The sequence below is a fragment of the Lagenorhynchus albirostris genome, chromosome 5 (assembly GCF_949774975.1).
Source record: "Lagenorhynchus albirostris chromosome 5, mLagAlb1.1, whole genome shotgun sequence".
NCBI lineage: Eukaryota > Metazoa > Chordata > Mammalia > Artiodactyla > Delphinidae > Lagenorhynchus > Lagenorhynchus albirostris.
In genome coordinates this window covers 16,566,647-16,638,735 of record NC_083099.1, presented here as the reverse complement: position 1 = coordinate 16,638,735, position 72,089 = coordinate 16,566,647, and the positions used below count along the sequence as shown (strand labels likewise).

General features: G+C 42.4%; 1 protein-coding gene across 1 annotated transcript; it reads right to left on the bottom strand.

Moving 5' to 3' along the window:
• Nucleotides 1-13,053: 13,053 nt before the first annotated feature.
• On the bottom strand, nt 13,054-52,376 carry MINDY4B (MINDY family member 4B). Its single transcript, XM_060149496.1, is given in 12 exon segments — nt 13,054-13,196; nt 14,841-15,021; nt 30,165-30,326; nt 31,137-31,209; nt 32,986-33,056; nt 37,987-38,052; nt 38,927-39,092; nt 41,717-41,808; nt 42,741-42,860; nt 50,029-50,196; nt 52,005-52,032; nt 52,270-52,376. Coding segments are annotated over 12 exon segments (1,377 nt in total).
• Nucleotides 52,377-72,089: the final 19,713 nt, after the last annotated feature.

Here is a 72,089-nt window from a genome sequence, read left to right as displayed (position 1 = left end):
GCAAACATGGTTACCAAAGGGGAGAGGTAGGGGGGAGGGATAAATTAGGAGTTTGGGATTAAAATATATACACTACTATATGTAAAATAGATAAATATCAAAGACCTACTGTGTAGCACAGGGAATTTTACTCAATATCTTGTAATTTACAATAGAAAAGAATCTAAAAAAGTATATATATTGATATATGTATATGTATATATATATATATATATATATATATGACTGAATCACTTTGCCGTATACCTGAAATGAATACAACATTGTCAATCAACTATATTTCAATAAAAATTTTAAAAAACTACCCCCTTTTCCTCAGGGTAATTTTGTATCATGGCATCATTGCCCTTTGCTGATAGTACTGGATCTTGCTTAGGACACCATGATTCTCCTAACACGTTTCCCTAACTTGAATTTCAGTAAGCAGGGGTGGGGCATTACAGTACCTTCTTATCCAGAAGGAGCCTGGGCACTGTATGCTCAGAGATCTACCCATCCCCACAGTTCTCCAGTCCTCCCTACTAGGGGGAGGGGAGCTTTTGCTAAGCTCCACGAAAGGTAGAGACCAGTCACACCCTTCTCTCTAGGGTCATGGTCACCTACACTTCTATAATTAACGGGACTCCTCAAGCAATGGTATATTGGTCAGTGTTTAACCGGCAGATCTCTGAAAAGATAAACAGCCCTGAGTTTTCGTTTGCCAATTTTTGTGACGGAAATATTCGTACCAATTTCAACCTATCCAGGTGATGCCACAGGACATGGAGTTGGGTGTTGATGCACACCGTTGGCACACTCTGCCCTGGGAGTCCAGCCAGCTGCAGGACACCGCTGCCTCACGTGGCTGGGCAGGACAGAGATCTGCTCTGAGTGCACCTTTCATCTTTGCCTACAGAGAACTGCTTAGAAGAATTTTCTAAGTAAGTGCATAAGTAACTAAAGCATACCACATTACATACTTAAAAACTGAGATCATACCAAACAATATATTCTTTTAACATTGAAATAAGGCTTCTGGTATCCAGTTGTTTTTTTGTACTTATCAAATATCTTAGAGGAGGTTGATTATTTGGTTTAATTATCAGGTTTAAAAACCTGTGCCCATCACTCGAAGCACCTCCCCCTGCCCATAACTTAGTAGGGCTCCTAGTGCAGAGAGCACCCCCTTCTGGGGCAGCTCCCTCCACCACGTTTCCCTTGTTTTCTGGGGATTTTGCCCATGGCCTTAAACATACATTGTGGTAAGATGTGATTTAGTTAAAATAGGAAAACCTTATAGGATCTGTGTATTGATTCAACATATTTTTATTCAGAACTCATGGTGTGCCAGGCACTGTTTTTTGGTGCTGAGATTTATCAGTGGACAAAACAGACGAAATTCCTGTCCTCATAGAGCTAACATCCTAGCGAGGAGAGGCAGACAATGAATGAATGAATGAATGAATGAATCAGTGCTGGCAACAAGGACCGATGGCATGCTGGGGCAGAATTCACTTTTTGCTGGAGGAAACAGGAGTCTTGGCACCTTTCAGAAAGATTCCAAACGTTGGTTAACCTGCTGTGGACTCTTGAAGGGCACTGTGTGAGGTCAGGGAGATGGCAGAACAACATTCAGCTTTGATGTCTCCCTTTCTATCAACCCTCAAGACTCAGACTCAATGACTTGAGAGCAGTACCAGGGACCCTGGTCCAAGGGCCCTGGGAAAAGATGGGCTGGCCCCCCTCCCCTGTGCCCCCCGCTTACCCAGTGAGCCTTGAACTAATTAGCGAGCAGAGGGAGGGGTGGGGGAAGGAGTCCTGGAGGAAACCAGTGGCCTTGTAGTTCACTAGATGTAACACACTGGGCAGCTCGCTTACCTTCTCTGAATCTACTTCCTCGCCTGGAAAACAGGTTACTATGTCCAACTTCAAGGTCGTTGTGAAGCTTACAATAGCATCTGATACACAGGAAAGCATATTGCAAACCTAACACAATTTAAATGCCATCTATTTCATATCCTTTTGATTACGAGCTAAAAATATAGTGACAGGTGAGTTAGGCTGGAAATTGGTCATGTGCTTTCTTTGTGATTCTCTCTCTTGCTATGTAAACAGCATTTCCAATACAATACTAGATTCTGAAGCTATTTTCAAGTAGGGATTTAAAGCAGAGATTAAAGAAGCATGGATGGTAGCCGGTGGGAGTGTGAGACTTCTGATTAAGTGTGAACCTCCTCTGTTGTAGCAGAGGGCTCTTGGGATTTGACCGAATTGGAAGGTTGCAGCGGGTGCTTCCTTGTTCCTGGATGCTGGAAGGAAGGGATAGGTTCCCATGGTGTGAGACTCGGGTGGAGGTGAGATGTATGGGCTGACAGAATGTTCAGGTGCAAGAGTGTTGGCGGAAAGACCCAGTCCATGTGGACAGTGGCCGCTTTACACCTCTCAACCTTCCTGCCGTCTTGCATTAAATTCCATTCTGTGGAGTTTAAGGGAAAAGCCGTTTCCTACAGCTGTAAATTGCACACACAAGGTGACCCTTGTGTAACTTAACAACAAACTTAATTTTGGGTCATTATTTGCCTGATACCACAATGCTACTATCATTTCATAGGCAGCTCGGCATGTTCACTGTTGCTCTAAAAACATCCAGTTTATGTCAAGGCATTTGCATGAATGAAATGGTCACTTTTAAAATTTGGTAATAGCAATTGGCAGAATGTGGACCTAAATCAGTGTTAGGAAACATTATCTATAGCCTTCAATACCATGTCTTTAAAGTACACGGACACATTGTGTTTAAAAACGTAAGTGAAGTTCTTCACTATTAAAGTTCCACTAAAGCATGAAGCATTTTTTTTCTTTCCTTGATGATTGTTTCACTATTGTCTGAAGGAGCCTAAAGTAGTTAATGTAACTGCTGTCATCCTAATAATTTTGGAAACAGATTGTGGGTTGTAGTTATTTAAAAATGAGAAAATTGGAGCTCAAGAAGGGAATGCTATTTTCTTCTGGTGCAAAATATCAAGGCAGACTAATTACAAGAAGTCAGCTTTTCTGACTAAACAGGTATCTGTTATGTCTTTTCCATAAAACGTGCACAATTACTGGGCTGTACTGTTCTTTTTCTTCTCAGTTTAGCTCTCTGGGCAGCTTGTCCCTTACCAGTCTGTCTTGAGACCTCTGGAGGTTCTTCCTCCCTCCCACCCTCCCTGCCTCCCTCCCTCCCTGCCTCCATCCCTCCCTCCCTCCCTTCCTCCCTTCCTCCCTTCCTTCCTTCCTTCCTTCCTTCCTTTCTTCCTTTCTCTTTCTCTCACACTCCCTATTCTTTTCATCAGTAAAGGCACCTGTCTTGATTAGATCACCAAAAGATACCTTTTAATCAACATCAAATGACTGATTAAATGTATCTCTCAGGGCTTCCCTGGTGGCGCAGTGGTTGAGAGTCCGCCTGCCGATGCAGGGGACACGGGTTTGTGCCCCGGTCCGGGAAGATCCCACATGCCGCGGAGCGGCTGGGCCCGTGAGCCATGGCCGCTGAGCCTGTGTGTCCGGAGCCTGTGCTCCGCAACGGGAAAGGCCACAACAGTGAGAGACCTGCATACCGCAAAAAAAAAAAAAAAAAAAAGTATCTCTCAGATCAATAAATGACTTATAAGGCAATGGGTGAGAAGGAGGTACTGAGAAGAATAGAAGGGACTAGATGGCTTTAAGACTTACTGACTCACAGAAATGGAAAACAAATTTATGGTTACCAGAGCGTTAGCAGGGGGTGGGAGAGGTAAGTTAGGAATTTGGGATTAACATACACACACTATTATGTATAAAATAGATAAACAACAAGCACCTACGGTATAGCACAGGAACTGTATTCAACGTCTTATAATAACCTATAATGGAAAAGAATCTGAAAATGTGTGTGTGTATATATGTATATGGGAAGAAAGTAGGAAAAAACCCAGCCTGGGTATGGCCTGTATGTTGGAATGGCAGCTGTTCACACACATTTCTTCGGTTGTTCCCGGGAAGGGGTAGCACTTTGAGGGGCAGAGCAAGGAGATCCGTCACACCTTACATAGCTGGATCTCTTAAATTCTTGGACGATGATTTCATCCTTTCCATTACGCTAGCAGCTACAACCTGAGTATGCAGGGCAAAGTGACCTAGATCATTCCAAGGAGCAAAGTATTTTCTATGGTGTACTGTTCCTTTTTTGAAATGGGAAATCTCATTCTATGGAAAAGACTCCAAATTGGTTTTTCATTTTACACGCTAATAGCCGAGGCAGCTACAAACGGCTTTAAGCAGTGATTACAGCTCTGTGCATGGAACAACTTTCTGCCTTTTGATTACCCTGGAAATTCAGGCTCTGGAGTGTATCTGATGTTACCCGGAGCTGGACTCACCGTTCGGAAATGACTCATAGTGGGCACGCTTGCCCTCACATCCCCCGAGACCTGGTACTGACTGTGCTGTGAGACTGTCCTGTGAACTGCCCATCAGCCAGGGGCTGTTTTACTTTCTATGGTGACAGTTGAGTTCACTTAGCCAGCTCATTTGCACAGCTCTTTCCTCCCCGGTGGCTTTCAATTGCTCAGTTAGTGAATCTGTCTTACTTTTAAGTAGCATTCAAGCAGGTTGCTCACCTTCTACTTTGGTTCTGCCCGTCAGGGCTGCCCTGTCTTTCTGCCTGGTCAAGTCTGATTAATTCTTGCACATCGTGGCTTCTTGGGCTGCTGCCGAGGGGTAACCTGTGTGTTCCCCGCAGCACATCTCTCGTGGATGGTGGTCAGCCATTCAGGCACCCAGGGGAGAAAGGGGAAAGAGTCCAGGGAAGCTGGGGCTTCTGGGAGAGGAAGGGGCCATTTGCATTGCTGCCCCCCTCCTCGTTGGGTTACAATCTCATGCAAAACAAAAACTAATTAGAGGTGAAGGGGCTTAATCAAGTAGGGGAGGGTCTGATTTCAGTGTTTGAAATAGGCCAAAGTACCAGCTTCTTTTTTTTTTTTTTTTTTTTTGGCGGTATGCGGGCGTCTCACTCTTGTGGCCTCTCCCGTTGCGGAGCACAGGCTCCGGACGCGCAGGCTCAGTGGCCATGGCTCTCCCTCCACCATAAACAGTCATGCCTCTCAAGACACATTGGTCAGAGGCAAAGACTTCTTGTCTTTGCAAATCTATCAGATCCTTATTATTTTACTATGGCCCCTTTCAAACAAATGGTGTTAGTACCCCTTATAAATAGCAATTTTTTACAAACAGCTTTATTGAGATATAATTTATGTTCCATAAAGTTCATCTGTTTACATGTTCTTTAGTGTATGTACAGAGTGTGTATTCAATTCTATGATGTAATTTTAGAACATTTTCATCATCCAGAAAAGAAACCTTGTACCCTTTAGCAGTCACTCTCCACCCATCCTCCCTGCCTACCCTCTCCTCCCAGCCCTAGGCAACCACGAATCTACTTTCTGCCTCTATAGATTTGTCTTTTCTGGTCATTTTATATAAATGGAATCATATAGTATGTGGTCTTTTGTGACAAACTTCTTTCACTTCGCACAATTTTTTGAAGTTCATCTATGTTATAGTCAACTGTGATGTGGTCATCTATGTAGGCCACTCCTTTTTATGGCTGAATAATATTCCATCGTATGGATGTACAATATGTTGTTTATTCATCAGTTGATGGACCTTTGGGTTGTTTCTACTCTTTGACTATTATAAATAGTCATTTATAATGCTGATACAAACATTTGCATGAAAGTTTTTGTGTGGACATAGGCTTTTGTTTTCTGGGGTACATGTCTAGGAGTGAATTGCTGGCTAATGTGGTAACTTCATGCTTAACATTTTGAGGAACTACCAAACTGGTTTCCAAAGTGGCTGTACCATTCTACATTTCCACCAGCAATGAAGCAATCAGCATCCTTACCAACACTTGTCTTTTTGATTACAGCCATCCTAGTGGGTGTGAAGTAATATTTCTTAGGGTGTTAATTTGCATTTCCCTAAGGGATAATGATGTTGAAGATCTTTTTGTGTGTTTATTTAGCCATTTGTAGATCTTCTTTGGAGAAATCTCTATTCAAATCACTTACACATTTAAAACTGAACTATTATTGAGTTATACATGTTCTTTACATATTCTGGGTACAAGTCTCTTATCAGATGCATGATTCTTAAATATTTTCTCCCAGTCTGTGGTTGTCTTTTCTTGATGGTGTTCTTTGAAGAACAAGTGTCTCTAATTTTGAGAGGTTCAGCTTATCAATCTTTTCTTCTACTGCTTGTGCTTTTGGTATTGTATCTAAGATACCTTTGCCTAATACAAAATCTCAGATTTATTCCTATGTTTTCTTCTAAGACTCCTATAGTTTCAACTTTTACATTTAAATCTATGACCCACTTTGAGTTAAATTTTGTGTATTGTGTGAGATAAGGGTCCAACTTCATCTGTTGCATGTGAATATCTAGTTACCCCACCACCATTTATTGAAAAGACTATTCTTTCTCCCATTTAATTGTTTTGTCCTCTTGGTCAAAAATCAACTGACCGTGAAATTTAGGGTTTATTTCTGGACTCTTAATTCCCTTCCATTGATCTATATGTCTATCCTCAAACGTCCTAATTCAGAAAAATCTTTTTATTAATTATAATATGCATATAGAAAAAAGCATACATTTAAATGTATAATTCTGATAAATTTTTGCAGGTGAACACAGCTGTGTCGCCAGTGCTCAGACTTGGAAATGTAACATTACTAGCACCCCACAACGCTCTTGTACCCCCGCTAGTCACTACTTCCACAGCTTATCGCTCTCTTGACCTTTATCACCGCAGATCTGCCTATTTATTTTTTTAATTAATTAATGAATTTTTTATTTATTTCATTTTTGGCTGTGTTGGGTCTTCGTTGCTGTGCACAGGTCTTCTCCAGCTGTGGCGAGCGGGGGCCACTCTTGGCTGCTGTGCATGGGCCTCTCATTGCGGTAGCCTCTCCTGCTGTGGAGCACGGGCTCCAGGTGTGCAGGCTGCAGTAGGTTTGGTTCGCGGGCTCTAGAGCACAGGCTCAGTAGTTGTGGCGAAGCTTAGTTGCTCCATAGCATGTGGGATCTTCCCGGACCAGGGCCCGAACCCCTGTCCCCTGCACTGGCAGGCAGACTCTCAACCACTGCGCCACCAGGGAAGCCCCAGTTCTGTCTATTTTTGAACTATGTATAAATGGAGCTGTGTAGCACGTAGCATTTCCTGTTTGGCTTCTTTCCTTCAACATTATTTTTATGAGCTCCATCCATGTTGTTTCGTGTAGCAAGAGTTCATTAGTAACTAATACGAGTTTTTGATATGGCATTATAAAATACGACAACATTTAATGATCTACGAAATTCAACAAAGCAATATTTTCCAAATGACTAGTGCATGGGAAAGATGCGTTGAAAGTGCAAGGTACACCAATGAATTTTAATATAACAGAGTTTGAAAAGCTCGTTGATACGGTTTCACTTTCTGCATTGCAACTAACCTTTCAGAAATGACTGCTTGTAGAGTTCTGGTGTAGTATCAAAGAAGAATAGCCACAAAACTATTCCATTTCTCCTTTGTTTTCCAGCTAAATATCTATGTGAGGCCAGATTTTCTTCATGTATTTCAGCCTAAAAGTGTATCACAACAGATTGAAATAAGAGGCAGATATGAGAATATATAGCCATCTCACGTTAAGCTGGCCATGAAAGAGACTTACAGAAATGTAAAGAAATGCCACTGCTTCCTTTGGAAAATACAGTTGTTTTTCATAAGATAGGTTAACATGTAATAGGTTTATTATTGTTATTTTAAATGAATGAATAGATAAATGTTTAAACAAATTTGCAGCTTTAATTTCTAACAGCATAAATATTAACAGAATAACCCTGATAAACAAAAAGTTTTCGGGGTCATTGATAATTTTCAGGGCATAAAGACGTCCTGAGACCAAAAAGTTTGAGAACCACCGGGCTAGTGGGTAGTTAGGCATTCAACACATAAGCATACAAATAAGTATGTAATTATTAACCACTACAGTGAGTGTATAAAGGAGAACAAGATGCTAAGAGAGACAAACCTGGGAGAGCTATTAGATGGGGGATAGTGTCGGAGAAGGTCCATCTGCGGAAGTGGTTTTTAAGCAGAGATCTGAAGAGTGAGATAGGGCTGAGCATCCTTGCTGGCAGAGGGAGGGGGATGTGCGCCAAGCTCCTGAGGTGGGGGTGAGTTTGGCTTGGGTGGGGCATGGTGGTTAGCAAGAGAGGGGCATGAGATGAATCAGAAGTTAAATCCCACAGGCTCTTGGAGATCATGTTAAGATTTCAGCATTTTGTTCAAAGTCCATAAGCATGACTCTACTATGTAATATGATCAAAGTTTTAAAAGATAACTGTTGTGTTGAAAACAGAAGAGGCCAAGAGAGAAAGGGAGAGGAGTACGTAGGCAGCTTTTTTTTTTTTTTTTCTTCCGGTACGCGGGCCTCTCACTGTTGTGGCCTCTCCCGTTGCGGAGAACAGGCTCCGGACGCGCAGGCTCAGCGCCCATGGCTCACGGGCCCAGCCGCTCCGCGGCATGTGGGATCCTCCCGGACGGGGGCACGAACCCACATCCCCGGCATCGGCAGGCGGACTCTCAACCACTGCGCCACCAGGGAAGCCCCGGGCAGCTATTTTAATAGTCCAGTGGTGTCTGCACCAGGAAGGCGGAAATGCAGATGGAAGTATTTTAGAGCTAACATTTATAGTTCTTGCTGCACCCCCTCCACACCCCTCCCCCCTCACCGCCATTGGAGCTGAAGAGAGAGAAAGACTCCAAGGAGAGCAGTACTACCCGCCATGCTTAATGACACCAGTTATAAGTATCACAAAAATTAAATATCCGTCGCATCAATTTTATAATTATTTGCTTATTTTTGTGTGTGTGATTGAATTGACCACATTTAATTATTTTTGATGAGATTGAAAAAGTCACTCTCATAGCACCACCTTGTGGACAGCAGTGAGAAGTTTTAAAAATTGGGTTTAATAACTGGAGGAAAAAAAAAAAAAAGACACACCAAGTTCTCCAGAAAGTTTACAAGTTATCAGCCACCCCAGGTCCTTCTTGGAAAGAGAGGGGATATGAATACATTCAACAGAATTAATTTCCGGCTATCCTGAAACTGACAGGCTGTATTTATTCGAAGTCCATTCTCTCTGGTTGAGTTTTGACATAAAGAGTCACTGACTGAAAATACCTTTTATTCAGATGTCATCTGAGGGCCACCTCCTATATCTCTGTCTGCTCCTTCTCTGTCTCTTTTCCAGGCTCATCAGAACTTGCCTGACCACTAACAATGGAACTCCTCAGGGCTCAGATTCAGGCCCAGTTCTCTTCTTGCATCATATTCTCCTCAGGCAAATTTATTCCCGACCACCATGTTCCTCACCACTGGTACCTCCCAAATGTATTTATGTGGTTCAAACCTCTCCTCTGAGGTCCAGATCTTTATTTCTAACCCACTGTTCTGCCTGTGCATGTGAATGTTTCACATCCAAGACTGAACTTGGGATTTCCTCCCCTCCAAAACGGCTGTTCTTTTAGTGTTTTTAAATTCAATGAAGACAAAAAACTTCCATCCAACTTTCAAACCAGAAGCTTAGAAGCTATTCCTGATGCCTCCTTCACCCTCACCTCCCCCCACACCCCCGCCCCAGCAATCAATCTCTTGGCCTTGTCTGCTTTACCCACCACGTAGTTTCTCCTGAGTGGCCCACTTTGGCCTACCTTTATTGCCACCACTCTGCTCTGGTCATTTCTTGTCTAGACCCCTGCTGTAGCCTTCTAACTAGTCTCTGTGTCCACCGTGGGCTCTCTAATCCATTCTCCACACTGAGGCATTTTCTCAAAATGCACATCTTCTCAGGCCACTGCAAACCTTCCAAACCCATGCCTCCTAGTCTACAGCGCCTTGTGGTGGGTCCTTCCCTGCCCCTCCAGCTGCTTCTCAGCCACGCTCCACGCCACGCTCTGCATGGCAGACCCGCTGCTTCTCTGTTCCTCAAGCGTGTCCACTGCAGGGATTGGCACCTGCTCGTCGCTCTGCCCCTCCCATGCTTATCTCCACTCAGCCTTCCTACCTCAGCTTAGCCCTCTGTTCCTCAGAGGTGCCTTTTCCTGAACTTCCAGCCTTTATTAGAAGCTATTACACATCAGAAATACCTTCCCTCTGAACACTTATCTCAGTTTCCAAGTTTATATTCACTAAAGTGGTTTCTTGATGAAAGCCTTTGCTTCAAAAGAGCTCCAGAGGGAAGAGGGCCCACGGCTGAGTTTGCTCACTGTATCTCTCCAGCACGCAGCCACGTGCCTGCACATAGGTGATGTTTAAAAAGCTCCCTGTGGGCTTCCCTGGTGGCGCAGTGGCTGAGAGTCCGCCTGCCGATGCAGGGCACGCGGGTTCGTGCCCCGGTCCGGGAAGATCCCACATGCCGCGGAGCGGCTGGGCCCGTGAGCCGTGGCCGCTGAGCCTGCGCGTCCGGAGCCTGTGCTCCGCAACGGGAGAGGCCACGACAGTGAGAGGCCCGCGTACTGCAAAAAAAAATAAAAAGCTTCCTGAATGAATGAATGAACTGCTGTGTCTCTGAGGCCCTGACGAGGCAATTACAACAGTCCACAGTGTACATCCATAGTTTGTGTTACGAACTTGTAAATAAAATCAGGTCCAGGTGTGATGGAAGGTTGAACATAACCTGCAGATGCCAAACCTGGCCAGGGAAACTCAGGCCCGCCTGCCCCCTGGCCTGGTCCCGCCTGGTCTTGTGACATTGGTGCGCATACCCTTGACAAAAATGATACGCGCATCTTTGCTAAGAACAAACAATGATTTTGAGGGACATACCAAAAGTATTTGCCGTCTCCTCAGGGGCATGGGCTCACTAAAAACACATTCAGTTTAGGTAACTGTTCAGAAAAATTATTATCTCTATCTTCACGCAAATAGCTTTTTCCTGCTTTTTGTTTTCGAAGCTGACAGGACAATTAAAGTCATTTATCTCAAAACACAGAGAGTTCAAAGGTGAACTGCCAGTCCTAGGAAATTTCTAGCTACTTTTCAATAACATGTTTCCACGTTACAAAAAGAATCAAACATTATTGGGTGCCGTGTTCCTAAGATGAAATAAACACTCATTTTCACTGGATATTGACATACAAAGTGATTAATGCCTCTCTATGTCAAAATTATTATACAACTGTATATAAAACATGTTCTTAATCTTTCCTCTATTATTTTACTTATTAATACATTTATTCCAGGAATAATTGAAGATAGTATAACAGCACATAAAATACAGCAAAGTAACATAAATTATAAATCAATTAAGAATTCAAAAGAAAAATAGGGTAGGATAGAAAATAGATTCAGAAATGAGGCCAATTAAAAAATGCCTTTTGTAAGGACTAATATACTGCAAGGCAACACTGCTGGTTGTCTGCACAACAGGTTGTCCTGCCCTTCTTCCTTCTACAGAGTCCTGATTATGTTCTGATATCGAGTATCCTGTGCTCAGTCCTGGAGGATGCACCGTGGTTGATCTAAGAGAGTCATGGGCCCCTATCTGGACCATTTTGTTAGAAAAGAATGTCCTTGCTGTGTGAGACAATTTTAGTGAGCTCTCTTACTTGTGGCTGGGAGGTTTCTGACCGATGCACTTGCTGTGGTTCTCATTAGGCTCTAAGCTTTCCAGCAGTACACACCAAAAGGGAGATTTGGTTAGAAATAAGGCAGTGTCCGTAAAACAAAAACAGGCTCGCACCTCAGGAAAAGCACAATATTGCTAAGACTAAGCAGTATGCTGAGGGTCTGTAGGGATCCACTCACTTGTCCAATGTATTCAAAATCCCGAATGAAAGCATCCATGATAAGGATACTGTAATCGGCAATCCAAGCCATATTTGCCTTTTTCTTTTGACATAATTCATTATTCACCTTGAAGTTTCATTTTCTATATGCTTCTCAAGTTGAAACATTATTCTTTGAGCCAAAAGAAAATGCACTTAACAAATTAATTTGGACAACGGGTGCAGACAAGTTGTTCTTTGCAAACGAACCTTTGGCTCATGACTACAAAGCCCTAATTCTATGAGTCGGTAGACCAGTGAGGTGGGTAGGAAAAAGGTCTAGATGGTCCCCATGTGCTTCTTTTAGAAAGAATATGTGTCTTGCTCTGTGTATTTCTACAGAAAAAGTGTAAGCATTCAACAGGACAGGGAAAGATCATATTCTAAAAAGAATGGTTTTCCCCCTTGAACAGTGACATAAGAAGACATTTTACTTTTGTATCTAATTTTATTTTGTCTAGGAATCAGACTTCTTTTTCAGTTTATCTGTTTGTCTGTCTATGTATTTATATCCAGCTTATAAAGAAACGAAGCACACATAGCACTGATAGAAAGAATCTCTCCTTCTGTGTGCTCTCCTTGATGGCTTGAACTCCCAGCCAGTTGTAATAGCCAGCCTACCAGGAATAGACCCCACTTCAAGCCCATTTACTATTTTAATGACAAGAACTTGCTAATGTGGGCACTCAAAATGTAACCTTGGAAGGGAATGCTTTCATACCAGGAAATCTTTGAGAAAGCTTGAGTTCTTGCCATAACTAAAAATCTGATGATGTATTACTGATAACTTCATCCCCAAATGAAAGCTAGCTCCCTGCTTCCCTAATCCCCGGGGAGAATCACACCGAGAAGAGAGGAATTTGGAGAGAACGTGAAGGAAAGAGACCTCAGTTTCTCTTTTGAATAAAAATGAGGGCACCAGTCTAGATGAGTATAGAGAACACACCTTCCAGATGCTGCAGGAAGTGGCCTGCACGTCTCCTACAGCACTGATATAGCAACTGCAGACAGTTCATGGAGGACCAAAGAAAGAACAGACTGCTCACGGGGGGCGGGGTTTGGTGGGGCTTCGGAATGAGGAATGTAGATGTGAAATGGTCTCTCCCCCAATTAGGCTTTGTATCTCAGTGGTGCTGACACTTCAGACTTCATTGCACATCCTGGCTTTCTCTTTAGTAAAGGGGAACGGTTCCATTCCAGTTGACAGTGGCCTCTCTCCACCTGGTTCTGATTGCTGCCTCCACTGGAGAAAACCGTCTTCCTGGCCTGTGTTCATCTTCATGTCGGACTCTTTCCCAGTGATGGGAATGAGTATCTGAGGGGGGAAACAGCCAGCATTCAGACCCCAGCCTACGTATAGTATACGGTTTTGGAGGAAGCCAGGAAGGAAGGAAGGTAGGATGGGTGGGCAGGAGTTGGGCTCAGGAAGCTGTGTTCCTAGAACTGGGTAAGCAGAGGGGATTCTAGTAGATGATGGTATTTAGATGCGCCCCATACAAAACACGACCATGATAACCTGGTTTGTTGTAGAGTTTGGAAACGGAATATTGATGACATGGAATGGCATGGTCCAGCACCAGATGGGACACATAGAGCCAGGTGTAGGTCACCAGATGTTGTCAGGAAAAACAAGAAAAAACAGAGCTTACGACTTCTCAGTGCTTCTAAGAGTACCTTTGCATTTGGGGCTGAAGGGCAAAGTATTCTCATGAGTAGCCAAGAACTGAGTTCCAGGCCCAGGTTGGTTTCAAATGACATTTGAGAGGGTACTTAACATCTCTCAGCCTCATTTACTCAGTTAGACATCATTTTTTGGCCACTTCAGTTTCCTCTATGTAAAATAAATATCATAGTATCTACCTCAGACGACTGTTGGGAGAATTTAATGGGATAATGTATGTAAAGTTTTCAACACAGCACCCGGAACAGAATGTTTGCCATGCATGTGAGCTAATAAAAACAAAAACAAAAAACGATGCTTTCCTCAAAGAAGAGAGTAAAGTAGAAACAATAATATATTTTAAGGAATGTATTGTCAATGTCCCACTAAATGAAACGGGCTCATGTATATCTATATATCTATATAGATATTTCTCATAAGTAGAGAAAAAGAATTAGGAGTCACACAGATAAAGCAGTCACTAAGATACTTTTCCAAATTTAGTCATAATAATGACAAGTTGCTTAACACCAGACCTGTGATACTGAATGCAAAGAGTCAGACATCAAATCAGCAAGGCTCCGCCTATGGTGCCGAGGTACCAGATACAGATCCCAGTCTCATCATGGTTTTTCCCTTGTCCAAAAGGCCAATGTTTAAAGACATCTTAAGATTAGTCGTTTTTCCTCATGTGTTTAAAAAAATATGGTGGGAGTTGAAGTGGATTGTGTGGTCGCCCTTGGAGCAGAACCTCTAAGGTTTGCTGGGACTGTACCTTCATTATCGTTGCTTTCCTAGTGGCTGGCTGTTAGTAGGCCTCCAAAATGCTTTTTGAACTAATCTGAACACAAATGCCCTCTCAGTTTCGTTACTATGTCCCAGGATGATTGATCATCTGATGTTTGTTCTTGGGATAGAATAGACCAGTTGGAACCCCCCTGCCCCATCCCTTTCTTTTTCTAGTTCTTTCCTTGGGCATTACATGCCTTGTGCTCACAGATAGAAGACCCCAGGGAAGACTTTTTTGGAAATCTGACTCTCAACCTTTTGTTTTTTCTCTTACCTAAAAGTTGTTGGTTCCTCTGTGCTACTTCCGGACCCCCTGCCCTTATTTAAAGCAGGTTTAGAATTTCCACGTTACAATGCTTAGGTTAGGCCCATGGGATTGATGCCTAGGTTTCATCTCAGAGATCACACTTCTACATCTTCCTGTAGAGCTAGCATGAGCTGTGAACGGGCAGTAGCCGCATCTCTCTGAGCGCGTTAAAGGTCAGGGCGCTTGGGATCTGGAATGCTCACCTACGGTAAGGTGCGCAGGCTTGTTCTGTGCGGGCTGGCCACTGTAGAAGTACAGATCAAAGAGGCGCTCCACTTTCCAGTCTGATAACAGCTGCCTGTCTGTGCTAAAAAGGACGCTGTAATTTCCGTTGATGTTGCACAGCCAAATAGGTAACTTGGGAGTCTTCAGCATGCTGCCCACCTGCAAGGGGAGAGGGGAATGCAGATGAACGTAGAGATTTGGCCACATTGTGAAAGATGCTGATATGGCATCAGGATCAAAAAGCAGCTTGGAGGCTCGGCGTTGCGCTGGGAGCTGTGCAGGGTGCAGTGTGTGAAGGAAGATTTCAAACGAAAGCTTCATCATGAATGAATTTGCATTTATGAATGGTGTGGTGGTGACGCTGCAGTTTTTCTCTGCATGGATTGTATTTTAAAACATTTTGGGGATGGGCTCACGGAGGAGGTGGAACCATCTCAGTTCAGTTTGGAAGTGAGGTGGAGAATAAATAGATAAACTGAAATAGAAATGTAGGGGTGAAACAAGAGAACGTCAAGTGGTCTTTGTTGTTGACTAGTGTATTTACCCCCGTTCCCAAGGTAGGACAGTATTTCATTCAGCAGGTGGTCATTCAGGCAGCACTAACCATTTAGAATATAGGAAAAAGAGACTATTTAGAATATGGAAGTAGTGAATATTTTGAATACAAAAAAAAACTTCTGGGAAATAAGGGGAACACACACACCCTCACTCACACAGATATACCTATATCTGCGTGTTAACGTGTAGATCAATTGTGAAGAGGTACTTGGAGCTGAGTGTACCAGTTTAATATTACCTATAATTTTAAGTTCACTGATTTAATCAGCTTGTTATCTGGTTTTTCCAGGCAACTGTCAATTCAGCCTTGAATTTTCAAGTTAGTGCATTAGATTCACAAAAGCACCACTCTGGGAGGTGCTGTAACAAAGGGTCCTGCACACTGCAGTAGCCCCTGAGGGTATCTCGATATTATAGTGTATTTTTCTTAATGGTATCTCCCCTATTGTTTGAAGAGGCAGGGAAGCACGTTTTTTTAAATGCCAATGAAACTCATTAATGTTAAAAAAATTTTTTTTTTCTACTTAAAGAGATAAACATGAGCTACATGGAAACCCCCATCATTTTCCCACGATGCCAGGGAGCGCTCTGGACCCTCAGCCCCGGCACGTCTTCCCATGACAAAAGGATTCAGTTCTGTTTCTTTTCTTCTCAGTCCTTCAAGTTGTCCTGTGTGCTCAGGAGCAAATTCTTTTGTGTGGGAAATCCAGCTTTCAGAAAATGGTCACGTGTTTTGTAAACCCAAGTACTAAAGGCTAATAACTTGACATTCTGATTTCTCAATAGCTCTATTCAAATCTCTTCCTTTTTCTAGAGTTTAAATTCTTCAGTTGTGGGTGAGTGGGTGAATCAGAGGTGCTTTTGTCTTTAAGCTTTTCTCTTCAGCTACTGGAGAAAAGTTATATTACTGTGTTCAAAAGAAATGACCTCAGTTTTAGTTGACAGTTGGAAAAAGGGGTGCAAATCCAGCACCCCAGTCTGGATATGCTCATAGTGGGTGCAGGTGGTACCACACCAGCACTGGCCCCTCTGGGCTGAGTATAACATGAGCCTCTCACACACCAAACGTGGGGCAAGTCGCCCACTGGCTACGTCGGAAATAAAACACAGAGGATGTGCCGTTGAAGCAGCCCCATGTGTTTAAGTTCCAGGAGCCGCCCCCAAGTTCCAAAGAACACTGTCGCCATTCATAGTTATAAAATAAGCTCTTTCTTTCCCAGGCCTTCTTGCGATGGTGCCTCCTGTGCTAAGGTTATGTGTAATCAAAATATGATCCATATGACTTGGGATTGTTAAGGTTGGAACACATGGATCAACCAATTAGGAAACTGAGGGCTGTTTGTAATCAAAAGCCACTCCATTTGAACTTCAGGTCGATGTTCTGGCTGATTTTAAACAAACGAAATTTCCTGTAAATTATGTGTGGGTGGATGTAATAGACTGTAGGCATATATGATATTGTTTCATGGAATCCTTGTAATGTAGGCAAAATTCAACAGGCACTCAGATTCATACTCTGCAAAGGGCTGACACCACACTGTTGTGATTTTATGCAACAATGCAATGGTTTTCTTTCCTGAACTCAAAGCTACTCAAGATTTTATTAAAGTAGGAGGAAAATGAAGTAGTAATAAATGTGACAATCTCCAACACCCAAAGTGATCACCCAGAGACCCCACGCTAAACAGGCAGAGTCCCGCTTGCCTTGAGAGATTCTGGTCAAGAGGAAAATGTCTGTCACAGCACTTTGGGTTTTAACTCTGAGGGGTGAGCCTTCGGATTACAGCTGAGAACATACCTGGTTTAAAGGGAGTCCCACAAAACCAAAACTGAGCACCTCCCAATGGAACCCAGCCAAATATCATGCCCCTTTCATTCCTCTGAGCACCATGTAATCTGTTTGACTGGAATCTTCTGTTAAGAATTTGTATTGCGAGTTCAAGATGGCGGAGTAGAAGGACGTGTGCTCACTCCCCCTTGCGAGAGCACGGGAATCACAACTGAATGCTGAACAGTCATCGACAGGAAGACACTGGAACTCAACAAAAAGATACCCCACATCCAAAGACAAAGGAGAAGCCACAGTGAGATGGTAGGAGGGGCGCAATCACAATAAAATCAAATCCCATAACTGATGGATGGGTGACTCACAGACTGGAGAACACTTATACCACAGAAGTCCACCCACATGAGTGAAGGTTCTGAGCCCCACGTCAGACGTCCCAACCTGGGGGTCTGGCAATGGGCAGAGGAATTCCTAGAGAATCAAACTTGGAAGGCTAGTGGGATTTGATTGCAGGACTTTGACAGGACTGGGGGAAACAGAGACTCCACTCTTGGAGGGCACACACAAAGTAGTGTGTGCATCGGGACCCAGGGGAAGGAGCAGTGACCCCACAGGAGACTGAACCAGACCTACCTGCTAGTGTTGGAGGGTCTCCTGTAGAGGCGGGGGGTGGCTGTGGCTCACCATGGGGCAAGGACACTGGCAGCAGCAGTTCTGGGAAGTACTCCTTGGCATGAGCCCTCCCAGAGTCTGCCATTAGCCCCACCAAAGAGCCAGGTAGGCTCCAGTGTTGGGTTGCCTCAGACCAAACAACCAACAGGGAGGGAACTGAGCCCCACCCATCAGGAAGCTTGTACAAGCCTCTTAGATAGCCTCATCACCAGAGAGAAGACAGCAGAAGAAAGAAGAACTACAATCCTGCAGCCTGTGGAACAAAAACCACATTCACAGAAAGATAGACAAGATGAAAAGGCAGAGGGCTATGTTCCAGATGAAGGAACAAGATAAAACCCCAGAAGGACAGCTAAATGAAGTGGAGATAGGCAACTTTCCAGGAAAAGAATTCAGAATAATGATAGTGAAGGTGATCCAGAACCTCGGAAAAAGAATGGAGGCAAAGATCAAGAAGATGCAAGAAATGTTTAACAAAGACCTAGAAGAATTAAAGAACAAACACCTGGAAGAATTAAAGAACAAACAAACAAACAGAGATAAACAATACAATAACTGAAATGAAAAATACACTATAAGGAATCAATAGCAGAATAACTGAGGCAGAAGAACGGGTAAGTGACCTGGAAGACAGAATGGTGGACTCCACTGCTGCAGAACAGAATAAAGAAAAAAGAATGAAAAGAAATGAAGACAGCCTAAGAGACCTCTGGGACAACATTAAACACAACAACATTTGCATTATAGGGGTCCCAGAAGGAGAAGAGAGAGAGAAAGGACCCCAGAAAATATTTGAAGAGATTATAGTTGAAAACTTCCCTAACATGGGAAAGGAAATAGCCACCCAAGTCCAGGAAGTGCAGAGAGTCCCAGGCAGGATAAACCCAAGGAGAAACACACCAAGAAACATAGTAATCAAATTGACAAAAATTAAAGACAAAGAATAATTATTGAAAGCAATAAGGGAAAAACAAAAAATAACATACAAGGGAACTCCCATAAGGTTAACAACTGATTTCTAGGCAGAAACTCTACAAGCCAGAAGGGAGTGGCATGATATACTTAAAGTGATGAAAGGGAAGAACCTACAACCAAGATTACTCTACCTGGCAAGGGTCTCATTCAGATTCGATGGAGAAATCAAAAGATTTACAGACAAGCAAAAGCTAAGAGAATTCAGCACCACCAAATCAGCTCTACAACAAATGTTAAAGGAACTTCTGTAAGTGGGAAACGCACGAGAAGAAAAGGACCTACAAAAAAACACCCATAACAATTAAGAAAATGGTAATAGGAACTTATATATCAATAATTACCTTAAACGTGAGTGGGATAAATGCTCCAACCAAAGGCACAGGCTCACTGAATGGATACAAAAACAAGACCCATATATATGCTGTCTACAAGAGACCCATTTCAGACCTAGGGACACATACAGACTGAAAGTGAGGGGATGGAAAAAGATATTCCATGCAAATGGAAATCAAAAGAAAGCTGGAGTAACAATACTCGTACCAGCTAAAATAGACATTAAAATAAAGAATGTTACAAGAGACAAGGGAGGACACTAAATAATGATTAAGGAATCAATCCAAGAAGAAGATACAATTATAAATATGTATGCACCCAACATAGGAGGCACCTCAATACGTAAGGCAACTGCTAACAGCTCTAAAAGAGGAAATCGACAGTAACACAATAATAGTGGGGGACTTTAACACCTCATTTACACCAATGGACAGATCATCCAAACAGAAAATTAATAAGGAAACACAAGTTTTAAATGACACAATAGACCAGATAGATTTAATTGATATTTATAGGACATTCCATCCAAAAACAGCAGATTACACTTTCTTCTCAAGTGTACACAGAACATTCTCTAGGATAGTTCACATCTCGGGACACAAATCAAGCCCCGGTAAATTTAAGAAAATTGAAATCATATCAAGCATCCTTTCTGACCACAACGCTATGAGATTAGAAATCAATTACAGGGAAAAAAATGTAAAAAGCACAAATGCATGGAAGCTAAATAATATGCTACTAAATAACCAAGAGACCACTGAAGAAAGCAAAGAGGAAATCAAAAAATACCTAGAGACAAATGACAAGGAAAACACGATGATCCAAAACCTATGGGATGCAGCAAAAGCAGTTCTAAGAGGGAAGTTTATAGCTATACAAGCCTACCTCAAGAAACAAGAAAAATCTCAAATAAATAATCTAACCTTACACCTAAAGTAACTAGAGAAAGAAGAACAAACAAAACCCAAAGTTAGTAGAAGGAAAGAAATCATAAATATCAGAGGAGAAATAAATGAAATAGAAACAAAGAAAACAGTAGCAAAGATCAATAAAACTAAAAGCTGGTTCTTTGAGAAGATAAAAAAAATTGATAAACCATTAGCCAGACTCATCAAGAAAAAGAGGGAGAGGACTCAAATCAATAAAATTAGAAATGAAAAAGGAGAAGTAACAACTGACACAGCAGAAATACAAAGCATCCTAAGAGACTACTACAAACAACTCTATGCCAATAAAATGAACAACCTGGAAGAAATGGACAAATTCTTAGAAAGGTATAGCCTTCCAAGACTGAACCAGGAAGAAACAGAAAATATGAACAGACCAATCACAAGCACTGATATTGAAATTGATTAAAAATCTTCCAACAAACAAAAGTCCAGGACCAGATGGCTTCACAGGTGAATTCTATCAAACATTTAGAGAAGAGCTAACACCCATCCTTCTCAAACTCTTCCAAAAAATTGCAGAGGAAGGAACACTCCCAAACTCATTCTATGAGGCCACCATCACCCTGATACCAAAACCAGACAAAGATACTACAGAAAAAAAGAATATTACAGACCAGTATCACTCATGAATACAGATGCAAAAATCTCAACAAAATACTAGCAAACAGAATTCAACAACACATTAAAAGGATCATACACCATGTTCAAGTGGGATTTATCCCAGGGATGCAAGGATTCTTCAATATATGCAAATCAATCAATGTGATACACCACATTAACAAACTGAAGAATAAAAACCATACAATCATCTCAATAGGTGCAGAAAAAGCTTCTGACAAAATTCAACACCCATTTATGATAAAAACTCTCCAGAAAGTGGGCATAGAGGGAACCTACCTCAACATAATAAAGGCCATATACGACAAAGCCACAGCAAACATCATTCTCAATGGTGAAAAACTGAAAACATTTCCTCTAAGATCAGGAACAAGACAAGGATGTCCACTCTCGCCATTATTATTCAGCATAGTTTTGGAAGTCCTAGCCATTGCAATCAGAGAAGAAAAAGAAATAAAAGGAATACACATTGGAAAAGAAGAAGTAAAACTGTCACTGTTTTCAGATGACATGATACTATACATAGAGAATCCTAAAGATGCCACCAGAAAACTACTAGAGCTAATCAACGAATTTGGTAAAGTTGCAGGATACAAAGTTAATGCACAGAAATCTCTTGCATTCCTATACACTAATGATGAAAAACCTGAAAGAGAAATTAAGGAAACACTCCCATTTACCACTGCAACAAAAAGAATAAAATACCTAGGAATAAACCTACCTAAGGAGACAAAAGACCTGTATGCAGAAAACTATAAGACACTGATGAAAGAAATTAAAGATGATACCAACAGATGGAGAGATATACCATGTTCTTAGATTAGAAGAATCAATATTGTGAAAGTGACTATACTACCCAGACCAATCTACAGAATCAGTGCAATCCCTATCAAATTACCAATGGCATTTTTTACAGAAGTAGAACAAAAAATCTTAAAATTTGTTTGGAGGCACCAAAGACCCCGAATCGGCGAAGCAGTCTTGAGGGAAAAAAAATCGAAGCTGGAGGAATCAGACTCCCTGACTTCAGACTATACTACAAAGCTACAGTAATGAAGACAGTATGGTACTGGCACAAAAACAGAAATATAGATCAATGGAACAGGATAGAAAGCCCAGAGACAAACCCATGCACCTATGATCAACTAATCTATGACAAAGGAGGTAAGGGCATACAATGGAGAAAAGACAGTCTCTTCAATAAGTGGTGCTGGGAAAACTGGACAGCTACACATAAAAGAATGAAATTAGAACACTCCCTAACACCATACACAAAAATAAACTCAAAATAGATTAGAGACCTAAATATAAGACCGGACACTATAAAACTCTTAGAGGAAAACATAGGAAGGACACTCTCTGACATAAATCACAGCAAGATCTTTTTTGATCCACCTCCTAGAGTAATGGAAATAAAAACAAAAATAAACAAATGGGACCTAATGAAACTTAAAAGCCTTTACAAAGCAAAGGAAACTACAAACAAGACAAAAAGACAACCCTCAGAATGGGAGAAAATATTTGCAAACGAATCAACGGACAAAGGATTAATCTCCAAAATTTACAAGCAGCTCATGCAGCTCAATATTAAAAAAACAAACAACCCAATCAAAAAATTGGCAGAAGACCTAAATAGACATTTCTCCAACGAAGACATACAGATGCCCAAGAGGCACATGAAAAGCTGCTCAACATCACTAATTTTTAGAGAAATACACATCAAAACTACAATGCGGTATCACCTCACACCAGTTAGAATGGGCATCATCAGAAAATCTACAAGCAACAAATGCTCGAGAGAGTTTGGAGAAAAGGTAACCCTCTTGCACTGTTGGTGGAAATGTAAATTGATACAGCCACTATGGAGAACAGTATGGAGGCTCCTTAAAAAACTAAAAATAGGGCTTTCCTGGTGGCGCAGTGGTTGAGAGTCCGCTTGCCAATGCAGGGGACACGGGTTCATGCCTCGGTCCGGGAAGATCCCACATGCAGCGGAGCGGCTGGACCCGTGAGCCATGGCCGCTAAGTCTGTGCGTCCGGAGCCTGTGCTCCACAACAGGAGAGGCCACAACAGTGAGAGGCTCACGTACGGGAAAGAAAAAAAAAAAAAACTAAAAATAGATTTACCATATGACCCAGCAATCCCACTACTGGGCATATACCCAGAGCAAACCATAATTCAAAAAGACACATGCACTCCAATGTTCATTGCAGCACTATTTACAATAGCCAGGTCATGGAAGCAGCCTAAATGCCCACCAAAAGACGAATGGTTAAAGAAGATGTGGTCCATATATACAATGGAATATTACTCAGCCATAGAAAGGAACGAAATTGGGTCATTTGTAGAGACGTGGATGGATCTAGAGACTGTCATACAGAGTGAAGTAAGTCAGAAAGAGAAAAACAAATATCGTATATTAATGCATATATGTGGAACCTAGAAAAATGGTACAGATGAACCGGTTTGCAGGGCAAAAATAGAGACACAGATGTAGAGAACAAACGTATGGACACCAAGCGGGGAAAGTGGCAGAGGGGTGGGGTGGTGGTGTGATGAATTGGGAGTTTGGGATTGACATGTATACACTGATGTGTATAAAATGGATGACTAATAAGAAACTGCTGTATAAAAAAATAAATAAAATTAAATTAAAAAAAAAAGAATTTGTATTGCTTTGGGGTAGACACAATTTATCAGCCAAGCTCCCCCAAAGGAGGATTCTAAATATGTTTTATTGGTGAGATTCCACCAATGCAGAATTTGTGCGTGTTGCCTCATGTTGCCATGGTAAGAAGGAAATTAAATTGTGATACAGTGGTGCTATAAATAAAATACCTTTCTCCTTAAATTCACTCATCGTGTAATAAGCCCAGTGTGTTCAGCCTTACATGCAGCAGTCAAGCCTTCCATAACATGTATCCTTTAATGTAAAGTTATGAAAATAAGAAGAAGGATGGGACAATTCTAAGCGCCAGAGGGTGAGGATGGCGTCCACGTAATGCTTTCCTATGCTGCCGTCTAGAACAATGGCTCTTACAGTACGCCTTTGCACAGCGAGCTTGATGTTGAAGTCCCAAGGCCCCCAGCTGGTGATCTGAACCAGAGAAAGGTGTTGGAAGTGTTGTGCTTTTTTCGCTGATTCCTGGTGACAATTTGTGTGCTCATGGTTGGACTCTCATCTCTGCCACCTGGATCCTGAGTTGATGTAAATTTTCTCAGTGAGTTTGCAGGGATGTTGTCATGTTTGCGGGGCACTACCTCAGTGACTCAGTGGTAGAGAACAGTGGGTGGAGCTTCATCTGGTACTTTGAGGGTTGGCTATCTTCCTGTCAGTCTCTTTAAAGGGAAAGTGTAAAAAGGGAAGAGGGTAGGACTCGGGTGGTGATGTGCTCTGCCAGGGCTGCCGGGGGAATAAATCCAGCAAGATATAAATGGCTTCAGTCCCTTCTAAAAACCAGAGTTGATTTTTCTTCTCTGTGGCAGGTGCGAAGGTAATGTAAACCTCCTAAGGTTTTCCAGATGGTGTTAGATTCCAACTGCTTTATGTTCTCACTTAGGTATTGGAACCTCACACTCAAACCTGTACCTTCAAATAGAAAAGTGACGGGAAGCTTCAAAATAGTGCCTCGTCCTGAGGGGAGCTGGCTGTGTGCTGCAGGAACCAGCCGTCTGTTGGGCTCTGGGGGCCTTGCCATGTCATCTAATGAGAGCTCCTTTTTCATTTTTTAATCTCACCCGCTGGGCTGTGACATTGGGACTGAAAGACGTGTGTTTTTGCAATCTCTGCAATTTTGTCACCGAGTAAGAAGAGATTCACTTCGGGAAGACAGATGCAGTGGTACAGGAGGGGTTTCACCTCGACAGCAGAATCTGTCAGGCAGCACGTTGGTTTTCTTTTGAACTCAGAAACCTTCTTATATTAGGTTTCTATTACCAGTGCCTACATAGAATCTTCTGATTTAGAGCACCCACCCTAGGCAGGAGTCCCTAAGTACCCATAAAAGGCTTAAACCTAGATGCTTTTGGCATATTCACGTGTCCTGTGCAGAGTCACCATGCCTCAGAGCAGAAAGGGAGGGGAGTGATTGTGAGATCCTCAATCCAGTGATGCTTAAAGCATTGTCCTAGACCCACATCTGGTTCTTTTCTGAGCAAACTGTTGTTCTGCAAGAAGTTCTATGATAAAATGTTGTGAAATACTAGACATCTGTATGCACTGCAGTCAGATGGGGCTTCTGGTTAGCATGTCTGTCTCTGAGTGCCACTGAGCTTGTCCTTCTAGCACGTAAGTGAGAGTTGTGGTCTGACAAAGCACAGGTGAAGTAACAGATACTTGAAAGGGTGCGTGCTAACAGTACCTGCAGTTCATGAGCAACTCAAACTCACCACTGCTTTAACCTAGAAGTCAGTGGAGAAAGTTCTAGATGTTGAGCACGACCGTCATGCATTCTAAAACGGAGCTGTGATCTTGCCACCATCTAACTGTTGTAGTTCAGCATCACTGGACCTGTGATTGATCTCATAGATTATGTAATACAGATCTACATCTATGTCAATACATTGATGTGATCGATTACAAAAGTACTTCTGATGATATAATGCCAAGGTGACATTTTGTATTTACCACTTTATCAGAAAACAAGCCAAGATGATCATGACAGGCAACGTGGCACAGTGGGCTGAAGGGGCCTTGGAATGTAGCTGGGTCTGGGGTCAGAACCCTGGCTCTGACACTTCCCTAGCTGGTGGCCTAGGGCAACTTCCTATACTTTCCTCAGTCTGGATTTTCTCATCTCTAAAATGAATGACCAAACAACAGCCAGTGTACTTGAACTAACACTGATTATACCTTTGAGTGGAAGTGAGGATGAAATGAAAGAAGATATCATTACCAGTGGCTTAGAGAGAGCCTGGCACACAGTACGTGCTCTACACAAGTGGCTGTTGGCACTATAATGACTAAATGAGCTTTAAAAAAATACCATCTTCGGGGATGATGAGAAAATATAAAATTCTTATATCCATAAAATCATTCTATGTAAAAATTATTTTAATAATAATAGATGAGTTGTGGATTGCTCTTATCCTGGAATATAATGAGCTGCTATAGAAACTAAAAAAGCACCTTCAGATTAAATAAACCTTATATGTACACATGTGGCTGCCAAATATAGTCATATATCTCAGTAGTTCAAGTAAGAATACTACCTACCAGCCTATATTTGCTCTTTAATACATTTGTTCTGAAACCAAACTTGAAGCGCACGTTAGAGACAACATAATAAACATCCTCCGGGTTTCAAGCCATTAGTGTACAATTTCAGGCAATTTTTACCGCGGGTAGGGTTCATAGGCGTCTCCCTGGGGAGAGAACACTGACTCTAAGAAGAAAGGACGAAAAGCCACATTAGTCACTTTTCGAAAAGATGGAAGCTTTGATTCCTACATGTGATTTCTACGTAGATTTAAAAGCTAACCTGGCCTGTCGCCATCCTTTGCCCTACTTCCAATCTGCGAGCGGGCCTTTGGACGGTGGTCCTGAGCTCGGGTACATTTTGCCCTCTTCCCAGCAGGAAAGCTCTTATTTATTTTTTTTACCTTAGGCCTCGGTCTCTTGATTGACTTTAAGGTCCCAGCAAACATCCACTTTATTATTGGAAGATATTTTAGGCTCTGCAGGTATTTTTCTTTAGAGCATGATTTAATAGCACTATTGGTCAGAGCTGACTTGTATCAAAAGAAATGCATGGAAAATGGTAGCACTGGACGGCTGTGAATTCTTGACTCTCTGAGACTCTCTCTCTCAATCTCTCTTTCTTGGAGCAAGGGCAGGGGTGGTGGTGGTGGGGTGCGTAGCCTTCGATATAGTTTCTTGTGTTCGAGCAGCTTAGTAGCTATTTAGCAAACACCTGTTTAATTGTAATTTAAGATAAGGTTTGAAACTTGCCCCGAAAGCCTTGCAAACGGTAAAAAGGAACAGAAAGCTGTCAACCTTTCTGATACTGATTGAAAGAAGATGCTCTTTCTTGTAATTTCAGTTGAAATAGCTAGTTTTCCAATTCTGCACGCCATGGATTTAATCAGCTAAGTCTAACAAGATTTTTTTTTTTTTCTGTTTTTTAGAGCAGTGATTCAGGCAGGGCAATTTTGTCCCCCAGGGGACGTTTGGCAATGTCTGAAGACATTTTTCGTTGTCACACTGGGCGGGGGGCATAGTGGGTAAAAGCCAGGATGCTGCTAAACATCCCATAATGCGCAGGACAGCCCCCATCACAGAGAATTATCTAGTCCAAAATATCAGTAGTGCTGAGGTTAAGCAGCCCTGTTCCAGAACAGAGGTTTCTAACCTTGGGTGCACATTAGAATCACCTGAAGACTTAAAAAAAAATTCAATGCCCAGGTGCTCTCCAGCCCAGATAAACAGAGTCATACTCTATGATTCCAACTAGGTAACCTTCTGGAAAAGGCAAAACTATGAAGGCAGTAAAAAGATCATTGGTGACTGGGGTTGGGGGGGACGGAGGGCTGCACAGCAGGGCACAGAGGATTTTTAGGGTGGTGAAACTACTCTGTATAATGCTATAATTGTGGATACGTGTCATTGTACCTTTGTCCAAACCCAGAGAATGTAAACACCAAGAGTGAACCCTAATGTAAACGATGGACTTTGGATGATAACGATATGTCAGTGTAGGTCCATCAGTTGTAACAAATCTACCACTCTGGTGATGGATACTGGTAATGTGGAGGCCATGCCTGTGTAGGGACAGGGGATACATGGAAATCTTTGTAAATACTTTCCACTTTGCCGTGAGCCTAAAGCTGCTTTAAAAAAATAAAGTCGCTTGAAAAAACGAAACTCTCCAGGTGATTTCAATGTGCAGCCAGTGTCAGGATCGCTGTTATTTGGTTTTTATTGCCTATCCTTCCCATAGCACTCAGTTTATGTACGTGGTATTGGCCCATGTATAACTCCTCTTTGTATTGGACACGGAATCTCACAATCAATAGATGCTGAATGAACATGGCTGAATAAAACACTCTACTGTTATTCCTTATCATCTATTATGAAGCCTTATGTGTGGAGAGGTCATTCAGGCTTTCCAAACAGGCTTCAGCATTCATGGTTTTGTTTGCTGTTCACATCAGTCATGTGGTTGCCGGGCAAGTGTTAGGACATTAGTCTGTGGATGAGGAAGCAGGCTCAGAGCAGGTAAGTGACTGGCCCAAGTCACACTCCTGTGAGTGGCAGGGCAAGGCCTCCAGCCAAGTCTCCTGGTTCTCAGGACAGGGCTGTTTTCCACGTGTTATGGGAACCTTCTCACTTTTACACCAGGTTTCTAAAGTATGGTGCACGTGCCCCTTGGTGGCATGTGGCATGGAAGTCAGGGCACAAGGGGTGAACTTTAAAACAAAACACGTTTCCTTATTTATTTAATATGTATTAGAAAAAAATAGCATATCAAGTCCATAGTTTGTATTACTGCTGCAGAAAACGTTAGATTCAAATTGTAAAAGTGAGATGATTTAAAGGAAAATATTAAGCAAATAACAGCAGAGGTGGTGCAAAGATATAACAAAGCTTTTGAATTACCTACTTAAATGACAGAACTATGAGAAACACTTTAAATCTTTGTAGTTTAAAATGAGGATACAGTGAAATAATATTGTGAAAGAGCTTTGTAATAGTAGGCAAAGCACTAAAATTGTTGTGGTTTTTGCACCCTCACTCCTTGAAATTTGCCCCCAGTGTATCCTACCAGACTGAGTCTTGACCTGTTACTGGGCTCTGATTGGTACAGAATGCTTTACCATGGACCTCAAGTGACCATGCATGGTTGAAAGAAAAGAAAAATATGTAAAATGAAATCTGTAAGTCCCCTATTTCTGGCTTAGTTTTCCTTGTCATTATATATATATATATATATATATATATATATCAAATTCTAAGATGAATTCCCAAATTGTCTGGAACAAACGATTAGGAACTTTATAATAATAACAAATCCATTCTCTGTCTAGGACATATTCAAAGTACAGTCTTCACATTCATACAGTGAAAATCTTTGTATCCATTAAATGTGATGAAAGATATATATTCATTGGCATATAAGGACGTTAGTGTTAAATGCAGGGTTCAGAGGAGTAGGATAGAACATATTTATACGAGAAAGAGAAGGAAGCATTTCTGAGAGGATTGACCCTGGGTGATGGGATTGGGTTCATTTCTTTTGCTTTTAGCTTATCTGTCACTTCTCATTTTTTCTTTTTCTTTTTTTAAATTGAAGTATAGTTGATTTACAACGTTATGTTAGTTTCTGGTGTCATTTTTCTATGATGGACTAGATTTCAAACTCAAGGAATACTAGGTAAACTTTTAAGACACACTTGTACACAAAATATACTAATTCTGCGAAAGTCAGACTCTACGTTCCCAGTGCTATCAGACGTGATTTGTATGTGTTGTGAGATGCTGATTTCATGATTAACACATTGTAGCTGGAGCCAACAGTAGGAGGAAAGACAGATGAAGCTATGGATATAAAAGGACATTATAAAGTGTAAAGCCCTGTACGTTGAAAGGGATTTTGAGCTGGAACCAGGAGAGTGAAGGACAGGCTCTGAGTAATGGGGCCTCATTTGGTGCTGGTAGGCGGTGAGCCTGGGGGGGGTTGTCACCATCACATTGAATTCCATCCCAGCTAGCGTTAGGGCCGCTTCAAGGAAGTGTTGGCTTTTCATAGAATCTGCCTTGCCTTCCCTGGGTTTTGTAATGGCATTTTGGTGAAAATATCACAGAAGCATCTTTGATTTGTGGTTCGGGTGGGTATACCTGCTTCCTCACTCTCTCTCCTGGTTGTTTTTACAGAACCACATCTTACTTAATTCTCTGGCTGTGCTTTTCAACAGCACAGTCTACTTTCTGGTTGTCAGAGGTTGTACATCCCCTGAGCTAGAAAACTTTTTGAGAGGTGTTTCGTAAGTGGGATTCCCTTTTTTTTTTTCAGTTATTCTTTTTAAAGCTTTGAGCGATAGATAGAATATATGCATTCATGTTTGCATAATACACGGTTGGGAAGGTAACCATTCTCTGCTGACAGTATTGATTTCTGATGAGTGGGGAGGCCAGGAGACTTTATTTGTATATTTCAAGTATTGTTTAAAAATTATTTGCATATTACTCGTATTACCTATACTCTGTATACATAAAAATATATAAAGTAAAATAGGAAGCAAGTATACTTGGATATTTCCATTTAGTCGCTGAAAAATCTCCACGTGTGTCTATATGTGCAAGTGGAAGGCATGCAGGAAAGTAGTAAAGGAAAAAGTAAGCTCCGATTTGAATTGCCTTGTCCAGATAGTGACACTCTGGTGGTGTGGTTGAGAATTGGAACACACTCACCTGTGAAAGTCTATCATCCTCTGAGGTGTCCTTATGCCACTGCAAATAGCCGACGTCACTGCGGGTCAGGACCCCACATAACGTTTCCTGAGACTTTCCTTTCTGATAGCCATTAAAGACGTGTGGACTGGCTCTTCCAGTTAAAATCATGTTCAGAACTGCCTAGATGACACATTTTACAAATATTTACATTTCAGGTAGCGATGACACAAGGACTTAATTTCTTTTTTCTTTTAATCATCATAAAATGTATCATTTTTAGTGAAAAGAATGAAATCCCACAATATATAATTCTGGGAAAACGTATGTCATGAATGTTTGGTAGTGTTAAAACAGGAGTTTATTGATTTTTTTTTCTTGAGCCATGCCCCGTAACTCCCCATGGGACCTTCCTCCCTTCATATTTTTTTTAAACTTAGGTTTCCATAGTTGTGATTGAAGCTGCATGAAGCTAAGAAGTTTTCATAGTGCTTTTCTTTCAGTTATTAGGGACTCCTGGGCGGTCTTGTCAAGATATTTTCTAATGTTTCTAGAATCTCAGGGATGGCAGGCTCTCAGAGGTAAACTAGAAAGGACTGTAATGGAAAGTGGGAAGATAGAATCTGATAACAAACTCAGGGGAGCATCTTAGTTTTTCAAAGATAATTTGATCACTCTTCACTTAAGGAGAGAATATGCTTAGTTGAAAGGAAAAAAAAAAAAGGCCTAGGGCTTCCTTGGTGGTGCAGTGGTTGAGAGTCCGCCTGCCATGTAGGGGCTGCAGGTTCGTGCCCTGGTCTGGGAAGATCCCACATGCCACGGAGCGGCTGAGCCCGTGAGCCATGACCGCTGAGCCTGCGCGTCCGGAGCCTGTACTCCGCAACGGGAGAGGCCACAACAGTGAGAGGCCCACGTACCGCCAAAAAAAAAAAAAAAAAAAAAAAAAAGCCTAATTGAGATGCTACAATAAAAAGGCAAAGTCTTCCAACCCACCCGCCTGCACAGGAAACCTCCAGCATTTGGTCATAGCAGATGAGTGGTGGAGACGTCCAGGTCCTTCTGAAGCCTGCAGAGTGGGAGAAGCCATCAGCACTCACGGCCGGTGATGCTCCAGGGACATGCAGCCTCTCCTCCCTCCGCCCCCCCAACGCAGAGCAGCAGTGACTTGGGCTTGCCTGGTCACTGTCCTTCCCATGTGCCTGGCACGTTTCCATCTGTCACTGGGAAAGCTTCTAGGACTGGGGCTGCAGAGGTGACGGGGCAAGCTCTGGATGCCGTTGGGGGAAGCCAGTGATAAGTGGTCAGGGAGGAGGACGAAGCGGCAGACCTCACACGTTAGAATCCCTGGGTGTGGGCTCCGTGTGGGTGCTGGGCTCTGTAGCAAAACTGTTTGCGCTGAGTGCCAAGGGACACTTGACTTAGGGCGGTGACACGTGACCCCTCCAGAGAGTGCTGGCCCAAGGCAGAGTTGACCAGACTGCTCAAGTGGAAACCACCAGCTGGGGAGTTAAGCCCATGTCTCGGCTGAAGCCTCTACTGTTTCACCAGGGCCAAGGGGTCAGGGTTCCACCCAGGACAGTATAATATCGAGGTGGAAAGTGGCTCGTGTTGTCGCCTGGAGGGAGATGCTGAGCTGTAGGAGCTGTATGTGTTCTTGAACGAACCTGTTCACAGGACTGGAAGGTCAAGCACTTCTGTGAATAAGACCTAAAGACGTGGGTCAAGCATCAGATGTAATTCAGGGCAGTGTTTCCTAAATGATGGCATGATGTTAGGTGGTATAGATATGAGCATTAAAAAAATTTACAGTAATGTGTTTAATACATTTTTTCTTTAGCACAGCAACTACGTGATTTAGAGGATATTAATGTTTAAGAAGAGGATGATATCTAAATGTGTGTTGATTTTGAATTTTTTCTTTTTTTTTTGGCCATGCCACACAGCATGCAGAGTCTTAGTTCCCTGACCAGGGATTGAAACCGTGCCTCCCCTGCAGTGGAAGCACAGAATCGTAACCACTGGACCACCAGGGAAGTCCCAAGTGCGTGTTGATTTAAGGATATTGTTAAGCAAATAATAATATAGATCATAAAAGTATGATATGCAAAAGACAAGTTTTCAGGAACTGCTTCAAGGCTTGAAATCCTTCCTTTCTGGGGGCCCTCTGTTTCTCTCTCTCTGACTCTCAAAAGCTTACCCTTTTCTCAGGGTCCAGAAGAAAGTCTGTTTCTTCCCAGAAGCCTTCCTTGGCCACCTTATCTGTTGGGGCCCCTCCCTCCTCTGAAATCCGTTAAGATTCATTGTCTCTGTACTTCATTTGGCACGTTAAGTACCACCTGGGACTGCTCAGTCTCTCTGTGTACCCCTGGTTTTTCCCAAATTGGAACCTGCAAGGAGGTCAGGGCCATATTCTCTTTTATTGGTATTTCCCACAGTGCCAAGAACTGTATTTCCCACAGTGCCAAGGGCTTTGCATTTCATAGGGACAAAATAACTATTTGTGGATATATATTTTATTGTACATAGAAATCATAAAATATTTTCATTTATGAAAACTGTACAAATAAGCCTGAGTGGTATCTGCCAATATTTATAACCACAAGAAAAAGGAACCTACTACTGTGCTAGAAAAGTAGATTCAGACTTTTCTGATGACATCCACTCTCCCACGAATATGGCCAAACTGACTACAGAAAAGGATGAATCAACAGAAGAGTGTCCACTAGAAAAAAATTGCACTCATGTCTCCAATAAGGCATGAAAATATTTTCCAACACGAGAGCATTGTTTATGTGACCCCAGAGCTATAGGAAATACCTGTGCAAATATTTGTAGAATTTACCTTTCAAATGTTCTGGAGAAGATCAGGCTGTAAAGAAACAAGATGACACCATGGCTTCCTTCTCCTTTGAACTATTTGAAAAACAAAGGAAAAACACGTTTGCATAAACACAGTGCATCTCTGTGTATCTGTGGGCATGAATTCAAGGATTTACACCTGAGAGATTTTTTCTAGCTGCCGAAAGGACCATGGGAGCTCTCTCTGCTTCTCTAGGTCACCTCCACCCTCAGATGCATCCTTTTTCCTTGCTTCAGGTGTGCCAATGGCACCATCATTCTCTTGGTTTTCAACCCATCTTTCCTCCACTTCTATCATGTGATTCTCTTCGAATCATGGCTAAGACATAGTGTATACTTCCTCTCCATTTTCCAGCGTCTATCCTAGCTCAGTTCCTCAGAGCTGCTCTGGCTGGCCCTTATCCAGCCTCCCTCCATCAGTGCATCCTTCCTCATCATCCTGTTAAACTCAGGGGGAGCAGAGAAGCTTTCTAGAAATAGTTTTGGAGTTATACAAACCAGAGTTCAAAACCAGTTCTACTATATTAACTCCAGCTTCTTTAAGTTTCAATCTCATCTGCAAATGTAGGTAAAAAGACCCTTTTCCTAGGATTGTTGCAAAAGTTAAATGAAATAATGCACAGGACCTACTGTAGTTCTTAGAACATGCTAGAACCACAGCAAAATTACTGTCTGTCCCTCTCTAATGCACTTCTCCCTGTCTCTTTTCTTGGCCAGGTTACTTTTCTGCTCCGAACTTTCCAAAGGTGCCCTGTGAGCTCCAGGATAAAATCCATCCTCATTCAGGGCCTCTCACTGGTTGGCCTTAGCTTTGTGTCAATACTCTACCTGCAGAAAAGAAGCTCCTTGGCTGGCTTTCAAGGTGCCCAGGGTTAAAGCCTCTTCTTTAAAGTCATTATATCAGGAAGCCTTTTGCTAAAATGCATGCACTTTTCCTTTTGTGGATTAATTTGTCCCCTTCACTATCTATGCCCTTGCAGGGGCTGGATCTTCAGGCAGGAGAAGAAATTTCAGTGCCCACAGAAGCCAGATGGGAACCCAAATGGGTGTACGCCAGGACGTGAGGGAAACGGGGAGAGGTGGGGCCCGAGGCAAGGGACAGCACTTGTGTGTCAGTTTCCTGTTGCTGCCTTAACAGACGACCACAGACGTGTTGGCTTAAAACCACAGGAATCCATCATCTCACAGTTCTGGAGGTTAGACGTCCAGCCCTGGTGTCACTGGACTCCATTCAAACTACTGGTTGGCCTGTGCTCCTTCTGGAGGCTATGATGTCTCCTAGCCTTTTCCAGCTTCTAGAAGCTGTCCTTATTCCTTGGTTCATGACTCCACATCACATAGCCTCTTCTCCTCTGCTTCCCTCATCACATCCCTTTTTCTGAATCTCCTGCCGTCCTCTTTCTCTTACCTTATGATTCATTGGGCCCATCAGAAAAATTCAGAATAATCTCCCCATCTGAGATCTTGAACTTAATCACATCTGCAGAGTCCTTTTTACCAGTTAGGTAACATCATTCAGTCTATCACAACTTGTCTAATGGGAGTCACTGCTCCCTTTACCAGCTGATTGAAGACATGCTAGAATACAGGCCTAGTGCTGTCAGAGTTTCTGATTTTGGGTGGGAGTGGGGAGGACGTAAACATTTAGTTTTTGTGTGTGTTTTTTTTTTTTTTTTTTGCTGCTCTGTGCAGATTGAGGGGCGGCTTCACCTTAGTTCCCCGACCGAGGATTGAACCTGTGCCCTCAGCAGCGAAAGTGAGGAGCCCTAACCACTGGACCACCAGGGAATGCCCGAACATTTAGGTTTTTACGTGGAATTTTCTGATTTTTTTTTTTTTTTTTTTGCGGTATGCAGGCCTCTCATTGTTGTGGCCTCTCCCGCTGCAGAGCACAGGCTCCGGATGCACAGGCTCAGCGGCCGTGGCTCACGGGCCCAGCCGCTCCGCGGCATGTGGGATCCTCCTGGGCCGGGACATGAACCCGCGTCCCCTGCATCGGCAGGCGGACTCTCAACCACTGCGCCACCAGGGAAGCCCTCTGATTATTTTTGAAGTTCACCAAGTCGAGTTTTTAAAAATACAACACCATATGAGCTAATGCTGCAGATCCTATGTAATAGATGTGTTAGTTTCCTAGACCTACCCTACAAATGGCCAGAAATTTGAATGGCTTGAAACAGTAGGAATTTATTGTTTCACAGTTCTGAAAGCTAGAAGTCTGAAATCAAGGTGTCAGAGGCGGGCCATGCTCTCTCTGAAGGCCTTAGGGGAGGATCCTTCCTTGTATCTTCCTAGCTTCTGGTGGCTGCTGGCAGTCCTTGGTGTCCTTGGTTTGGGACAGTCTCTGCCTTCATTATCACATGGCATTCTCCCTGCATGCGTCGGTGTCTATGACCAAATTTCTCTCTCCTTATAAAGATACCAGTCATTGGATTAAGGCCCACCCTAATCCAGCAATGACCTGATCTTAACATGATTACATCTGCAAAGAAACTCTTTCCAAATAAGAACACATTCACAGGTACTGGGGGTTAGGGCTTAAACATATCTCTTTTCTGGGGAGAGGGGAGACGCAATTCAACCCATAATAACAATAGGCCTACTGCCCACATGTAACCCTCAGACCTCTAGCTTGTGATCTCTGCCTGAAGACAGGGCACAGAACGGCTTCATCTTGATAGTGAATGGTGTTTGGTAAAGGTCTGGATGGGGGCTGATCACACACGCAGCCCCGGTTAGGGAGTGCCCTTCAGAGGAGTATCTATGCATCAAGGTGCCCCCTCACTCAGGAGATGGTGCCAACCCTTTCCCCGCGTGGCTATGGTAATGGTCAGCTTGGGTCCGCTTGACACCACTCTTGTGCAAAGCCCACCTGCACCATGCAGTCTGATTCTGCTTCCTTTCATTACTTATTCCAGCTCAACTCTTAGTCTTTTTTTTAAATTAATTTTTATTAATTAAACATTAGTTTAAAAATTAAGTAGAGTTGAGTTACAATGTTGTGTTAGTTTCTGCTTTACAGCAAAGTGAATCAGTTATACATATACATATATACTCTCTTTTTAAGATTCTTTTCTCATATAGGTCATTACAGAGTGTTGAGTTCTCTGTGCTGTACAGTAGGTCCCCATTATCAACTCTTTGTCCTTGAGGGGGAAAACCTATGTATAGCTCTAGCTCTAATCATCTTATTCTCAACTCTGGCTACACTTAAGAAGCCCTTGCAGATGTGAAAGACTTTCTTATTGAATCAGACTCTCCCAGGTCTGAGTTGAAGAGATGGAAGAGAGAGAGGAAAGGGTTTGCCTCTGTTTGCTGGCAGAGTCATTTCTTACATGGTTCCTCTCCATGTAGCCCCATTAAACATCTCCCTCTACCACAAAAAGTCCCTAAGCAGGCTTCTAGCTTAACATTTCATGTCAGGTATTTAAAATCTATCATATAGCTTCCATTAGTTTCGTATTGCTGCTGTAACAAATTACCATACATTTAGTAGCTTAAATAATACAGGTTTATTATCTTAACAGTTCTAGAGGTTAGAAGGCTGAAATGGGTCTTACTGGCCTAAAATCAAGATGTTAGCAGCCCTGCATTCTCTCTGGAGGCTCTAGGGGAGAATCTGTTTCTTTGCCCTTTCCAGCTTCTAGCAGCCCTGCCCACGTTCCTTGGTTCATGGCCCCCACCTTTGACCTTCGATGCCAGCAACAGTGGGTGGTACTCTTTTCACATCACATCAGTCTTCCCCTGTCTTACGCCTTCCTCATCCACATTTAAAGTCCCTTGAGATTACACTGGGCCCACCCGGATAATCCAGGATAATCTCCCTATTTTAGAGTCATCTGATTAACGAGCTTAATTCCTCTTTACCATGTAATGAAACATTCACAGGTTCTAGGGGGTAGGGTATGGACATCTTTCAGGGGACCATTCTTCTGCCTACCACATAGACCCAAGAGAGGGTGGGGGAGGACGGTCTGGGGTAACTAGTTTAAGCAAGACCATGTAGCTAGTGTGTGACTGAGAACTCATGCCCAAGTTTTCTGTCCCTATGACCTTTGAAAGGAATGGGGTTGTGAGTTTCATGAATCAAATTTTCCCTTTCCATACAAGCCACATTTATATGGCTTCAGGGTTACTCTAATTTTCCTCTGCTACATTGTAAGGTTCTGATTCTTTAGAAAATCAACTTTCATTTCTTTATCCACAGAGGAAACTTAAAAAAGCACCTTCCTGGGGCTTCCCTGGTGGCGCAGTGGTTGAGAGTCCGCCTGCCGATGCAGGGGACACGGGTTTGTGCCCCGGTCCGGGAAGATCCCACATGCCGCGGAGCGGCTGGGCCCGTGAGCCATGGCCATTGAGCCTGCGCGTCCAGAGCCTGTGCTCCGCAACGGGAGAGGCCACAACAGTGAGAGGCCTGCGTACCGCAAAAGGAAAAAAAAAAAAAAAAAAAGCACCTTCCGTTTTCCACCATCCCTATCCCCTACTTTGTGTCCTTCCCACACAGGAGGTGGGGGAGATTCATTGCAGGGGAGGGCATTGTGTGGAAGGTGCTGATAGAAGATGTGAGAGGGGGCCACCTTTTTCAGACTGGCAGTCATTTTTCTGAGCCAATGTGAATGGCCGTTTTGGCAATTTAGACTACCATTTTTGTGTTTTATCCCTTAGATGAGGCAAGGCTGCTCTAACATTTTCTCTTCCCATAAAAGCAGTCTTATTGTATATGCCCTCTATAGTATTATTCTCTGGGTTTGATTAGCCAAGGAGAAAGAGGCATTTGTGAGAGGGCCTGTGTGTGATCTGGCCTCTTTCTAGATTGTGGGGAGGGAGAGACAGGTTTCTCTTTCCCTCATTCTGCCCTCTCTTAGTCCTCAAAATGACCTGCTTTTCTTAACAAGCATCATTAGAAATACACTTTATAAAAGGAAGAAGATTCCTGTACGATCAGTTCAACATAAAGGAATTATCTCAACACTTAAATACCTACACACTGTACGTGATCATAGATGAATTTCTCAGTGGCTTCTTTCTCTAAAAGTTCAAACAGCTGGAGCTATAAATCAGAAATAGAAGATAAAAATGAAAAGGAAGATGAAAGTTATATCTAGAAGATGTCAACTCACTGTTAGTACCTCAAGGGAGTTCTTTGTTTCATTGCAAAATCATATTGCTAGAAACTGACATATACACAAGGCCATGTAAAACGTACATGGTAAGACTGGGTGGCCACTGGCCTCACTTTTACATTCCTCAGTTTTAAACCAATATGGTATCTTGAGCAGGAAAACTGTAAACAGATTTTTTCCCTAATAGGTAGAATTTAGCCAAGTTTAGAAGAGTGGCTATGGAAATGGAGTTTATGATAATTTCAGGCATGGGATAGTCTTTAAAAAAATTTTTTTTTGTTGAAGTATAGTTGATATACAATATTATATAAGTTACAGGTGTACAATATAGTGGTTCACAATTTTTAAAGGTAATACTTCATTTATAGTTATTATAAAATACTGGCTCTATTCCCTGTGTTGTACAACATACCTGTAGCTTATTTTATATATAATAGTGTGCACCTCTTAATCCCCTCCCCCTCTGTTGCCCCTCCCCTTTCCCTCTCTCCACTGATAACTACTACTTTGTTCTCTATGTCTGTGAATCTGCTTCTTTTCTGTTGGGTATGGAGTATTCTTGATCCTGGTGAATTCTGGAAGGAGAAATTCACAGCAGGCGTCTCTATTTTGGCTGCTTGGATTACTTATGCCCTTGATCCTGGCCTCTTTGGCAGGTACCTTTGGCCACATCAGATGCTTACATCGTGGAGGTCCACCCAGGAGCATCAGTTCCACCTCCAGTTCCATGGTGAGTCTAATACTCACCCAGGCTTCACCATCCTTTATCTGGTAGGACAGGACGGGCAGGAGTGCACTCACCCGTTCAGTGAAACCGTCCCCAGAGTAGTCAGGAGTCGGGGCGACGTAAGTGTCCTCAGTGACAAGGCAGATGGTGGCTTTCCGAGCTGCTCCTACGGCCCACAGGATGCCTGCGAGCGCCGCGGCCAGCGCGTGCTTCTGCCCCTGCTTGCTCATCGCGCACAAACTTCAGCCCGGGGGGGGTGGTAGGAACGCATTGCAATGAGTGTCCCCTAGCTGAGGGCCTGGGCCTCCACTTTCATGGACCCTTCTGAGTATAGGATGGGTCAGTTTGGTTCCTTCGTCAACCTACACTGTGAGAACATTGTGGAGGGCCTCATCCTCTCTGCCCGCACTGAACGGGCATCCTCACCCCAGAGCATTAATCCTCTGGTTTCTCCACTGATCCCTCCCTGTGCATTACTGTCCCTGCTGAATCTCAACACTGTCTTCTCTCCTGAATTCCAGCCAGGCTCCATCCAAACTCTCTAATCTGATAACACAGGCCCTTCCCGAGTGCAACCCCAAACAATCCTTCCAGTTTTATCTCCCAGGTTTCCATTTTGCAAACCCTCTGCCCCAGATGGACTAGTTCCCTAGACATAGTTTCTGCATTCTACCTCCATGCTTTTTCTCATGTACTTGTCTGCCTTTAATATGCAAGTTCTCTCTGTTCTTCCTGACTGATCACGTCCTACGAATCATTTGAGGCCCACTTCCCCCTTACTAACTTATAGTTTACACTCATCTGGTACTCACTGGGCCCAGAATTGTTCTAAGCACCTAACACATATTACCTCATTTAATCCTTATGACAACCTGTGAGGTAGATGCTATCAATATTATTAGTCCCATTTTAGAGATGAGGAAAGTAAGACAGGGGGTTGAGTACTCTGCCCCTGGTCATTCACCTTTAAAGCAGTAGAGCAGTGATTTGAATGCGGGCAGTGTCCCTCCTGACTTAACCATTAGATGGTTCTTAACCATTAGATTCCATCAAATAATCCCAGTGGGTGAGAATTCCCCGGAAATGGGAGCCAATCTTTACATCACAGACCTTTCCTATGCTCATTTTCTAAATGTTTAACATTGACAACTGTCTTCCTGGTGAAGAAACACATGACAGAGGTTAGTGAATGAACCCAGCCATGATTTACAGCCGCGGTCCCCAACCTTTCTGGCACCGGGGACCGGTTTCGTGGAAGACAATTTTTCCACGAACGGGTGGGGGGGTGGCTTGGGGATGATTCAAGCACATTACATTCATTGTGCACTTTATTTCTATTATTATTACATTGTAATATATGATGAAGTAATTATACAGCTCACCATAATGCTGACTGGAGGTGGAGCTCAGGCAGTAACGCGAGCAATGGGGAGCGGCTGTAAATACAGATGAAGCTTCGCTTGCTCGCCTGCCGCTCACCTCCTGCTGTGTGGCCCGGTTCCTAACAGGCCACGGACTGTTACCAGTCTGTGGCCCGGTGGTTGGGGACTCCTGATTTATAGAATCCATCTAGCTCTATGGTGATATCGAAATCAGTAGCAGGACCCTCACACTCCAAAACCCTTGTCCAAGGTAGAATGAGAGTTAAACAAAGTGCTGTGAGACTGCAGGGGCAGGAGGGAGAACTTGTGATGGGGAAGGTTCAGGAAGGCTTCATGGAGCAGGTCGATAATAGCAATTACTCATTAGCATTTATGTGATACCTGCCACAAGCCAGGTACTGTGCTAACTGCTTGCTATTCATGGAGCAAATGCTGTATGTGTTCCATCTAGATCCCTTGGGATCCCTTTTACTCAGTTGGTGGACATGCCCCCCCCCATTGCTTTGGGCACTGCTGCTAGGGGCTCATACTTCTCAACTTTCTCTGATGAATTGGAGCCACCTTCCCTGGAAGTGACTGGGAGTTGTGCCACCTTCCCATAGGAGGGTCCATAGCGGATGCCGGATGAGGGTGGGAGGTGAAAAGGCCCCGCCCCCTTATCTGCAGATGGAGCAGTTGCCCCCCAGAGCTCCCACGGATCAGGCGGAGGCTAGACATCACTGGCAGCCACAGTCCTCCTCTGCTTCTCCTCCTTCCCTAGCCTGCTCCCCTGCTCTCTTGGGGGTTTCTCCTGAGGGCATTCATTCCCTTAATAAATCACCTGCATGAAGAATTCCCATCTCTGGCTCTGCTTTTAAGGAAGCTGGTAATTCACGTTCTTAGAATAGATGAGACGTTCAGTTCCTGTTCTGGGTGATAAGTTACCCTGCCTGAGGGTAGGTAGATGCCTTTTAATTATTTCTGTTTCCTCTAATATCATAGAGTTTGATAGGGGTTTATTAGCATCTAAGAACAAAATAATTTGAACTGATTTTTTAAATAGGCAACTACCAAACACTGTACTTTGTCAGCGTGATTAAAGAGGAGGATGAATCCTTCATTTATTAGGTTTGTCATCACCCCTTTTGTTCTCTCTCTGGAACTGTTAGTTTGGGACTTCCTATCAAATGTTGTCAGGTAAGCCTGTCTGGAGACCTGGTGCTTCGTCTCCTCTGTCAGGGGGCTCTGCAGTGGAGCATAAAAACTGTCAGTGTTACCCCTGCCACTGAACACTGAAAGGGACTCTGGAAGAGCTCTACCTACTCACGAAATTCAGTCCCTCTGGGAGAGCCAGAGCCATTTCTGTCTTACGAGGCAAGTCCTCTTATGAGGCAAGTCTCCTTCCTGAGGCAACCTGGGGAATTTCCCCTGGTGGTTATCTAGCCTACAAAGGTTCTCGGGAAATGGGTAATTCTTTGCAAATACTTTTCATAGGCCTCTTACCTGAGAAAGTTACAGTCTTTTCCCTTCCTTGTAAACAACAAATATTTAATGATGCATCCTTGTACAGCCATCTGAATGCTCTGGGCACCTCCCTGAAAAGCGGAGGGGCAGCAGTGAGGAGTTTACAATGGTGGTGGAACCCTCAGGGCCCACGTTATAAAAGAGAAGTCTTGGAAATGGATGTCATTATTTATTCTTCTCGGCAACCTTTTCCCTTCTGGGACACAGCATCCCCTAGGCTTAGTGAAGGGCCACTGTTCTCTACATGTGCCACCCCTCCCCATGGGCTGTGGCTGGGCTAGAATCTGCAATGACTAGCTTCTCTGTGGAGCCCCATAGACGGGCACCCCGGGATGCCTGTCCCCCTCCGCCCCACCTTCACTGGGCTCATGCCTCATGTTCAACCGTTAGATTTGCAGGAGGTAAGGAACCAGTCGGCTAGCTCTTGAAATTCTGCCTGGCTAGGAATCAATGGTTTGAATTATTGAGGTTTTAAACAAGCCAGAAGGAAACTCCTAGATCTCTTCCAGCCTCTAGATTCTTAGGAATGCTTAGGACCTGGAGAAAAGTGCCAGGAAAATGAAAATTTGGAAGAGAGTGGGGAGGAGTTTGAGACTTTGTGACATCTTAGATAGCGTGTCATAATTTTCAAGAGTCTGTTATCATTTAAGGTTAAATTTTAAATCGTCGATATGTTTCTACATATGATGATAATGAAAACATGCCTCGTATGGAGGAGGATGGAAGGAAACACAGACAGGGAGCATGGGATTAGGACTTTAAAAAATTATCACCTGGGCTTCCCTGGTGGCGCAGTGGTTGAGAGTCCGCCTGCCGATGCAGGGGACGCGGGTTCGTGCCCTGGTCCGGGAAGATCCCACATGCCGCGGAGCGGCTGGGCCCGTGAGCCATGGCCGCTGAGCCTGCGCGTCCGGAAACAGTGCTCCGCAACGGGAGAGGCCGCGACAGTAAGAGGCCCACGTACCACAAAAAAAAAAAAAAAAAAATTATCACCTGCTATTACCTTTCCCACTTCCAAAGCGAAAGCCAGGTCAGAAAAAGGATCATGAAACCGGAAATAGGCCTTTGTCCAGTCAGAGCTGAAGACCTGGGCTGTATTTCCAAAGAGGATCTGGCGCAGTTTCTGAAAAGAGGGGAAATAAATGGTTCAAACAAGACACAAGCCCTCAGCAAACAGACTTAAGCAAGGTGGTGAAACCATGGAGGAGGGCCTGTCCCCTTCCTGGAGTCAGGTTCACACATTGCTCTATTCCCTGATTGTAATTGTCCAGCTCTGTGCAAAAGGTTTGCATAGGGTTCACTTAGGACATTTTATCCTGAAGACTGAGAGTGTCAACTCTGCACCTTTTTATCCCCATCCGAGTTCTGTCTCTGTGTCTGTCTCACCCTCCATTGCCAGCCATCTTCCCTGTACCCCCTTAAGATCCATGACGGGCGACTACGCTCTCCTTACGGCTCTCATTCCTCTAACCATGACACTGTAATTCCTATCTCTCCCACGTTAGGGTCTTTCTCTCTTGCTCCAGAAAAAAGGAATAGGCAGGACTCTGATTCCAGCAGTCTGAGTACAATAGTGGTGTAAATTGGTATTAAACAAGCAGCCTCTGTTTTTTTGCCCTAGAATCTTTAAGTTTTTTTCTGGATACTCTGCAGCATGTTAAGATTGGAGAGGGTCTTTTAGAAAATCCCAGAAAATTGGGTACAAGCCTTTGTAAACCAAACCCGTGACAAAAAGGGAATCCCTTTATAATCAGAGGCATATTAATCATTCGGCTTGTGCTAGGTCCCGTGTGGGGTTTGGATATGGAGAGAGAACTTCCGACTGAAGTACTCAGGAGGGCTTCGTGGAGGAGGTGGCATTTAAACTAGGCTGGCAGATGGTGTCTAGCATTTATTGAGTATTTTCTGCGCACCAGGTACTGGGCTAAGTGCTTTGCATTCATTATGTTAATTCCATTCCTTGAGAAAGGTACTGTTATCATCCTCCTTTTACAGGAAAGTATTTGCCTAAGGTCACCCAGCAAGTCAGGCAGAGCTGGTATTCATACCCATGCTAACACCACTGATCTGCCTCCCCAGCTTTAATCGTGTATGTACCATCCTTATAACTGCTGTCATTTTTGTATGCCAATAATTATTGAATTAATATTTCTCATTAGCTTGGGCCATTCTTTTATAACTTAGAAAACATTTATTTAAAGCATTTCTTTCTTTCTTTCTTTCTTTCTTTCTTTCTTTCTTTCTTTCTTTCTTTCTTTGTTTCTTGGTGGGGAAGTTGGCAGTTTCTCATTTATTTCAAATCAGTTCACCGTCATTAAGAGCTTACAAAGGGTCAGATATGTGCATTCTCTCATTTAATCCCCATTTTACAAGGAAACATTCATTTAAATAAATAAATAAAGCGTTTATTTAAAAGGACACTTTATACCACATCCTTAAATGAGAATCAAAATCACTTGCCATAATAAAAAAAAATAGAGATATAACGATGTTATTAGATTATGCTAGAAACCGTTGCCTGTGAAAGCTCTCTGACTGAGCCCTGCGCTCTTCGTAATTAAAAGGGAGATAAGAGGTGTTAAAGAGGTGTGAATGTGTGCTGCCCTTTACCGGGTCTTCTCCCTGGCCTGCCAGAGGGGAGAAGGGGCTGACTTTCCCACGAGGTAACTCAGTGCTATTCCGTGTCGCTTACTGCCATATCCCCAAAGCACCCCATGCTCCAGCACAGGCACATGGCCCACACTCTGTGACAGACCACACAGTGGTCTGTCGCCTGTAAAGGCGGGGAGGCTGGGTAGAGAGAGAGATCTGCAAACACACACACATGGTACCAGGGTATCCAGGGACCGTGAGTGGTTCACTGGGTCTAGAACACTGTGTGTTCTGGGGCCCCAGGGCAGGAAGTCAGTGGAAGCTCAGAATGGAAAGTACCTTGGGTCTGATCCTGGAGGGCTTTGAATATCACACTCAGGCATTTGGAGCCAGCTGAAGAGTGTGGACAAAAGGAACATGGAGCCCAACCGGTCAGAGCCAGGGTACCTCTTCCCAGCTGTGCAGAGCGTGGGCTCTAATGGTTTCCGAGAAGGACAGGTGCAGGAGAAGCATGCATCTGGAATGGTCTTCCCCATCTCAAACCAGGGTCTGGTTCCATGGCTGGAGTTTATTTCCTGGCCACCTCTGCACCCACCCTCAAAAGAAAAGATTGCCTCTACGGAGAAATAGAGACAGGTGCATTTCAGAATAAGCAAGAGCCTAGAATTGCACCTGAAGGAAAATTATCTGTCCGGTGGCCATCAAGGAGAGGGAGGAGAAGGCTGCTCTTGGGAGACACAGACTTGGTGTGCACCGCAACCAAAGAGGTGCACCGCACCAACCCAGGACATCCCCAGCAGAGCCCTGAATATGGACAGAAAGTGTCTCCCTGACATCAAGACTGCACAGAAGAAAACTGCTCACTCCTGACTCCAGGGTTGAGAAGCCCCAGCTCTGCTTGGACATGCCGACCACATGAACGGGGACAGATTGTCAAACCTCTCTAAGGCTTTCTTTGCTTATCCTGAAATGGGGATAACCCCTGCTCCGTCCCCATCACTGAAATTGAAAGCTACCACTGCAAGAGGAGAAGTAAGGAAAGGACTGCGGGAACCATAAGTGCTGTTATTACCTTTGTGAAAACACAGCCTGTCTACACTGGAACCTCTCATGTTGCATGGAAGAAAGTCCCAGCCCAGATGGAAAAAGCCCAGACACTGGCAGGGGTAAGGGAGGAGAAGCCATGGATAATGTGACAGCCTAAGACAATTGTGGCTAAGAAAGCTGAGAATTCAAATTCAATTAAAAAAGCTCAGTAAGCCAAATCAAACTCCCGTTTCTTCACTTTGTTAGTTTCCCAGGAATACCTCTCTTCCCTGATTGCTGTGATGATGATAACGATGGTGATCATTCTCTCTGTCTCTCTATCTCTGTCTGTCTGTCTGTCTGTCTGTCTCTCTCTCTCTCTCTCTCTCACACACACACACACACACACACACACACACACACACACACACACACACAGGTCCTGGATCATTCTTCCCAACAGATTTCATTTCCTTACCCTGACTGCCTTGTCCATTGTCCCTTAGAGGGACCTCTTGTGACCACCTGTCCCCGTCCAGTCCTCTCCCACATGCTCCCTGCCCACAATTTTAAGTAGAATAATTTGCTTTGAAGCTCCTTCCCTAAATCTTTTCCTGCTTTAGAAATTACTGGACCATCATGGAATCAGAGAGGTTAGAATTACTGCGTCCTAAGAAGACATTTCTAAACCAGCCCATCAAATAGAGTGGTAGTCTCTTTACCTGGTTGCGTTCACCATCAATTTCTCAGCATCTGGTGCAGTACCTGGTACCTAGTAGGCTCGCAAGAAGTAGTTGTTGAATTTTTAAAAATCTGATTCGGCTCTCTTGTTTTACAGTTAAAGGACTTGGGGCCCAGAGCAGTGAAGTGGTATGCCCAGGGTCACATAGATAGTAAATGGTAGTGCCAGGAATCAAATGCAAGCCTTTCAACTGGTACCAGTCAGGGTCCCAGCAGGAAACAGATGGCACTCGAGTCAGGATAATTAACTTGAGGAAACTTTAATTCAGGGACCATTTACAAAGATGTGGGCTGCATGTGGGGCAGCAACAGCGGCTAATGCAGGGCCCCAGGGTTAGCAAGAGTGAGAAGTTTTTATGTCGCTGACACCTGGAGGGCTGGAAGGGATAAGAGAGTCCTGGGAGAGGACTGCCTTCTGAGGAGAGGGATTCAGCCAGCTTTGCACACCTGACTTCATTCCCTTCCGTCCCTCCAGACTCCCTCCAGGGCTCCCATTGGTCAAACTCAACAGGAAGTCAGAGGAGGGAGCCCTACTGATGGGGTGAGTACAGCTCAGTCTGCAGCGCAGAAAGCAGGGTGGACAGGGGTAGAGTATGCTTCTGAAGGGGCACACAAATGACACCCACTACCCTGTACAGCGATGCCTCTCTTGGGGATCACCCAAGAGGCAATGAATGAATGAATGAATGAATGAATGAAACATCTACTGAGGACCATCTATCAGCCAGATCTATGTTGGGGTTACCAGGCTGTGCTTCCTTCTCCCCTAAAGCCAGCCCATTGCCTGTTACCCTCGATTAGAGCTTCATTTTTCTGGTTCTCCCCCAGAATATTTTGATCTCCCAGTATTACAGTTTTAATATGATCCTGCTGGGTGATATTGCAAATACACTAGGGGTTTGTGTATTGGCTGCTGATAAAAGAGGCAATAGGAATGTATTCCAGGCTGGGTCCTGCAGAAGGGCCTGACTGTGAAGGAGGATGAAAAACTCCTGCTGGTGGGAAGCACAGCGGGGGAGGGGGTGTTGCTGTGGAAGAGCCCAGAGGAGGACTCTCACCTTCTCCGATGATGCCACCTGGGCCAGCAGCCTTGCCCGCCGTCCATTACACCACACACGCTATAAGACGTGCGGCTGGGGGAAGGAAGAACCCTGTGGTATTGGAAATAGGGCAACAAAAGGCGAGAAACAGGAGAGCTGGGGAAAGCAAAGGGGCATTGGCTGTTTTGCCCACTGCCTACTTGCTCAGCAGATTCCCAGCAAAAAGTGTGTACCAGTGTCAGGAAACCCTATGAATCGCAATTCCAAATGGAGGCGGGAAATGAGAACGGCAGAATGACAACGAACAGCACCCTCATGTGCGTGCTAGGATCCAATCGCTCTAATAATTTGCCAGGCGGCTGCACGGCCAAAATGTCGATTAGAATTGGTCAAGCTTCCAAACTGCCTCCCTGGACACGAGTATTCAGAATCGCAAGGCTCATCATCTTGAAATCCCAGGGTGTGTTTAATTAACGCTCCTGTTATTTAAAGGATACATTATCATCTGGTCCTCATAATGGGAATACGTCCAAATTTGTTTTTTTTTTTTTTTGAAGAAAGATCAATTCTCTTTGCTTCTGGGACTTCCTGAACCCTCCATCAGGTCTGATTCTTTCGTCTCCCAGCCTTTTCCAAAGGGAGAGAATTACCTTGGAAAAGTCACTGAGGAGGTCTCCAATTGCATCATGTCTGTGTTTGTAGGCAAGTGGGAGAATTCAGACCCAGACTCTCCTGCCTCCACGATATAGAGAGGAACTAGAAGACTTTGGAAACACCTGTGAATGCCTTTTTTTTCCTGTTTTTAAAAGGCATGAGGGTGTTTTTAGAAATAGATTGTCCGTTCACATGGTTCAAAATCCAGAGAGTACAAAAAGCTATGCTGAGAAGACTCCCCCCAACCCAGGGCCCTTGCCCCTCTCCCTCCACCTACTGTCACATTTTAGGAAGTCTTCTGGAATTTCTGTGTGCATATACAGGCAAATACGGTATCAGTGTAGAATCAGCTTTCTCTATTTTCCATACAAAAGGTAGCCTATTTCCTGATATGTGTAAATTTTAAAATGACATTCTCCATAGAAATTCATTAGTAGCCAATAATACTTTTTTTATTAAAGTGTTCATTAAAAACCTTTTACAGTAAAATGTGTATACACTCGGCCCTCTGTATCTGCGGATATGGGGGGGGGCAATGGTATTAGGCCATTTTCTGTAAGGGACTCGAGCATCGGAGGATTTTGGTTTCCTCTGGGGGCTCCTGAAACCAATCTCCCGAGGATATTGAGGGGCACTGTAGTTGCTCTAACTACTGTTTCTACAGCACAGTGTAGGCAGAATAACCACTGAGCCTGGAGATGCTAATAGGATTACACGTCACCTGTCTTCATTCCTCAAAAGGAGAGTGATGAACTAGACACCTAAGACACAAGTTAAGGCACCATCCAGGAACGGTGCGGCCAATGAGCAACGTGCAGCATCTCAAGAGAGCCCTGCCGGCCTGTCTTCCTGTGACATCTGGCACTGGAGCACAAGAGGGAAGGTGGATTGAGGCAGAAAGATCTGTGAAGATAAGAAAGAGCACGTGGGCCTCCCAGCACGTTTGTGCCGCGACCACGGCAGTGGAGGGAGTTGCTCTGTGAAGCCTGTGCGGATGTGCATGATGAAAAAGAACACGGGGGCTGTAGTCCCTGTGTACGATGATGTCACACCTGGGGAGCCTCAGGAACAGCTACACTGAGGGTTAGAAATACTGCAGTCGGGGCCAGCCTGGCCTCTGGGCTCGACAAGCAGGCGGAGACTGTGAGGTTTCCCCAGAGGGGGTCTGGCCCCCACTCCTGCCTCTCATCAGGGACCCTGCCTCAGGGCACAGAGCTTTATGTCCGTGGCAGGTCTGACCGTAGGCCTTGCTGGTCTTTACCCAGAAGACCAGGCTGGTCCCGGGTGGGTTCTGCAAGCGTGCCCAGGTGCAGGGCCGCGTGTCCTCAGAAAGGAAGTGCTTCTTCCGACTTTTGTCCTTAGGGCCCCAAGGAGAGGTTTCTGCCTAAGTATCTAGAATGTGGTCTGGAGGCTGAGGAAATGGGGTGAATGTGGGAAAACTGTCCCTAAAAGCCCTGGTTTTCACTATGATTGAAAGGGCCATATTACAGGACAATCCTATTGGCGGGATCTCTTACCCTCTCTGTTGCTTTTTCCCTGCCTCGACCCCTGGCTTTACTTCCCCAATTCCCGATCATGCCTCTTTGACCATGACAGCTGGTCCTTTGGCCATTCGCCAAGGCATTGCCCCCAGCCCATGCAATGAGGTGTGTCTGGGTCTCTGCCTCAGCCCCTCTCCCCAGCCCTGGTCAAGTTTTGAATGGAACAAACAGTCCCTGGGAACAGTAGCTTCCAGGCCCACTTGGATTCTTAAACATCGGGTTCTTTTCAAATCTGCTGATTTGTTGGCAGCCCCAGGGAACATTTCTTTCTTGAGATCACCTCTTTGCCCCAAGACTGGGCCTGGACATGTGTCCCCATCTCCCTCCTTCCTGCCCACACAGGACAGGGGTCCTGTCTCCCACATCTACCTCGTCTTCCACCTTTGCAGTCCTCACCGGCTGCCCTGTCCTACCTTATATGTAAATTATTTGAATTTAACTCCCTCATGGCTTCACACTTGACTGTCACACTGAGGGAGTAAATAAAGAGAGACTGAGAGTTTGGGAGGAAAAGCCGGTGTCCTTGAAAAATACCATAAATAAGTCATTTTAATTATATTCGCCTTTTACCAGTAACCACCGTCTGTAGTCTTATCTTCATATAATACTCTCACATGACAGCAGATAAGATTCCCCAGCCTTGTTGTTTGGGGAAGATTACGTTTCATTTCATGTTTAATTGACAAGCTATACTTACCGTGGCCACTGCTAGGGAGATAGGAAAGCCGCCCGATTTTGAAGAGATGATAGAGGGTTTGGGAATAGAACAAAGGCTACTCGATGGCCAATGTCCGTGTCCTTTTGGCTGAGGTATTCCTGTTCCATCTTCAGTTTCACCGGCAGATATATGGTTGCCTTCACGATTCTGTGTAAAGTGCCACCACCAAAAAACAAAGCAAACAGAGCTGGTGATGACCTTTTTTCCTCTCTTTTCTCTCTTTCTCTCTGAAATATCAGTGTTCAGAAAATGTTGTCTCCCTTTTAAAGCTGTCTGAAAATTTTCATAAATAGCAATAAAAGAGGCAGAAAAATCCCAGTGTCTGTGTCAAAAGGGTTTCTCCTAAGTTTTATGTGACTCGGAGAGGTTAAGTGTAACTATGGAAACATAATTAACGCTATCAAGACCTTGACTTGAAATTATGTTTATAGAAGAATGTAAATGTCACTGTCTCTTGTTTTGAGAAGGCAACATTTTATAAACAATGAGTGAATCTTTCCAGTCTATATAAGGTATTTCTCATTATGTTGTTAACTGGCCAGTAAACAAAGTCAGGTTATCTCCTTTTAATTCTCTCAGATTCCTGTTGCCTAGCAAGTGAATATAATAATTTTCTTCCTTAAAAAAATCCACCCCCTACCTTTAAGAAAAACATCTATTTTTACTTTTCTTAACGGATTCTTACGGCATTTAAATATAAGTTAGCATTGATTCTTCTTCCAATTTACTTCTATCCTAATTTCATGAAACAAATTTGCCCAGTTGGTAGCTGAAACATGAAGGAAACTGCCTTCCTAGTTTTTCTGGATTCCTAGAGGCTAAGATGCTTTCTTATCTCAGAAACACAGCATCCAAGTCACAGACTACTGGTGGGATAAGATGCATTTCGCAAATCACATGGAAAATCTTTACATTTTTGGCAGGGGGTTTCCCCCACCTTGTGTAAAGCATAACTTGACATTTATTTCTTTTTCCTTGTAAAGATTGTTTTATCTTTTGACTATTCTGTTCCCCCAAATGATAGCTACCTCCATTTAATACTTTCAGGACTAAAACAGAAGTATTATCTCCCCAATTCTAACAGACTGGGTCAGAGAGTTTCAGCACATATAATAAGGCTTTTGATCACAGGTTACTTGGAGCAAGGTGCTTTAGTGGTAATAGTTAAAATATTAATAATTCAGTTGTTTGATTGTATCATATATTAGTGCCAAGAAAATCACCTTAATATTTTATGCTGTGTTTGTTCAGTGATTGAATTAATATCTGAAACACAAAGTCCATTACCTTCTAACCTTTTCAGGTGATATGAGAGAAAAACATCTTTCATCTTATACTGTATAACAGATTTTAAAATACATGTTAACACCTGAATTCAGTCATCTTTTCCTTATTTGAAGATGGTAAGGAAAACAATTTTTCAGAAGCTGAAACAAGACAATAACTATTTTCAGAACTACTTTTCTTCAGGATCACTGAAGCACTTGGGTGTCAGAATCTAGTGTTATTTCACAAGTGTAGGAACTCTAGATTCTCATTTTTTTTTTTTCTAAAATAATAACCACATGGTGCTTTTAATGATGAAGAGGAGATCAGCTCGGTGCTCTGTGGTGACCTAGATGGGTGGGATGGGGTGGGGCGGGAGGGAGGTCCAAGAGGGAGGGGACATATGTATACATATAGCTGATTCACTTCATTGTACGGCAGAAACTAACACAACATTGTAAAGCAACTATACCCCAATTAAAAAGAAAAAGTAGGAAGAGGTTTTTATGAAAAAAGAAGGCGCAAGAAAAGATCTTCAACAAGGTTTCTAGTTTTGTGTTTTCACACGTTAAATGCTGGGTGCCTGAGTGACATTATGTGCACAGAATAAATGCAGATTATGCTGTTAATGTGATTGTTTTGAAGAAGCAGCTAGAGGAAAACACACTGGCTCTGAGAAAAATAATTACCTGAGAAGTTGTATTATTGGTTCCCAACCTATAAATGAAAGAGAAAACATTAAGAAAATTACTCACTATGTTCAACCCTTATACCCTCAAACCTCTTCAACTTCAGCCTTGCTAGGGATGGCTCTTTCTGCAAACAGTCATACCTGAAGCATTTAAAATGTAAATCTGTAATGGACACTTCTCACGTGGCAAGCATAAAAGCTGATTACTTAAACACCTAAAATCCCTCTGGTTCTCGAGAAATGAGAAAATGAGAACATCTTACCGGTGATAACTAAAGATTTCCCTCCACTTGTCCAGATATGATATCTTCCTAGTTATCTCCTCTAAATCCAGCTCTTGGGAGCTCTGTTCCCGGTCCGAGGGCTCCATGGCTGTTTAGATAATGTAAGGAATTAGAAGAAGGAAGTTGTTCAGGTGGGAGAGAGAGAGCTGGCAGTGAAGTGAGATGGCTGGCATAGATGCCCAGGTGAAGTGTGTGCAACCCCTGCTTTTTGACCAGCAAGGAGATCACACCACCCAGTTGCAGCTTTGGGCGTTTTGTAAGCCCCCGCTATCAGATAATGATTAAACTTTCATTAGAGGTAGAATACTTTTGTGTTTTTATTCACTGTATGGACGCCATGAATGTTTAATCCAAGATACAGATTTATAAACAAAGGGACTGCAATTACTTACCTGTATCAGAGCAACTGGGATAATTTAATCGATGAGAGATACCATGCTGGTGGAATGTGATAGCACCTTATTCTGTGGTACCTCCTTGGAAATACGTAGTCAAAGAGGATAAAAGCCATCATGCTGATATTGAAAAATGATAGCAACCACTATTGGGTAATACGTAGGCCGAGGAAGAATCTGGCCAAAGGATATTTGATATAGATTTTAGTCCACAGAAATATTACACAATTTGAAGAGGGACTGGTTTGATTTGTTTTGGGGAGAAATTTAAAGGTATGTCTCTTCCTATTGGCTGAATGAATTGTAGCTGTAATAACTGGCATAAAAAAGAATACTGATGGTTGTGTTGGTTAATTTTATGTGTCAACTTGCTAGACTATGGTACCGAGTTTTTGGTTAAATACCAGTCCAGATGTTGCTGTAAAGATATTTTTTATGATTTATGATTAACATTTAAATGGTAGAATTATGGTTTCTCTGGGTATATGCCCAGTAGTGGGATTGCTGGGTCATATGGTAGTTCTATTTTTAGTTTTTTAAGGAACCTCCATACTGTTCTCCATAGTGGCTGTACCAATTTACATTCCCACCAGCAGTGCAAGAGGGTTCCCTTTTCTCCACACCCTCTCCAGCATTTATTGTTTATAGATTTTTTTGATGACGGCCATTCTGACAGGTGTGACAGATGAATGGATAAAGAATATACAATGGAATATTGCTCAGCCATAAAAAGGAATGAAATTGGGTCATTTGTAGAGACGTGGATGGATCTAGAGACTGTCATACAGAGTGAAGTAAGTCAGAAGGAGAAAAACAAATATCGTATATTAACGCATAAATGTGGAACCTAGGAAAATGGTACAGATGAACCTGTTTGCAGGGCAGAAATAGAGACATAGATATAGAGAACAAATGTATGGACACCAAGGGGAGGAAGTGGGGGTGGGAGATGGTGGTGGTGGTGTGATGAATTGAAGATTGAGATTGACATATATACACTAATGTGTATAAAATGGATAACTATCAAGAACCTGCTGTATAAAAAATAAATAAAATTCAAAAATTCAAAAAAAATTTAAATTAGTGATTTTGAGTAAAGCAGATTATCCTTTGTAATGTGGGTGAGTCTTATCCAATCAGTTGAAGGCCTTAAGAGAAAAGACCAAGGTCCGCAGAGAAAGAAGGAATTTGACCTCTGAACTGCCTTTAGACCTGAGCCTGCAACATCAACTCTTCCCTGGGCCCCCAGCCTGCCAGCCTGCCGTGCATATTTCAGACTTGCCAGTCCCCACAATCATGTGGCCAATTAGTTTAAGGAAATATATTTTATATATATATATATATATATATATAGAGAGAGAGAGAGAGAGAGAGAGAGAGAGAGAGAGAGAGAGAGAGATCCACATGTCCTATTGGTTCTGTTTCTCTGGAGAACCCTGAGAAGTACAATGGTTTTATCAAAACAAATAATGATTACCAGAAAAGGGTTCCTGTCTTTTCTGACCTAAATTGGACCTCTTCAGCCGGAGGTCACTTTCTCTATGACATATCTGATCATGAGTTTTGTAAAATTCTGGTAATACTAAGAGGTCAAAACAAAGAGGCTATGTGGATTTATGATGACTAGAGTAGTCAGGGCTGAGGGGACCGGTTATATCTGAAACACAGCAAGTCACCACATCAACCAGAGGCAGATTTAAATGTCCGCAGTTTTGCTTGGGAACGCTCTACTTCCAGTTTCTTAAACTAACTTTTAGGGATTGTTTAATCATTTCATATTCACAGGTCTCATCAACTTCCACCAGGTTCAGTACTTTTATTGTAAACATAAGAGGCATAAAGAAATCCTTTCTTATCTCCCTCCTCTAACCATACATCCTCCTTTAAAAAAAGCTTTCCTCTTTATAATTTTATAGTTTTAATGGGGGCATCAGTATTTAATATTTATTGGGCACCCCCTAACCCCCGCTATAGAATAACAATGAAAATACTTGATCCTTGCTCTCAAATAATATAAAGGTGAGAAATGTCTTGGAATTTCCAATTTAGAAAGTCATATTAAAAAATTAATTCTGGATCTACCATTTAAATAATTTAACAACCCTAAACCAAGAAAGAGGAGTAGCTGAGAAAACTATTTTTCGTAAGAATCATTATTAAGTCTGTATATTTGGAACTATGTCTGTGTCCTGGTTTACAGAGAATTCTATAAAGGTAGAAGCATAAGCCCCATTGACTAGACAACTTACTAATGTACCATTTTGTTGGGTTCAATAAAAATATTTTGAGTACTTCCTGTGTGTCAGGCACTTGGAGATGCCAAGTTGAGTAAGATACGGTTCTTGCTCTTTCTAGCAGAGGAAACAGGCACACAGGGAGGGGAAAATGCTGTGAGAACAGTGGCTCGGGGCTGTGGGAGCACAGGGGGCAGGTAGGAAAGCAGAGTGGTAAAGGGCATGGCCTCTGGGCCCCAGCTGCTTAGTTTTGAATCATGGTTTCACCACTTGATAGCTGTGTGGCCTTGGGCAAGTTATTTAACCTCTCTGTGCCCAGTTTATTTATCTGTGAAATGGGGATAGTTCCATATCTTTACCATGTTGAGACTTCTAATAGATGAAAATGGTATATCACTCTACTTATGTAGATCTTATTTATCTTTCCATTGTTTAATCCTTAAAAGTAGAATGCCTGAACCAAACGATATGGTTATTTTAAAGAGTTTTGCTACTGCCAAATTTTGTTGTTGAGAGCATTCCTTGCCCAACCCCTTTTGCTCCTTTTATTTCTAAGTTGGAATTCATGGTCCCATTCTTTTCAATCAAGAACGTGCTGTCTTTACTACCCTTCCTTTCTTTTTCTTTTCAGTTAGATGTTGATAAGGGTTCTATAAATGGAAAGGGCTGGCCTCTGGACCGCACCAGGAGTTAAGAATGTGACTCAGCTACATCCAGAGGAAGCCACCCCTCTCTTGGGCATTTTGTCAAAAGGCTTAGAGTAGGAGCTGGGTGTAAGAAGTAGGGTAGAAAGAAACGATGGGATTGGGGCATCTCGGGCCAGATCTGGAGAGATAGGGCAGGAAAGGTGTACGCAAATATGTAGAATTTGGGGTTATCCCCGTCACTTTCTAATACCTTTGCCCCCACCCCATGGCACATGAGGTCACCTAAATCTCCTGTCCCAAGACTGCCCATGAGGCATCAAAGGATTGGGGCTGAATACAGGGTCTCATGCAGCAATGGATCTGCAGCAGCAAAAGGAAAGAGTACAGAGCAGGGGCCATGGGGGAGGAGGGAAGTTTTGCAGCCCTGCAGTGGGCCAGGGGGATGGTGCAGGGTCTGAAATCCTTCACCTATAAAGGAAATACACTATGTTAGTGCAGAAACCTGTGCCTGAATCCATTTGCTTTCTTTCTTCATAATTTTGAAAAATAATGCCAATGATTTCATGAGAAAAGCTAGTTTTTATTTCAAACTTGGAAATTAACATGTAAACATTTAATGTTATTAACATTTGCTATAGGTTCCCAGAAAACTATGACTGATCATTACAGGATTTACTCAGTTCATCCTTAGGGTCAAATTTGAAGACCTTGGGCTTGCAAGCATTTTGACTGGCTTGAAAAGTTATCCCCAACCTTTCTTCTTGCTGTTTTTACATGAGACTTTATAAACAGAAATCTGGAGGCAGAATTTTAGAGCCTTTCGATTTTTTTTCTGAAATAAAATCTTGTTAGTGTTTAATTAACCTTACCCCTGGAAAGCTCTTCCTTAGGATTAAGTTAAATCCTTTATGGTTTAATTATCATTCATTTTCTTTAGTTCTTTCTGTGGAGATGGAAATTTCCTGATTATAGTCCTTCCTTAAAGAATTCTGCCAATCCACTGGAAACTAGAAGATAGTTGATATATTCCCCTTTTGTTCTTTGGTGGTGTTGTAAGGAAGAGAAAGAGGGTGTCAGGCCCAGGGTCAAATCCCAGGGCCTCTCCCATGACCGTAACCTTGGAGAAGTTATTTAGTTTCTCTGAGCTTCACTTTCCGTATCGCCTTTGACTTACCTCACAGAATCATAATGAATATGACCTATGCGAAAACTACTAACCTTTAGCCAATGTTCTCTTGCCTCTTATATATTAAAAATTCTCCTTTAAAAGTTTTACTTTTACCTGCCTTTACACGTTCTAGGGGTGATAGCCCAGGCTCGGGATAGAGCTAGAAGTCAAAAAGTCCCAAAGTATGAAGACTGGGGCATTTGTCCCTCAGTCAGTGGCCATGAGGTCGTTGGTTGGTCACTTAGTCACTGGTATGGGCCACAGTCCTCCTCCAAAAGGTCTTAAAGACCAGTGTGGTGTAATGGGATATACATATTTGGTCTTTGTCCCCAGTTCCTGTCAAACTGTTGGAATTTCAATTGTAGAACACCTAGGTGGTGTTGGAGAAATAGCGAATTTGTTGGTTTGGGGAAAAAAAAATCTCTCATCTGCTGTCAGAAAGAATCTGAGAACCAGGATTTAAAGCACATATCCTGGAGTCAGATTGGGTGGAAATCTTTGCTCCTCTGCTATATTAGTTATCTATTGCTGCACAAGAAATTACCACAAACTTAGCAGTTTAAAACAGTACCTATATACTATGTCACAGTTTTCCCCACTCAGGAGTCCAGACATGGTCTAGCATCCTCTGCTCAAGGTCTCACAAGGCTGCAATTAAGGTGTTTGCCAGGCCTTGAGCTCTCATCTAGACTCAGAGTCCTCTTCTAAGCTCACATAGTTGTTGGCAGAACTCATTTCCTTGTGACTATAGAACTTATTTCTTCAAGACCAGCAGGAAAAAGGGAGGCTCTGCTGCTTCAAGTCTCTGATCTTGGGAAAAGCCTAAGGTCTCTTATAAAGGACTAACTTGATTAGGCCAGGTCCACCCAGAAACGTCTCCCTTTTGATTAATTGGAAGTCAAACTGATTAGGGACCTTAATTACATCTGCAAAATTCCTTAACCTTTGCCATATGAGGTAACATAATCATGGGAGTGATATCCCACCATCTTTGCCATAGTCTGTTGGCTTTTTCAGATGGTCTCTTTCTTGTGTGAGTTGTGTCTTTCAAGGAATTGGTCAATTTTATTTAAGTTACCAAATTTGTGATCATAGAGTTGTTTATAGTATTCCTTTATTATCCTTTTAATGTCCATGAGATCTGTAGTGATGTCCCCTCTTTAATTTCATTTTTTTATTTTGATTTATGTTAATTATTATATATGGCTTATATCATCATATGTAAAAAGTAATCAAGCAGAATTTTAAAAGCTCTTAGCTAATATATATTATCTACTCACTTCTTTTTTTTTTTTAACATCTTTATTGGAGTATAATTGCTTTACAATGGTGTGTTAGTTTCTGCTTCATAAGACAGTGAATCAGCTATACATATACATATATCCCCATACCTCCTCCCTCATGTGTCTCCCTCCCACCATCTCTATCCCACCCCTCTAGGTGGTCACAAAACACCAAGCTGATCTCCCTGAGCTATGCAGCTGCTTCCCACTAGCTATCTATTTCACATTTGGTAGTGTATATATGTCCATGCCACTCTATCACTTTGTCCCAGCTTACGCTCCCCCCCACTCATGTCCCCAAGTCCATTCTCTACGTCTGCGTCTTTATTCCTGTCCTGCACCTAGGTTCTTCAGAACCTATTTATTTATTTATTTATTTATTCTTTAGATTCCATATATGTGTGTTAGCATACGGTATTTGTTTTTCTCCTTCTGACTTACTTCACTCTGTATGACAGACTCTAGGTCCAACCACCTTACTACAAATAACTCAATTTCTTTTCTTTTTATGGCTAAGTAATAGTCCATTGTATGTATGTGCCACATCTTCTTTATCCATTCATCTGTTGATGGACACTCAGGTTGCTTCCATGTCCTGGTTATTGTAAATAGAGCTGCAATGAACATTGTGGTACATGACTCTTTTTGAATTATGGTTTTCTCTGTGTATATGCCCAGTAGTGGGATTCCTGGGTCATATGGTAGTTCTATGTTTACTTTTCTAAGGAACCTCCATACTGTTCTCCATAGTGGCTGTATCAATTTACATTCCCACCAACACTGCAAGAGGGTTCCCTTTTCTCCACACCCTCTCCAGCATTTATTATTTGTAGATTTTTTGATGATGGCAATTCTGACTTGTGTGAGGTGATATCTCATTGTAGTTTTGATTTGCATTTCTCTAATGATTAGTGATGTTGAACATCCTTTCATGTGTTTGTTGGCAATCTGTATATCTTCTTTGGAGAAATGTCTATTTAAGTCTTCTGCGCATTTTTGGAGTGGGCTGTTTGTTTTTTTTAATATTGAGCTGCATGAGCCACTTGTAAATTTTGGAGATTAATCCTTTGTCAGTTGCTTCATTTGCAAATAATTTCTCCCATTCTGAGGGTTGTCTTTTTGTCTTGTTTATGGTTTCCTTTGCTGTGCAAAATCTTTTAAGTTTCATTACATCCCATTTGTTTATTTTTGTTTTTATTTCTATTTCTCTAGGAGGTGGGTCAAAAAGGATCTTGCTGTGATTTATGTCATAGAGTGTTCTGCCTATGTTTTCCTCTAAGTATTTTATAGTGTCTGGCCTTACTTTGAGGTCTTTAATCCATTTTGAGTTTATCTTTGTGGATGGTGTTAGGGAGTGTTCTAATTTCATTCTTTTACATATAGCTGTCCAGTTTTCCCAGAACCACTTATTGAAGAGGCTGTCTTTTCTCCATTGTATATTCTTGCCTCCTTTATCAAAGATAAGGTGACCATATGTGCGTGGGTTTATGTCTGGGCTTTCTACCTGTTCCATTCATCTATATTTCTGTTTTTGTGCCAGTACCATACTGTCTTGATTACTGTAGCTTGGTAGTATAGTCTGAGGCCTGGGAGCCTGATTCTTCCAGCTCCATTTTTCTTTCTCAAGACTGCTTTGGCTATTTGGGGTCTTTTGTGTTTCCATACAAATTGTGAAAATTTGTTCTAGTTCTGTGAAAAATGCCATTGGTAGTTTGATAGGGATTGCACTGAATCTGTAGATTGCTTTGGGTAGTAAAGTCATTTTCACAATGTTGATTCTTCCAATCCAAGAACGTGGTATATCTCTCCATCTGCTTGTATCATCTTTAATTTCTTTCATCAGTGTCTTATAGTTTTCTGCATACAGGTCTTTTGTCTCCTTAGGTAGGTTTTTTCCTAGGTATTCTATTCTTTTTGTTGCAATGGTAAATGGGATTGTTTCCTTAATTTCTCTTTCAGATTTTTCATCATTAGTGTACAGGAATGCAAGAGATTTCTGTGCATTAATTTTGTATCCTGCTACTTTACCAAATTCATTGATTAGCTCTAGTAGTTTTCTGGTACCATCTTTAGGATTCTCTAGTATAATATCATGTCATCTGCAAACAGTGACAGCTTTACTTCTTTTTTTCCAATTTGGATTCCTTTAATTTCTTTTTCTTCTCTGATTGCTGTGGCTAAAACTTCCAAAACTATCTTGAATAATAGTGGTGAGAGTGGACAACCTTGTCTTTTTCCTGATCTTAGAGGAAATGGTTTCAAGTTTTCACCACTGAGAACGATGTTGGCTCTGGGTTTGTCATATATAGCCTCTATTATGTTGAAGTAAGTCCCTCTGTGCCTACGTTCTGGAGGGTTTTTATCATAAATCGGTGTTGAATTTTGTCAAAAGCTTTTTCTGCATCTATTGAGAAGATCATATGGTTCTTCTCCTTCAATTTGTTAATATGGTTTATCACATTGATTGATTTACATATATTGAAGAATCCTTGCATTCCTGGGATAAACCCCACTTGATCATGGTGTATGATCCTTTTAATGTGCTGTAGGATTCTGTTTGCTTGTATTTTGTTGAGGAATTTTGCATCTATGTTCATCAGTGATATTGGCCTGTAGTTTTCTTTCTTTGTGACATCTTTGTCTGGTTTTGGTATCAGAGTGATGGTGGCCTCATAAAATGAGTTTGGGAGTGTTCCTCCCTCTGCTATATTTTGGAAGAGTTTGAGAAGGATAGGTGTTAGCTCTTCTCTAAATGTTTGATAGAATTCACCTGTGAAGCCATCTGGTCCTGGGCTTTTATTTGTTGGAAGATTTTTTATCATAGTCTCAATTTCAGTGCTTGTGAATGGTCTGTTTATATTTTATTTCTTCCTGGTTCAGTCTCGGAAGGCTGTGCTTTTCTAAGAATTTGTCCATTTCTTCCAGATTGTCCATTCTATTGGCATATACTTGCCAAGGATCTCTCATGATCCTTTGTATTTCTGCAGTGTCAGTTGTTACTTCTTCATTACTAATTCTTCATTACTAATTCTATTGATTTGCGTCTTCTCCCTTTTTTTCTTGATGTATCTGGCTAATGGTTTTCAATTTTGTTTATCTTCTCAAAGAATCAGCTTTTAGTTTTATTGATCTTTGCTATTGTTTCCTTCATTTCTTTTTCATTTATTTCTGATCTGATCTTTATGATTTTTTTCCTTCTGCTAACTTTGGGTTTTTTTTGTTCTTCTTTCTCTAATTGCTTTAGGTGTAAGGTTAGGTTGCTTATTTGAGATGTTTCTTGTTTCTTGAGGTAGGATTGTATTACTATATACTTCCCTCTCAGAACTGCTTTTGCTGCATCCCAGAACTTTTTTGTCGTTGTGTTTTCATTGTCATTCGTTTCTAGGTATATGACGATTTCCTCTTTGATTTCTTCAGTGATCCCTTGGTTATTTAGTAGTGTATTTTTTAGCTTCCATGTGTTTGTATGTTTTACAGATTTTTTCCTGTAATTGATATCTAATCTGATAACATTGTGGTTGGAAAAGATACTTGATATGATTTCAATTTTCTTAAATTTACTGAGGCTTGATTTGTGACCCAAGATATGATCTATCTTGGAGAAAGTTCCATGAGCACTTGAGAAGAAAGTGTATTCTGTTGTTTTTGGATGGTTGTCCTATAAATATCAATTAAGTCCATCTTGTTTAATGTATCATTTAAAGCTTGTGTTTCCTTATTTGTTTTCATTTTGGTTGATCTGTCTTTTGGTGAAAGTGGGGTGTTAAAGTCCCCTATTGTTATTGTGTTACTGTCTATTTCCCCTTTTATGGCTGTTAGTATTTCCCTTATGTATTGAGGTGTTCCTATGTTGGGTGCATGAATATTTACAATTGTTATATCTTCTTCTTGGATTGATCCCTTGATCATTATGTAGTGTCCTTCCTTGTCTCTTATAATAGTCTTTGTTTTAAAGTCTATTTTGTCTGATATGAAAACTGCTACTCCAGCTTTCTTTTGATTTCCATTTGCATGGAATATCTTTTTCCATCCCCTCACTTTCAGTCTGTATGTGCCCTTAGGTCTGAAGTGGGTCTCTTGTAGACAGCATATATACGGATCTTGTTTTTGTATCCATTTTGCCAATCTATGCCTTTTGGTAGGAGCATTTAATCCATTTACAGTTAAGGTAATGTTCAATATGTATGTTCCTATTACCATTTTCTTAATTGTTTGGAGTTTGTTATTGTAGATCTTTTCCTTGTCTTGTGTTTCCTGCCTAGAGAAGTTCCTTTAGCATTTGTTGTAAAGCTGGTTTGGTGGTGCTGAATTCTCTTAGCTTTTGCTTGTCTGTAAAGCTTTTAATTTCTCTGTCAAATCCGAATGAGATCCTTGCTGGGTAGAGTAATCTTAGTTGTAGGTTTTTCTCTTTCATCACTTTAAATATGTCCTGCCACTCCCTTCTGGCTTGCAGAGTTTCTGCTGAAAGATCAGCTGTTAACCTTATGGGAATTTCCTTGTATGTTATTTGTTGCTTTTCCCTTGCTGCTTTTAATGTTTTTTTCTTTGTATTTAATTTTTGATAGTTTGATTAATATGTGTCTTGGTGTGTTTCTCCTTGGATTTATCCTGTATGGGAGTCTCTCTGCTTCCTGGACTTGACTGACTATTTCCTTTCCCATATTAGGGAAGTTTTCAACTATAATCTCTTCAAATATTTTCTCAGTCCCTTTCTTTTTCTCTTCTTCTTTTTGGACCCGTATAATTCGAATATTGGTGTGTTTAATGTTGTCCCAGAGGTGTCTGAGTCTGTCCTCAATTCTTTTCATTCATTTTTCTTTGTTCTGCTCTGTGGTAGTTATTTCCACTATTTCATCTTCAGGTCACTTATCCGTTCTTCTGCCTCAGTTATTTTGCTATTGATTCCTTCTAGAGAATTTTTAATTTCATTTATTGTGTTGTTCATCACTGTTTATTTGCTCTTTATTTCTTCTAGGTCCTTGTTAAACGTTTGTTGTATTTTCTCCATTCTATTTCCAAGATTTTGGATCATCTTTACTATCATTACTCTGAATTCTTTTTCAGGTAGACTGCCTATTTCCTCTTCATTTTTTTGGTCTGGTGGGTTTTAACCTAACTTCCTCATCTGCTGTGTGTTTCTCTGTCTTCTCATTTTGCTTAACTTACTGTGTTTGGGGTCTCCTTTTCACAGGCTGCAGGTTTGTAGTTCCCATTTGTTTTTGGTGTCTGCCCCCAGTAACTAAGTTTGGTTCAGTGGGTTGTGTAGGCTTCCTGGTGGAGGGGACTGGTGCCTGTGTTCAGGTGGATGAGGCTGGATCTTGTCTTTCTGGTGGGCAGGACTGCATCCGGTGGTGAGTTTTGGGGCATCTATTACATTATTATTATTTTAGGCAGCCTCTCTACTAATGGGTGGGGTTGTGTTCCTGTCTTGCTAGTTGTTTGGCATAGGGTATCCATCACTGTAGCTTGCTGGTCGTTTAGTGGAGCTGGGTGTTAGCATTGAGATGGAGATCTCTGGGAGAGCTTTTGCCGTTTGATTTTATGTGGAAGCTGGGAGGTCTCTGGTGGTCCGATGTCCTGAACTCAGCTCTCCCAACCCAGAGGCACAGGCCTGACACCCGGCCAGAGCAGCAAGACCCTGTCAGCCACATGGCTCAGAAGAAAAGGGAGAAAAAGAGAAAGAAGGAAAGAAAATAAATAAAATTAAGTTGTTAAAGAAATATTAAAAATTAAAAAAATTAAAAAGTAATAAAAAAAGAAAGAAAGAAAGAAGATAGTAACCAAGCCAAAAAACAAATCCACCAATGATAACAAGTGCTAAAAAGTATACAAAAACAGGGGCTTCCCTGGTGGCACAGTGGTTAAGAGTCCACCTGATGATGCAGGGGACACAGGTTCGTGCCCTGGTCCGGGAAGATTCCACATGGCATGGAACAGCTGGGCCAGTGAGCCATGGCCGCTAAGCCTGTGCGTCCAGAGCCTGTGCTCCACAATGGGAGAGGCCACAACAGTGAGAGGCCCACGTACCGCAAAAAAAAAAAAAATGTATACAAAAACAAAACAAAACCAACAAAAAAACGGACAGACAGAGCCCTAGGACAAATGTTAAAAGCAAAGCTAAACAGACAAAATCATACAAAGAAGCATACACATACACACTAACAAAAAGAGAAAGAAGGAGGAAATATATATATCGTTCCTCCCAACGTCCACCACCTCAATTTTGGGATGATTCTTTGTCTATTCAGGTATTCCACAGATGCAGGGTACATCAAGTTGATTGTGGAGATTTAATCTGCTGCTCCTGAGGCTGCATGGAGAAATTTCTCTTTCTCTTCTTTGTTTGCACAGCTCCTGGGGTTCAGCTTTGGATTTGGCCCCACCTCTGCATGTAGGTCACCTGAGGGCATCTGTTCCTTGCCCAGACAGGACAGGTTTAAAGGAGCAGCTGATTCGGGGGCTCTGGCTCACTCAGGCTGGGCTGAGGGAGGGGTATGGAATGCGGGGCGAGACTGCGGCAGCAGAGGCCGGCATGACATTGCAACAGCCTGAGGTGCACCGTGTGTTCTCCTGGGAACGTTGTCCCTGGATCACGGGACCCTGGCAGTGGCGGGCTGCACAGGCTCCCAGGAGGGGAGGTGTGGATAGTGACCTGTGCTCGCACACAGGTTTCTTGGTGGCTGCAGCAGCAGCCTTAGCATCTCATGCCCCTCTCTGGGATCTGCGCTGATAGCCGCGGCTCACACCTGTCTCTTGAGTTCATTTAGGCGGTACTCTGAATCCCCTCTCCTTGCGCACCCCGAAACAATGGTCTCTTGCCTCTTAGGCAGTTCGACTTTTTCCTGGACTCCCTCCCAGCTAGCTGTGGTGCACTAGCCCCCTTCAGGCTGTGTCCACGCAACCAACCCCAGTCCTCTCCCTGGGATCTGACCTCTGAAGCCCGAGCCTCAGCTCCCAGCCCCCGCCTGCCCTGGTGTGTGAGCAGACAAGCCTCTCGGGCTGGTGAGAGCTGGGCAGCACCTATCTTCTGTGCAGGAATCTCTCCATTTTGCCCTCTGCATCCCTGTTGCTGCGCTCTCCTCTGCGGTTCCGAAGCTTCCCCCCTCCTCCCCCCACAGTCTCCGCCTGCGAAGGGGCTTCCTAGTGTGTGGAAACCTTTCCTCCTTCACGGCTCCCTCCCACTGGTGCAGATCCCATCCCTATTCTTTTGTCTCTGTTTTTTCTTTTTTCTTTTGCCCTACCCAGGTATGTGGGGAGTTTTTTGTCTCTTGGGAAGTCTGAGGTCTTCTGCCACTGTTCAGTAGGTGTTCTGTAGGAGTTGTTCCACATGTAGATGTATTTCTGATGTATTTGTGGGGAGGAAGGTGATCTCCACATGTTACTCCTCTGCCATCTTGAAGGTCTCTCCCCCTCTTTAATTTCTGATATTAGTCATGCTCTCTCTTCTTTTCTTAGCCCAGCTACAGCTTTATTGAGTTTATTGATCTTTTCAAAGAACCAGCTCTTGGTTCCATAGATTTTCTCTATTGATTTCCTGTTCTTAATTTTATTGATATCTGGTCTAATTTTTATTATTTGCTTTCTTTGCCTTACTTTGGATTGAATTTACTCTTCTTTTTCTAGTTTCCTAAGGTGGAAATTTAGATGATTGATTTTAGATCTTCTTTACTAATATATGCATTCAATGCTATAAATTTCCCTCTAAGCACTGCTTTTGCTGCATTCCACAAATTTTGATAAGTTGTGGTTTATTTTCTTTTAGTTTAAAATATTTTAACTTTTATCTTGATACTTCTTCTTTGACCCATGTGCTATTTAGAAGTGTGTTGTTTAATCTCCACATATTTGGGGATTTCCCTGTTATCTTTCTATTATCGATTCCTAGTTTAATTCCATTGTGGTCTAAGAATAGACATTGCATAATTTCTATTCTTTTAAATTTGTTAGGTTTTGTAACAACTCTAAGAGTTCAACTAGTGAACCAGGTAGATGTGTTTCATGGCCCAGGATGTGGGCACCAACCTAACATCTTATGGTATGTTAGGTGTGTTTTATTGCCCAGAATGTGGTCTATCTTGGTGAATGTTCCATGTGAGCTTGAGAAGAATATATATTATTAGTTGGATGAAATATTCTATATGTCAATTATATCCAGTTGATTGATGGCATTGTTGAATTGAACTATGTCCTAACTGATTTTCCACCTGCTGGATCTGCCCATTTCTGGGAGAGGGTGTTGAAGTCTCGCACTATGATAGTGGATTCATCTATTTTCCCCTTGCAGTTCTATCAGTTTTTGCCTCATGAAGTTTGATTCTCTGTTGTTAGGCACATACATTTTAAGAATTACTATGTGTTCTTGGAGAATTGACCCCTTTATCATTGTATAATATCCTTATTTATCCCAAATTCTGTTGATAAGAAGCAAGTCACAAGTCCTGCCAACACTCAAGGGGAGATTTTTACACAGAACAGTGACTTGTTGGGGGGTCAACCTAGGGTGTGTCCACCATATCTAGATACGGGCAGTGATTTTCGACCAATCATTTCACCTTTCTGCACTTTAGTTTCTACCCTTGAAAAATGGGGATAATAATTTTAACCACATCATTGGATCACTATGAGGATTTATTAATACCTAAAAAACATTCAGAACAGTGGAACACAGCAGGTGTTTATGACTTTTAGCAGTTTCTCTTTAAAATAGGGACATTTCCTGCACTGTCAACCTCTTAGAATTGTTACAAAAAAACTCAGGGGGATGCAAGATCTCTGTTAACTAAAAAGCACCACACAAATGGGGATGGGTTATTGTTTTAAGGCTTATCTTCCTCACTCTTTTAACAAATGTTGCTTTTTGACTACTTTCCTATATATTTTGCAATGACACATAATTGTCTCTTTACATTTGTGCATGGAAGGAAGTGAAGGCTCTGCATCTATTCATCATGTTGGCGCTTCACATCTGCCTGCTCTGAGATATTTTCTGCCTTGTTTTAGCAGCTGCTCAGGCAACAGAAAGGTCACAGGGCAGCAAATAAAGATCACACAGCTGTGTGATCTTATGTGTGATCTTATGAAAGTCACTCACCCTCTCTGTGTGATCTTATGAAAGTCACTCACCCTCTCTGAGCCTGTAAAAGTAAAATAAGGGGTTGGACAGCACTAGCTAATCTCCAGATAACCCCTTCAGTGTATACCTTCTCTGATTTTGGCTTAATTTGTCAATTCTACCCAACTCCACTTGGAATCTCTTGACTCAGACCCATGAACTCTTTTCTTTTTATAGGCTGTTCATGGTTTTTAATGCTTTGTGCTCTCTTCCTGGACTTTAGATCATCTAATTTTCAATGGAATCAAGAAAGCCCCTTCAGAGACAGCAGAATTCATTCTCAGAAATGAATAATAATTCTAGGAGCCAGAAGCAAAGTAATGCTAACAAAGTCAAAAGGCAGGCAAAATTAACAGATGCTCCCAGTAATGAACAAGGTGCAGAGAGGTTTTTCATAATGACTGCTTCCGCAGAGCATAAATAGGAATGCATCCCTTTCCTCCTGTCTCCCCTCACACCATCTGTTATTTGTGTCAGGCAGTCAGTAATTGCTATATGTGACCCTTGTTGTTGGTAACAGGGACAACACTGTACACTGCAGCTTTCTTTGCTTTCTCCCATCTCCTGGCAGCTGTGGCTATAAGGTTTGTGTCTATCCTAAGATGGTAGATCAGGATTTCCCTGGCTCTTGTAACTAAATATAAACCAATCACTCACCCTCCCAATTGGGAAATAAGTTATAAATAACAAGTGGGAACAATCTTTCATCAGAGAGACTGTGGTTACTAGGAAACGGGCACTGCAGTCAAGCTGTCTATTGTCATTATGTATCCATATGGCATTGAATATAAGCTCTGGTTCTCTGTCTTTGGCCTTTCAAATGGTTCCTGAGTACACTGTTCTTGTATATTAGAGTATTCTACTCTTTGGTACATTTGCGGTTCTAATTTGGCCTCTGTCATCAACTTGCTGTGTGACTTTGGGTGAATTAATTCACCTCTCTGGTCCTCAGTTTGATTCTCAGTAAAAGCGATGAGAAGGTTCGACTAGATCAGGGCTTAACAAATGACAGCCCACAGACCAACAAATCTGGTCCGCCATCTGTTTATGTGCAGCCAGCAAGCTAAGAATGGTTTTTACATTTTTAAATGGTTAAAATCAAAAGAATACTATTTCATGACATAAAATATTTTACTATTTCATAGTATAATTTGACAATATATAACTATAATTTTTAATAATGTACATTATAATATTTATGAAAATTATATGATATCCCGGTTTGTGTCCATAAATAAAGTTTTGTTGGAATACAGCCACACTCATTTGTTTACATGCTGTCTATGGCTGCTTTCAGACTCAACAGCAGAGTTGAGTAGTTGCAACAGAGATCATAAGGCATTCCAAGCCTAAAATAATTACTATTTGGCCCTTTACGGAAAAAGTTCACTGACCCCTGACCTAGGTGGTCTCTTAGTCAATTTACAAACTGAACAATTCTCAGTATAGTGCCTCCTCAACGTGGGAAAGAAATTCAGACTTTACATGAGACAGACCTGGGCTGCTTCTGGAGAAAATCTGGTGCTTCCAACAAGTCCTGATTATTACCCTGGCTGATGGGTGGCCTGATAAGGACTAGAAATATCTCAGCCCAAGACAGGTTTGGGTGCTGGATTCTGGTCCTGCCCTTGTCTGGGTCAGTCCAGACCTGGGGACCAGGGTAGTGAGCCACATGCCTGCCCTGAGGACCAGAGCCTGCAGTGGTTCTAGACCGAGGCCCCTGCAGGTCTAGTGGAGTGATGGGGTGTTAGGATGTCCTTGTCGTGACAGAGAGACTCCAAGTAACAGTGGCTTAAACAAGCCAGAAGATCGTTGGTCTTTTCCATAAAAGTCCAAGTAACCTATACACTAACAGAGACATAGCAACTTATTGCAATGTATGGAATTTATTTGGATCCTGCAAAAAAGTTTATGAGATAATTGGGGAAATTAAACACTGTATGTTTAATGATAATAACAAAGAATGGTATGATGATCATGTTTTTAAAAGAGTCCTTATTCTGAGATATATGCTAAAATATTTATGGATGAAATGGTGATTTGCCTCAAAATAATCCACTTGGGGAGGATTGGAAGTGGATGAGGCCATACAGATGAAACAAAATTGGTCAGGAGTTAGTAGTTGAAGATGTGTAATACGTATACAGGGGTTCATTGTATTACTTTCTCTAATCATGTATATATTTGAAATTTTCCACAGTAAAATGTTTAAAATATTTAATGTTCATAATCAGTGATTTAAAATTTGTATTTTAAAGGAATTTAGTCTATGAAAAATCTCACACAAGAGCCAAAAGCATATAATTACCGTCATTGTGTTTTTGATAGAAATTTCTGGTAAAAAGTTTCCCTATGAGAAAAAAAAATTCCTTGAAGAGGAATAATTGTATTAAAAGTTGTAAGCATTCAAAAAATTTCAATTGATGGAATATAGTTTATTAATAATTTCACTATTGATATATAATCATTTTAAATCTTAAAGTAGATAAAGAAGACATAGAACTTACCACTAATTCCCTAGCCAAATACACCGACTTTTTTTTAGCCTGCATATCAATCATGTAAATATTTAGCATTTACCAGTGCCTACTATAATACTGCATGATGCATGGCGTTATATTATTTCTTCAATAAAACCATAATAAAATGATTTCTTGGAATTGAAAATAAGTCTGGGTTGGCAGTGATTAGTATGGTGGCTTCTTAATCGTCAGGAACCCAGGCTTTATCCATTTTGTGTCTCTGCCATCCTCATTCTTGGCTTGTACCTCATGGTCCAATATGGCTGCTTTACCTCCTGCCATTAACTCTGTATTCCAGAGTGTAGAAAGGGGGAAGGGGTAAAAGACATGCCCTTTAAGAGCATGACAAGGAATTTGTACATGTCACTTTTGCTCACACCCCAAAAGCCAGAACCATGTGGCCACTACTTGGAAGGGAGATTGAAAATGTAACCCTTAGCTGGGCAGCCATTCATTCTACTAAGAATGTTTTTGCTATATGGTAAGGGGAGACTAGCCATTGCGGGGGCAATGAGTAGCCTCTGCCACTGATACATTATAGGTATGTTTTACGTGCGGATTCCAGAAGTCTTCCTCTTGATCTGAGTCTATTTCTTGCTCTTCCCTTTCCTCCATCTGTATTCTGATCCCTCCTCCCCTTTTTCTTGCTCTCTTGTAAATAGCTTAGTTTGAGAGTGCAAGTGACCACGTTCCTCCAGTTCTAGTTGTTCTGATCCGGACACCCCCTTACCTATTATTCATGCATTTCTACCCATGTAGTCATTTGTCTCTCCCACACCCACACTCACATACTTGGTCTTGCAGCACAGGGGACATAGGGTTAAGTCCTGCCTCCTCTACTTAGTCTATCTGTGACCTTGGGTAAGTCCACTAAGCTTTGTCAGCCTCATCTGCCTCACCTGAAAGAAGGCATCCTTGCGTCTGAAAGAGTCCCTGCTTAGCCTACATGTGTGATAATTGTGAGGATGAGAATAGTCGTGGGGAAGTGCTTGGGCTTTATAAAGGGTGAAGAGCCACATGGCTGGGAAGTAATGTATGGAGGGAGCCCAGGTACACCGCACCTTTCCCGAATCTGATCACACTGTCCTTCTCACAGAGGGAGCCCCCAGGAGCCCTGCGTCTGCACATGACTCCATCCCGGTTCCAGCTGGTTGATTCAGGCATAGAATCTTGTCCCAAACAGGCTTGATTTTTTATTTGGGGAATATGCATTTGGACTGGAGGGACAGATGATGGTGAGAGAATCCTACTAGTGGTTGAGATCTGTAGGGGCCAATCACAAACGCTGGGATCCTAGAGTCTTTCCACGGTGCTAGAGGTCAGCAAGTCTTTGTATTCTGTGAGATGCCTTATTCCTTCAATAAATTCCATTTCTTTGCTTCAGTTTATTAGGTTAGTTTCTTTTCCGTACAAGAACCTCAACTAAACTCTGTTATTGGCAAACTTGGCAGTGTTTAACATTTGGTACCCTCATCTTATAAACCTGTGTTCTTTCACCCTCTCAAAGCGAAAGGTAAACTGTGGTTTCTTCTGTTTCCATGTTCCTTCCCAATCAAAACTGGCCATTAGAAAAGGATCCAACAACAATTATGGACACTGTAAAAAATGTGAATTTGTAGATATACACCTCTCCCAGGCTGATCAAATCAGCCTTAATTCTAATCACATAATAAAACATATTTTTTTCTAATAAAAGAATTTTAGGTGTCAGAACAGAAATGAAACGGTGGCCTTTCTGGCAAAAGGGAAGAGCTTTTGACCCTCTCCACCCCCATTTAACACTGTACTGCACAGGTGGCTGCCTAGTTTGCCTGTGTGTGTGCCCACATGTGGACGTTTCCACATTTGTATGCATCCACACCACACTCTGTGCAATCACAAGCAAGCTTAGCTACACTGGATTTGAAGGCAGAAGACCTGGCTTCTCCTATGTTTATCTGGCTATTTCTTCTTGCCCCCAAGACACCTCCCAAGCATTTAGCTCTCACTGAACTGGGGGCCTGACCTCTGAGGCTCTAGTCCTACATTCTGTCTTCTCACTCCTCACCCACTTCATATTTGGGTAGCTTGTCTTTGGTTTAACAGAACAAATGTTCACCAGACACTTATAAAAAATGGCAAGAGAGCTTTTATTCAAGCTACTGCAGTAGAGGAGAGAGACTTTGGTTTAGAACTGAACTCACCTCTACCCCTCACATTTGGTCAATCATCAGACCCTGACGATTTGGCCTCATAAACATTTCTGCATCCCTTTACTGCCTGAGTCAGACTCTCATCATCTCCTGGGTGAGTTTCTATAAAATGTCCTTGTTGGTTGACCAGTCTCTGTTCCTACCCCTCCTCAACAGGCCCCAGCATGTCCTTCTATAACGTAAATCCAACTATGCCATTTCCTTTCGATAATTTGCTGTGAAATGACTGCACACAAGGTCCCCTCC